This window comes from Trachurus japonicus, chromosome 14, assembly GCF_045865225.1.
Source record: "Trachurus japonicus isolate A0001 chromosome 14, Traja_1.0".
Lineage (NCBI taxonomy): Eukaryota > Metazoa > Chordata > Actinopteri > Carangiformes > Carangidae > Trachurus > Trachurus japonicus.
Window position 1 is genome coordinate 22,190,897 of NC_140920.1, and position 60,948 is coordinate 22,251,844.

Here is a 60,948-nt window from a genome sequence, read left to right on the forward strand (position 1 = left end):
GCTCCATCTCACACAGCGGCACACGTACACACCGTCCTCCGCTCTCATTAAATCAAACAAAATGGTGGCTTCCGTGTTTCTTGAGAAGACTCAAATACACAGAGCTGAACGGAGAGAGCATCCTGAGCCCCAACAACTGACGGCGGGGGGCTGAAGAGGTGGCCCGCCTGGAAGTTGGTGCCAAACCAACACTGGTCCAGGTTTACAAAATACAACTAATTAAGGCAACACAAAACTATTGTGCTCTAATCACTTGGTATCAGACAGAGTTAAAACAATTAGTTGAAGGGTCAATAAGTTACTAAAAAGATACAATGATAAGCAATATTATTCTAATTGCTTGCAGCTTCTCCAATGTAAAGATTGGCTGTTTTACATGTATTATTTTGTGTGTTCAAAGACGTTTCTTTGACACTGTTGACAATATAAAAATAAAAACATTATGAAGAAAAAATGAGCAGAAAAATCACTCATCAAAATAGTTGTTAACGCCAGCCATAGCTCGAGTAGCCTGTAAGGGTTTAAACTGGTTTTTTGGCCAGTGGGAAAGGGGTATAAGATAACTTCTCTCTGTTTAGCAGATGTAACCTGTGGAGTGTGTGTGCTGTATGACGGCAGGTTTGACGACAGCGAGGTGGCTGTTATAAACATTACATATGATGTTGAGATACTTTGATTTTTTAAAAACTGGCCTCAAATGAACTTTTTCAACCTCCTCGTCTGCATGTTATTTGCTGATGTGAACCATCACTGTTTATTTATCTGCTTCAAGAAAACAACTAGGGCCAGTGAGCCTTGTTTACTCAGCAGTAATGAATGTAACATTCACATGAATCCAGTGTGTACATAAAGAAGGGCCATTGTAAAGGATCTGTCTGTCCTTCTTTATAAAGCCATCCCACTGTGACTGTCTTCATGTGTGCTGTCAGCTTGCATTTGTACAGATACTTTGTGTGTATGCTCACATGCATGAGTAAGCCATTAACAAGCAGGACAATCTAGGGCTGCCTCAGCTGAGACCCAAACAAAAAAAGACAACAGGGAGGCAAAGAGGTTAGCGCTGAATAGGAGGACAGCCTCGGAGGAAAATGAATGATGGGCGGCGTTGGGGTTGCTACCTCCAGAGCCAGCGCCGTCTTGTCGTAGGCGTTGGGCACCCTCTTCTGAATGGCCCGGGCATACACAGGCCCGTTCTGTAGGTTGGGGAGCTGAGTGTTGACGACCGGCTGAGCGTACTGGCCTGGGTCGCCCAGAGGGTTGGCCGCCGTGGCCCCCGTTCCGTCTGTGCTGCCCGCTACCCCTCCCATTTGCCCCCCCTGTCCGGCCCCCGCCGACGGGGGGCCCAGGCCAGCAGCGGTGGGCGAGGCGGGCCGGTACTTCTCCACGTAGGGCACGGGGATCATGCCGGCTCTGCCCTCCTGGTTGGCGGCGTTCCACCACTGCTCCTCGGGCTTCTCCAGCACGCGCAGGACGTCGCCCTTCCGGAAGGGGAGGTCCTCCTCGTCGTTGCCGGGGAAGTCAAACAGCGCCCGGACGAACTCGGCCTCCTCGGGCTGCTGAGGGACGCCGGCGGCGGCGCTGACGAAGCCCGTGTGCTTGGCCTTGCTCACAGGCTCTATAAGGGTAGTGGTGTCCAGGTAGTGGATCTTATAAAACTCCAGCAGGGCCGGCAACGCCTCAAACTCCTGATCACCGATCCGAAAACGAGGAGGAACCAAACCTGGAGGAGAGAGAGTGAATTTAGGAGGATAAAAAAAATTATGCAAACAAAACAACAGAACAGTAATATATACATGTATCTCTGGTGTGGGACAGGACCTAGGTGCAGTGGGGATCAACACGTACACTCACTCACTTTGAGTCACACGTTGACTCATTCTGACATTACAGAGATTTTGTCCATGGAAACGAGCAGCAGTCAGCTTAAAGTCTGGACCACGATTTCTCCGGGTTAAATCAAAATGAGTTGTGGTGCATGTGAGAAAGCATTATTGTTAAAATCCAATAATATCCTACTGGGGGATCTAACCTCACCCAGACACCCACTTTACAATTTTTCATTTGACAACATCCAACACAAATATACACCATACAAACATCATACACATCCCAGAAATACAGCAGCAGGCTGATGAGACTCTGAACGACCAGGCCAACGTCCAGATGCTGTAATTCTACCGTATTCTTTCACTGTATATCTTTAACAAATTACAACTAAAGTATCCACAACATCTGTTTGGGGAAATGCATTGATTAAAATCAACGATAAAACAATTCATCACATTGGACAAATATCATGTAAATACAATAACGCCATATGGTAGTCCAGTTCATCCATAGGTCCCCATATGATACGATATAATTTTGAGACATGTTTCACACTTCTGAGTGTAAAGACTTGACTTCTCAGTAATCATGTTCATGCACTTAGTCAGAATTGATATTAATCAGGTTGAGTGACTGTTGAATAAAGCTGTTACACTCATGCCCCCTGCAAAAAGGTATTTGATTGTCACTGGCAAACAAGTCCCTGCTTGATTTGTCTCAACTACTCTGATTTGTGTGAACTGTACCAAAGGAAATTTGTTGGATCAGTCACTTGCTAAATTATGTAACTTGCTGTTGCGCAAGTCAGTAATTTTTCATGCTACTATAATATAACTGCCACCATGGCCCACAACTGTTGGCTTTTCAATAGGGGAGAGACAAAGATCAAAATTACCTAACGCTAAGGAAGCCCAGATGGGACAAGAATTGTGCAACAGCCATTGGGAGCTAAAGGCACAGCAGCAGCAGCAGCAGCAGCAGCAGACCTGTGAGCAGGGCTATGTATGTGCAACAGGGCAGGATCACAGACATTCCTGAGACGCCAATCTGACCAGTCATCCTCCAGTTGTGACAGCCCAGCCTGCCCAGTCCCATTCATATCTACAGCAGCAGCAGCAGCAGAGCCCAGCCCACCTAGCCACAGTCCTGCTGCCTGAACGTGGACAAAACACCGCCACAACCAGGGGAAATAAATGAATGGTGGCTGAATAGCTGATGTGTAGTTGTTGACACAGCTTGCTAAGTTCAGCCAAACTCCATTTGAAAAGTGCTCCACTTGGCTAATGCACAATGTGAACCACTAAACTTATAACCTTTATGTTACTAGGTAGGTCCATCTGATATATCTGATACAAGATGTTCAGCCTCTATACAGCAGCATCACGTACATCATTTCAGTCCAGGTGTTAGCACTTTAGCAAGACTTCAGGTTTATCCACAGTAGCTAAGTGGTTAGCAACACCATCCAAAATACACCACGGTGGGTGGAGAGCACATGTTTAACTTCTCATTTATGTTCAAGTGTGTGCAGATAATAAAATCATATATAAACCGATATTAAGTATACTCTCTGCTGAGACTTGTACACATTGGCTGTGGCATAAATAACTAGTTAGTTAGCATTTTGACTGAGATCAACTTAAAATCATAATTTCCTAATAGGAGTCTGGCGTGGCTTCATGAGTGGGAAGTTACGGAAGCTAAATCCCAGTTTTCCTGAATTAAAAATGGGAATATAAAGTGTCACGTTAGTTTCTGGGGGTAACACGTGTAGTGAGGTCAGTGAAGCAGCAAGTTGTGCGCCACATAATTCAACGTTACCTGTGCCAGACTGCCGGTTGTTACTGATGCTGTTGATTATATAATGGGACACTTTGGAGTTCTCTGAGACGGACAGCACGTAGTCACCGGGGCTGGTGATCGAGTCCCTCACCAGGAAAACACCGTGCCTCTGCCCCTGTAGAAGAGAAACCGCCTCCTGCCGACTCAGTCTCCCCCAGTACCAGCTAGCACGGTCTTCGGCATCAAAATTACCGGCCATGGCTGTGAAATCCCGTCCGAGGCTTGAGGCCTTTCCCCTTCGCCTCTCCCTATCCGCAACTCATACAAAACTTTAGTTGACTAACGCTGCCGCTGGAAAAACAGTGTAACGCCGAGACTTCAGCAACTTCCACTAAACAATGTCGAGGCGTTTGAGTTTACCGAGTTAATGTTGCACCAAAAACCCAATTTCCCCACTGCTTAAACGTTAAAATGACAAAAAATATCCTAAACTAATGTGCAACAAGAAACTCCTGGACTGAAATGGCGGATCCAGGGAAACGTTGACCTCATCTACCGGAAGGGATGCCTGGTCAATGGGAAGCGCTGCATTCACGCCCCCTTAAAAACAACGTAGATACGACTTAACGTCTCTAATATTGCTTTTAAACGACAACTATTACTGGTACAACTTCCGTTGTTTGTCCGTTATACTTTTACCAGATTAGTTTAATGACTATAAATACTTAAATCTGAAGAAAAGACACGGAACAATGTGGTAGCTTCAAATGTTCATTGTGTGTTCAGAAGTAAATTGAAGTCCTGAACGCACCATAATTAAACTTTTCTGCAGATTGTTGCTCCTAATCATCATGGGTTTTTTGTTTTTACATTTCTTATTATTACTGATTATTTAGCATACGTACTGATATGACCCTCATTTTTTATGCATTTATTATTTGACCTATAAATTTAATGATTTTCTTCTGCTTTCCTTCTTACTCTCTTTTTCTTTCTTCTTCCTTTTAAAACAAACAAAACCCATCCACACCACAACAAACAAAGAGAAACAGGTGCAGCTCTAACTATTAATTTGTTCTCTCTCTTATTGTCTGATATGTATCTTCCTTTGAATTTATTGTCACGTGTTAGGCAGTTTATCTTTGTTGTTGTTGTTTAGGTTAATTTGAAAGAATCACACTATGCTTTTTTTTTTGTTGGTATAACACAAATCCCCCCCTCCTCATTTAGTTTCTCTTTTTCAACAATAGAATAGGCCCCTAAATAAACCAACAACAATATGTGATCTCAAAATCCAAAATGACCAATAACACCATACAGCTGATGTAATCATACCAGCAATATCTGAATGTAATAGTTCTCTCATCATAGACTGACTAATTGCACCACTAAGCTCAGCTGAGATGGCAAGGTTCATTAAGTAGGCTAGTTAAAAAAAAAGAAGAAGAAAAGTTTGGGGGGGGGGGATAGGGGGGTGTAGTAGGTATTTGGTCAAGCTGTTGCCATAAATAGTTTCTACCAGTAGATGGCAATATACACTTCTTTTACATTCAAGTCAAACTTTTCTGGGCATTTGTTGCAACATCTACCATTTTTCATAAAGCTTTATTTGCCATTGTGTTAAAAACCTACATGAACAAGATTTTCATCAGGGATTTTCCAACTATATGTGTGTAATTAATGCGGACCCTTGGACATTTATATGAACTTGTCTGACACGTAATGAGTTGTTCATAGATTATAACTGGCCTGGTTCACCACACCATATCATTTTTGCCTTCAGATTTACAAAATACATGGTTAAAATCCAACCATTAGGGTTTCAAGTAACAGTCATCATGTCTATTATTGGTTCATCGGATTATTATTTATTATTTATATCAATAGATTTAGGCTACTGTTTAGTCCAGGCTATAAAAATTCAATAAATAGCAGAAAATGATCCATTGCCTCAAGTCCAAGTTCACAGGATCAAATGTTTTATCTCTTGAAACCCACAAAATGCTAAATGTAATTTATTAAACCAGGAACAGCAGGAAATCAAATTACAGAAAGTCATTGTGGACACAGAAGAAAAGTCCCTTGACAGAAAAATATTAAGTGTGGGGGCACTTTGAAGTTTTTTCATCTCACTTTCCAACTGTAACCTATCTCATGATCATCCTCAACAGTAGCAGTGGGCTCAGTTGTCATCATGTGACTTACGTATGGCACTTCAGTGATGTGATGACAGCTAAGAGCTACGTTTTGTTGTCCTTATATTTAATTGTGTAATAGTGTAAACATTCATAGCGTAAAAATACCTGCAGTCCCTGTAAGTGTCATGCCAAGTGCCTTCACTGGCAGCAGTCAACCCTAATAAATTTTATGCTGACTCACTGAGCTGACTGAGCTCTGAGTTTGGCTCCTGGACTTTATATCTTGTGCCACTGAAAACATGACACTCTTCCATGCTCATTGTTAATACCTCAATTATTTACAGTTTACAGTTACACTTAGTCTCCACGTCCTCAATGGATTTGTCTCTGCTGTGCTGTCTGACACAAAGATAATAAAAAATAAACGTATTACTAAAAAATAGCTTTATTTTACCACATTAGATGAGTCAATAGGCAAGACTTAAATTTACTGTAACGGGTGCATCTCTAACACTTTGATTTGTAACATCACTCGTGTTCCCAAATGCTGATTGATCAACAGCAGCTGTTACAAACTATTATCATAACTTAAATTGCTTCCTTTTATTAAAGCTTTGTGATTGATGTGAGAAATACACAAAAGTCCTTTTTAAAATACAGCAACATTAGAGCCACACACACAATAAGACACTGCATTTTAAGAATCAACTGTCCACTCTGAAGGCTAAAGGAAAGTGAGGAAACTGGCCAACACACATATAGGCTACAGTATTAAACTGATCAAATGTGATATGGCAGAGAAAAATATTTGTCAAACTCTATTGTATTTGAGTAAGTGATGAAAACAACAGTGGTTTCAGAGGCTGGTTTGTGGGCTCCACATAAATTCAGCCAATTCAAAGTGTTCACAACACACTGTGGTTAAAAATGTCTAGATATCCTCATCTACTCTGATACAGAGTTACTCAAACGTCTTCAGGTGGTTGTAGAGTGACTGGACGTATGTAAACACACACATGGGATCTGGCTTGTCGCCCATCTCTAACATGTCCTCCACCTCGATCAGACGGAGACAGTCAGCCTGCTCCCTGAAATATAAAAATATAACATGGTAGTGAAGTATATGTATGTATAAAATATCAATTATCTATTTCCACTGACATAAAGAAAAAGAAATGCTAACACACAATCCTTCATTTCCACAGCACGCAAAGCTTATTCTAAAGCTTTAATTTCGCAACTTGACAATCAAATTCTCAAATGTTTATTTTAAATGTTTACAGTTTGTTACCTTTTGGAAATATCAATCACTCCTGTGTAATCAAAGTACACACACTCACTCAGTCCATGCTAGGCTGCTTACTCTGCAGTGGTGAATGCCAGCTGTAGGTTCTGTTTGCGGTTAGCGCGGTTCAGGTCGTTGTACTCAAACTCCAGAGGGAAGAATGAGTGAACGAGAGCACAGAAAGCCATCCCATCGCTCCAGCTGGACGAGAAGTTCTGGATGTCTATGTTCTGAGAAACAAGGATGATAATGACATCTCATTAAACACATTTAACAACACTGTCCCAACATTCATGCATTCTTTTCTTTACTTCATGTGTGTTTCAAGAGGATCATAGCACATTCTGCCACACAGCGTATAGCCTATTAGTCCAATGTGAAATTGGGGCACATGAAGTCAAATGAAAAGCTGCATGAGATGTGATGATTTTATTAACTATATTGACTTTATTGTTTTGTGGTTTGTAATTTAATGTTTCTGTTATCTGCATTTTATTTTTTTATTTTTTTAAAGAATAGATAAAGACTTTATTTATTTCATGGGGCCAATTTAATTTGACACATTAATGAGATCCGTAAATGGACCTCAAGATGAGACTAGGGCTCTAGGGTTCATTGTGGCTCAAAAGACTATAGGTGACAGAATACATAACTGATTCAAGAGTGTTTTAGTTATTAGGGGACCTATGGCAAAAGAGGAATTACATGTTAATCCAACTGTCATACCTGGTAGCCAATGGTTTTAGAGCGGCACCACTCGAGGAGAATCTGTTTAATACCACTGGCACTGGACACTCCAAAGCTCTGAGAGCGCTTCAGCTTTGGCTTTGAGTCTTTGGGCCTGTTCAAGAGAAATACAGCTCACCGTACCGGAAAATGGAATGACTACAGGACTGAAAATATGCATTAAGATGAAATGGAAAATATTTCAAACACCCACTTGGTAGGCTCTGAGTTCATCCTTTCGAAGAGAGCCCGTTTGGCCTGAGCCCCATTAGAGCGTGGAAGTGTCTGTGATTTCATTAGATCCTGCTTAAACTCAAGGCCCCCTGGCTTGTTTGCTTTCCTGTGGAGAAACATGGCATTAGTTTAACCACAGTAGCTAAACAGAGACCTGATTTCAGAATTTATGATCAGGACTTACTTGTCCAAATTAGGTGAGAAACCTGATTTTATGATTGATTTGGAGGGAAGTAATTTCTCTGAAAAGAGAAAAAACAACATAAGCAACAGCATCATTGAAAAAAACCTGCAGATGCGAAGAGTTTAGTATTTTACCTGCAGACTGAGGAAAGCTCACACTTCTCTTCAGACTGGGACTGGGTGTCTTCAGAACTGGTACTGAATCCCAAAATGGAGATTAAGCGCAAACAGAAAATGAAATTCACAAGATTAAAACATTTGCATGAGCAGATGATCAGGTCTTTGCATCTGTGGTTCAACTCACCCCTCTTAAAGGGATATTCCCCAGGTTTTACTGTGGGGTCCTGTGATGCTGAGATACTTGAAGACTGAGCTGGTGCAGATGATGATGGAGTTTCTGTGTTGGGTTTGGTCAGGGAAGAGAACGGCAAGTGTGGCTTGGGTTCATTCACATCTAGTGACAAGAGAAATAAAACACTGATGAGAAAAACAGGCAAAATAAAATCTCAAAACAAAACAAGTGGCTGCCGTGCACTCACGCTTGAATGGATATTCGCCTCGCTTCATTGTCGGGGATTCAGCGGCAGGACTCAGATCAGATTTCAGTGGAGCAGAAGTGTCAGAGCTGCTCTTTGTGGCAGCTGTGAGGGGAAGATGAGGAAGACCCTGAGATCTTGGGCCTGACTGCTCCTGGGGGGGAGACCTCAGCTCTTTTGCTGTAGATGTACCTGTACAAGTGTATAAAATAAAATAAAATAAAATAAAATAAAATAAAATAAAATAATATAATATAATATAATATAATATAACATAACATAACATAACATAACATAACATAACATAATATAATATAACAATTAGTTGCTAGGGTATTATATTCCTATGTATTTATTAGCAGCATGGTTACCATACTTGAGTGGTTATAGGGTGTTATTTATTGGTTGGTAAATGGTCCCTAAGGTGGTGCTACGTCGTTATAAGCAAGGTTATAATAGTCCCATGAATGAATCTCAGTAACATACACAGACACATGGCACAATGGAGCCACTAACTGACCTCTCATAAAAGGATATTCCCCTGTCTCCCCCGTCGGAGCCTCTGTTCCAACTTTAGGCACTAGTGCTGGAGAAGGAGCAGCTTTGTTGGTAAGCAGACTTTCAGGACTGGCTTTGGTTGTCATGGCAGTGACAGGAAGATGGGGTTGCAGTTCAACAGCATCTGAAATAGACAGAATCAGAATAAAGAATGAAGTAAAAATGGAACAAACTGTTAAAAGCCCTTGGACATAAGAATAGAGAAAATAGAGTCTATTAATCTGTGATTATGCGTCTCCACGGAGAGTTGCCGTTGAGCTGTTGTGACGGAAACAGCTGCATGAAGGAGAAATTCAAATGATTACAAAGCAGATCTGCTGCTTCAGTGGGATTAAATAAATGAAGAGATGCATCAATTACACAGCAACAAAAAGAAGAAGAACAAACTCCACTCACCACATTTAGCAGAGGACTCCATAGATTCCACCAGAGGCTCTTTGGTTGCTTTGGCCACTGAGGCAGGACACTGAGGGACAAGTGGAGCTTCAGAGCTGGCTTTAGTCACTGCAGTGAGGGGAAAATGGGGTTTGGTTAGAGGACATGGATCTTCCTGGTCTGAAAGAGAAAAGATGGATTAATTTCTTCATGCACTTGATGATCAAATGATCTTGAACAGTAATGACAGCAGAGATTTATCTGCATCACTGTTCAATAATCACAAGTTTGATGAAACATGATGGAGTTAATTTACCTCTAAATATATTGAAGGTAACTCATACAAATAGAAATGTATAACCAAAATTTTAACTACACAGTTCTTAAATTATCTCAGATTAATTCAACAACAAATTCATAGTAAAATTGATTCAAAAACAACCTGTGCACTTGTGAATACACGCAGATGGCTGACTTTGTATTGTCTGGTTTTGACAAGTGCTACATGATTAAATTAACCCTAACCCAATCAAATTTATTGTTTAAAAAATTAATCCATCCTAATAAAAATTGTAGCATGTAATGCACTATAATGTATGTGAATATCTTACCAGGCATTTTGGGAGTTTCCAGTGTCGAATGAAGGGAGTTGGTGACGCTGGAAGACTCTGGGTTTGGTTTTGTGAGGGCGGTGAGCGGCTGGTGGGACTGAGGAGCAGCTCTAGCAGGTTGAGCTGCATCTGAGTCCACTGATGAACTTTCTGCAACAACAACAAAAAACATGTAACAAAAGGTGAGATAAGGTCAGCAGGCTGGCCCGTTTGAAGCTTTGCAGGTGATGTCTGCCTACCTTGCTTGCTGGTCTCCTGTGCAGCTGTGGCAACATCGCTCTCTCCTTTTGCATCAGTGCCCTGTTTCATAAAAACAACATGCAGCATTAGTTAAATTCATGACATTTTGAGTAGTTACCATTAAAGGGATAGTTCACCCAAAATTCTAATTTCAACTCATTATCTACTCACCCTCATGTCGACTAAGAGCTGTGAGAATTTTCAGAGTCTGTTCCTTCTCTGAGTTACGGGGGGGTCCATGCAGCAGTATTTGTCCATATAATGATTGTCAATGGATACCAACTTTCTTCGTCCAAAAAGACACACCAAAAAACATCCAAATACCTCCATACTGCTCGTCTGTAATGTCCCTCTTGTATTGAAGCCCCAACATGAGAAATTGTTCCGCCGGTCAGTGAAGAGCAGTGAACTGAGACACTGGGAACAATTTCTCATGTCGGGGCTTCAATACAAGACGGACATTACACACGAGCAGTAGTATGGAGGTATTTGGTTGACAACCATTATATGGACAAATACTGCTGCGCAGACCCCCCCGTAACTCAGAGAAGGAACGGAGGACTCAGAAAATTCTCACAGCTCTTAGTTGACATGAGGGTGAGTAGATAATGAGTGAAATTTGAATTTTGGGTGAACTATCCCTTTAAAGGTTAAATAACTAATTGAAAGACCAGTTTAATGGAGGACTAATGTCTCAATGAAATCATCCACATATGAAAAAGACACCTGGAGGGATCCTTATTTGGTTCTTGTGTCTGGACACTACACATCACAGAAATCTCAATCACAGTCAGTAGGAGCAATATCATTAGACACTGTGCTTGCTGACTCTCACTTTTAATGAGTTTAGCCAAACGTCTCTGGTTTAGCATTGAGGGGAAAGTGCTTGGAGTCATATCGGACCGGAAGAAAAAAAACAGTGAGATTCAGAGTCTAAAAATAAATATAATTTGGAGTCAGAATCAGACAAGACACCGCTGGAACAACTTGTGCTTGATGTGGGTATTCAGACATGACCAGCACATCAGCCTTGCTTCATTTGGCTGTTTTGGTAATGGCGTAACCTCGAACATTGGTGGTGGGTGATGCAGATTTCTAGTTAAAGTGTGAGGCAGTGGGATGGCTATACTCACAAATTGAGTATTAAAAAAGTAAAGTAAAGCTAAACGGAGGACTGTGCTGAAGAGTAACGTTTCCTTTGTTAGCCATGACCTCAGGAAGGTAAACCAGTTATGTAACACATGCGGGCCACTCTGTCTGTTTGTACATTTGCCTTAGCAACATCACTCACTGGGTTTTTCTTTTCAGCCTCTAACATTGATCAGCTCACAACAAACAAAGAGAGTTATTTTGTCTTTCAGACTGTGGAGCTAAAAATAATCAGTAATTTGTATCATTCATGTTAAATCTCCGTGCTAACTTCTCTGCATATGTGATCCTCAGCTGTCAACAGCTGAAAGCTTCTCATTTAATGTCAGCTGTGGCCAACAAACCCGTGTTCCCACTGAGAGGCTATTTTAGATTTTGCAATCAGCCCCTTTGCAAGAGTTTCCGCTCCACTCTTCTTACGTCCCAATATAGACCCAAATGGAGGCTTTGGAAATCAGAGCGGTTCAAACAGTGCTTAAGTATATCAGCCCAAAGCGTTGGCCTGTGTTTGCCCCCTCTCCTGCCCCCCCACCCCTCGGCCTTTTGCTTTCCAGAGACAATAAAGCCATTGCAGCCAGTCCGTCAACTCATGGTCAGGAGGGAGATTAGCACCACAGTGATGTGTGGGCTCCACAGGAGCTGCAGGAGGATATCACAGTCTGACCCTGTTAATCCCCCCAACCCCTGGCTGGGTTTACCTCCATGTCACCTCAGCTCCTTAGAAACACGCAAACATACTGACAAAACACAAACACGGCCATGAACATCATTTCAGAAGTGACAAAAAGAATATTTTGAGATTATGTTTGATTTTTTTTGTTTTGATTTGATTTTTGATTTTTTAAACTTTTACATTTCTATTTCTATAAGAATTTCTATTTTTTCCAGATACTAAATAAAGTCATGACTTCAAAAGCAAGCCAACATTAAAGTGGCACCAATAAATATCTTTATATTGACAACGTATTAAATAACGGCTGTAAATAGAATTTGCGGATTGATGCAATAAACCCACACACAGCCACAAGTTCCCCTCAGACTGAGCGTCTGAGCTTCTTTAATCACCTTTCAGTTCCTTGTTTTTGTTTTGAAATGACAACTTTACAGTTAAATTCAGTTTTGTTGTTCTCATTGTAAATTTCCAGTTGTTTTCAGCTAAACGTTTGCAACTAGCTTCTAAATGTAGCATAGCATTTAGCAAACTAGAAAATTTCCTCTCGGGAAATTTTGAATGGGCCACGGGGCTACTGCCGGTTGTGCCATCTCTGTCAACATGGGAATCAAACCCACGATCTTAAGGTCAAGACAGAGCTGATCAGACAGACACATGATCATCTTTCTATAAGCACTGATATGGAGGAGCTGTAACCACATTAGGTTAACTGTGTGTGTGTGTGTGTGTGTGTGTGTGTGTGTGTGTGTGTGTGTGTGTGTGTCTTGTGTAATAGGGCCAGGACTCAATTAAAACAATTAATCTAATTAATTAGAGGCTTTGTAATAATCAATCGCAATTAATTGCATTTTAATCGCATATAAATATTTGACCTGAGAACAGTGAGAAGCATTTTTTTCACATGGATTTTAGTATACCATTGAATGACTGAATAGCTTAAGCAACAAAACATTGTTTTTTTTTTCAAGGTGGTACTTAACCAAGACCAACATGCAAATTATCGATTAATTCATTAATCGATATTTGATACAGATTTAAATGGTCTTTCCTGCCAATACACTATGATGATTACTGTAGTATTTAACTAGGCTACATAAATCACAGTAGCATAAACTGATTTGTTGAACGGACCAGGTGATGGGCTGACTGGTCCTGTCTAACTTCTGTGTACTGGGTGCCATTGTGCAGGGTGTTAAGGCAGCCTTCCTCCACTGCAGTCCCTATGGTCCTGGACCCTCTGGCTGGTGGGGTGGGCTGCTTTCAGCTGGGGGGGACTCTATCAGCTGCTCCCACGAGAGGCATTTGACGCATTTGACACCAACAAGGTTTAACTTTAAAACCAGATTAAATCATGGTTTAAGTTTAAATTCTGTTGCACGTTAACTGTGTTTTAATCACATGAAGGTGTGTGTGTGTTTGTGTGTGTGTGTGTGTGTGTGTGTGTGTGTGTGTGTGTGTGTGTGACTGTAATCACATGAAGCTGGCTCTAGAGTCTGTGTGTGTGTGTGTGTGTGTGTGACTGACTTGACACATAGTTAGTTAGTAGCTGCATCCTGTGTCAGTCTGATTTAGCTGTGTCTCTGTTTATAAACATTTAAACGAGCGCCAGGTGGATTGTTTATGAAGTTAACGAGCTCTGGCCTGAGGATCAAAGAGGTTACCATGGCGATAGGGCCCCCGCAGGCTGAGACAGACAGAAACGTGGAGAAAAAGAGCCATTTTCTGCCTCTGCACCGGTCTCACATTTAGGCTTAGGGTGAGAAAACGGTAACTCCTATCAGAACAAAACACAGATCAACGTTGCTCTAAGGACTTACTGAAAATTTCGGTACGATTTGGTGTTTCTACAGTAAATATTTTGGCGACGCTGGCAGTTTTAAAACATCAGGCCGTTCTGCTTCTCTCAGAAAATATTTGTATTGGACTCAATGAGGAGCAGAGACAGACGTGGCCGCACTTAGAGGCTCAGAGTTTAAATTCTGTAAGTCTCTCTGATATTTTGAGCAGATTAAGAGATCAAGGATGAGCTCGTCTACAACCGTGGCCGAAATTATGTGTGTAAAGTGTAAATTGTGGCCGTTTGGAGTTTGGATAGAGAAAAAATCTGGAGTTTTTCTGGCATCTCTCCCACTCTAACCGATGATGTCACGCACTCTGACACGAACATTCCGTGCAATATACAACCATTATAATCTCATAATTTCTCCAAAAATGATCATGGTCATTGAACAGGGATTGATCAAAAACTATATGACCTATCAAAACGTGGAGTAATACGACAATACACAAGACTTGTGTCTACTGTTTAAAGTTTAAATGAAGTCTCTAGGTGAAAGTATGCCTGAGCAGTAGACGTTTGTTAAACTCCAATGATTGGTCTTTTTCGCTCTTTTTTTTTCGCCCGTCCCATTGACTTACATGCAAAATTTTGCGCAGTTTTTCGCGACTTACGTCGCGAAAAATTTGCAAATTGTTGAGAAAAGTAATAGCATACCGATCCTGATCAAACCGCACGTTTTGATATATAATTTGTCGGACTAGTAGTGAATCGAAAATCGTCCGGAAGATGAAAAATAAAAACTAGGAAAAAATCCACACAATAACAGTCCTGCAGCTATTTCATAGCTGTTGGGACCAGTGCCCGGTGCGATGGCCCGTGGCCCTAATAAGAGCCAAATATATTTTGGGGTGTTTTAGACTTCCCTGATTTTGATTTTTTTTCTTCCAAAATTATTTTATAGATAAATAAATAGGTGACTGTTTGCAACACGTTTGCTAACCACATAAGACTGATAGATTGGTATCAGTCTTATGTGGTTAATTGGAGAAGGACTTCAGCTGTCGACTGAGATTTTCTGCTGCTGGATCCAGTGGACATTTCTGATAGGACATTTTAAGGCACTTGGAACTGGCTTCTTCTTGGAGACATGTGAGAAAATTGTTTGAATGGGTAGCACTCAGCAGCACATATAAAAAGACTGAGGTGGCTGTTTGTACATTAAGACACAGAGGGGAAGAGAGGAGGAGGGAGGGACTATTTCACTCAGTGTGTGATCTGTTCATTACGATATAGCATATTAGGGCTATTATATTATTATATATTATAAACCAAACATCCTAGGAGAGAGAGGAGGTAAACTTCAGCCTTTTCATGTTTAAAGCCGCAAAAACATAGATGTTATCTGACATTATAAAGCCACACATTATCAACTTTGTGAGGGAAACTTGAAACATAACATAACATTTCACATTTCAGTTTCTACACTTTACAATGTTGGAAGAGCAGAGTCACAATAATGATTTGCTGACTCGGGGCTAAAATAGCTATGTCCTCATTATTTTATTTCTCACAAATTTCTGAATTGAAAGCGAACAGACCAGTTGAAGGCAAGGCAAGGCAATTTTATTTGTATAGCCCATTTTTACAAACAGTTTGTCTCAAAGGGATTTGGTGGTTGTAGCAAATATTAAAATATTCAAACGAGAACTTTGAATGTTTTTTGGATGTATTATACTTTCATTCTTGTGGAATTGCTGGTTAACAACGTTGATTATGTTGGCTCACCTTTGCTGTTTATGAGTTCCGAACAGAACATCCATGTTTTTTTCTTGTAAATTTGTGACTTTTAAAGCAGATAACAGCGGCACGGCCGTTTCGGCTAATGCTGTGTTCAAGGCAGGCTTTTGAAACCGTAAGTTACAGCTTCAAGTCACAACTACGACTTGGTAGCGTTCCAGGTAACCCGTAGCTCGTGTTTTTACCGTCCTGTTGTCTGTGAAAGTTCGGCCACTCGTAACTTCCGACCCGTGAACTCGTACCAGATCGAACTGGTATGACTTCACAGGAAGGAAAAACACAAAGTACGAGTTTCCTTGAACGCACCATGAGTTAGCAGCCCCCGCCCTTGTCAGGCATCAATTGGTCCTCGTGCTACGTCACCACATTCACGCGCATCCCTTGGCTGCACACACAGCCCTTCATGCCGTTCTCTCCCCTCATTGGATAACACTTGTATCCCACAAGGAAAATTTTCTCCTCGGGTTACAGCAGAGCAGAGTGACGGAGAGACTCGTGTTTAGGCTGAAATACTTCATGTAAGTGATTGCTGACGGAAAATAGGACTATTTAGGACTTATATTAACAAAAACATTCCACTGATATCTGCTTTAACTTTAAGATTCAGACTTTTAAACTTGTTGGTTTACAAAAATTGTTAGATCTGCTATTACAAGATGGGCTCAACAGGATGACGTCAAATTTTAAAATGATGAAGTCACAGAATTAACTGATCAAACGGGGGGGGGTTATCTTAGTGTTGGTGGGGGGTTTGAACAGTTTTACGTCAGAGTGGGGGGCCAACGGGGGGGAAAAGACCAGGTGACTTCAGCAGAGAGGAATGTCTGTGGGGTGGGGGTGTGTTACGAGGACAGCTGGTTGCCCCTCCGAGGGTGTGAGTGGGGGGTATTATTGACAGGGATGTAGACGCAATTCAACTTTCCATTAGGAGATTTGAGAGCTGGTCTGGCTGGGAAGCTGGACTCCTGAGTGATTTGAGGACAGAGATTTATTTATATGCCTGTCTTCAGAGCGAGAGTGTTAGTTACGTCATAAAAAGGAAAAACAATTTGTGCACTGTCGACACAGTTACAAAAATACTCAGCAGTGTCTCGGTCTTGTTTGTCTACTGCATCCCTGGCTGTGAGCTTCCGAAAACAAACCTTAATCACTTTGACAATTCAAACCTGCGGTCCTTACATCAGTCCCTGCCCCCCCTCCACACGTGTCTCTGAGGCGAAAGCTGAAGTTGCTATTGAGCATGCAGGGGCTTCGAAAGGCTGCAGCTCACTCCCAAATCACAGACCCAAAAATACATGTGCCCTTTGGAGGACCTGCAGTTCTAAAGGCAGGTCAAAGGCAGAGCAGGGCTGGGATGGGGGGCAGGGATGAGCAATAACTGTGCAAATATGTGTGTTTGTGGCCGTGGGGTCATTTTTAGATTCATTAGTGTAAACGTATACAGGAAAAAGAGATGCTCACAGCTGAAACTGAATTTATTTAACTTGGCTTTTAATTAATTCTCTCATATTTTACTGTTCCTATTAGTTTCAGTTTTCTTATTTTCATTCACATATTGTAGCCTATATCTTTCTATGATTTATTTTTATTGTCCTTCAATCTGCCTTTATCTTATTGTACAATTTGCTTTTATTCTTATAGAGCAAAGTGTGATAAATAAGGGTTGTATTTTTTTTAAAATATTATCATTATAATAGTAATGGTATCATATCCAGGGTTAATAATACCAGATGTTATTCTTTCCGGCCTCCAACTGAAAATAATTGTGTGCTAATTTCTAATAATATTAATGACAACTGATGAAGAGTCTATAAGGAGCTGCTTATACTGCTTCTCCCTGCATAAACCTGTGATGTCAGAGGTTAAATATATATTAGACAAACATACCACAGAGCCCTTAGATTGTGGTCGCGGCCGTCCAACAAAACCAAATCCTGATTCTTATCCTCCCTCTCACACAGAGGTTTTCATAGATCAGGTGGACTTAGTTTATAATCATGTCTGATCTTTTAAAAGGTTACTTTTAACATGCACAGAAAATAGCAGCGTTCCTCAATCCTCACGCTAGCAGGGACATAGGACTTGTACGCAGTCATGCCATTTAGTTGTGGACAGGCTGGTTCCTGGATGGATGATGCAGCGGTCTATTGTGACATTTGGAAGGATCACACGGGGCCTTTCGCACATTGTTTGAGCACCTGGCAGGGATACAAGGTGCGTGCAAAGTGTGAGATTGCAGGCTATAAGGCCAAAAGCTACAGTATGTGCCTCCGAGAGGATGATGTGTGGGGTCAGCTGTGTCTGTTCTGAGCCAAGTGCTTACGTGTAAAAAGTGTGTGTCCCTCAAAACATAATGACATAGTCGCTCAGGCTGCTGGGCATGGCAGTGTACTGTAACACCGACGGCAGTGCATCATGGTCCAATGCAAGGGCACATTCACTTCCTGGTATATCAAATTGTGATGTGTCTGAGGTTCTTATATCATGTATCTCACAAGTTTTGTAAAGGATTGGTGCTGTGTTACATTTACTGGGCTGTAAAGTCATTGTATTATAAACCACTGTGATGTGTTTGAGTGTCTGATGGGCGTTCACATTCATAGATCTACAGAGAGGAGGGAGTAGGAGCAGGTGCATGTAAACAGTGATTGGGTGTTGACCACTTTTTGAACTCTGTTGTGGAAAAACATGAAGGATACTCACGTTAATCTCAGCATGTCTCTTTGCTCTCCATGGAGGCAGGGCTGGAGCAGCAGCAGCAGCGACGTGGCTTGATCCTCCACTGGATGCAGACGCTTCAGAGATGGTGGATGTGGACTGACTGGACAGGCAGTCCTCTGATCTTCCAGAGTGAAGCAAACCCCTCTTGTTGTCTTCCTGGGCCTTGGACTGTATCTGTGCATGTCCATTCTCTAAACTCTCCTCTCTGCTCTTTCCCGTCACTTCAGCGGGCGTCTTCCCAACCTTCACCCCGGCGAGACCCTCCACCAGACGGCCGAGGGCCTCCAGCTTTCCCCGGAGCTGCAGGTTCTCCTCCTGCAGCCTGGTGACCGCCTCAGCCAAGGGTCCATTGGAGACGCACACCTCCTCGATCCTGTGCTCTATGCGCTGCTTGAAAGCGCTTACATCCACATGTACCTCCCTCACGGCAGCTTCCAAAGTGGCCTTGAACTCAACAAGAGCCTCACTTACCATCGCCTCCCGAACGCCCTCTGTGGCTGCGTCCATGGCTTGTTTCTTCGTGACGGGGTGGTCGGCGTGGAGCTCAGAAACCAAACCTCTCGACTCGTCTTGTCTTTCACCTCTTCAACTCGTTATCTGGTTCTCGTCCTTTAAAATACCTTCGAGTTCCTGACCAAATAATTTTACAGTCTCTACTCGCTCCTTCCAGCTAAAAATATTTCAGAGATGTCTGCTGAGCTCCATGCCAGTTTTCCAGAAGAGTTGAGGATGCAAATGGCTTTTAAAGGATGAGCAGGGTTGCGGTATTCCTCGGCAGCAGCACAGTGAGGTCTCATCGAGCTCCATGGAGGACTTCTCTCAACGTGCGTGTTCTCTTACCCTCTCTTCTCATCTGGTTAAAGCAAGAGCGGTTGTTATTTATAAGTCATGGAAAACTCAAGCACAATGTCATCTTGGGAAAAGAGATTACGTACAGCACGGGCGGATCAGGTTCTGGGTGCGTGCAGGAGCTGAGGAATGATCAAACCAGCCTTTCCAAGGTATCTGGTGGAAGCGGCAGACGTCCTCTTTGGTGGTGCATCCACTGTGCGCTTCCTAGACGTTTACTCCTGCTTCCCCTGTTCAGTGTGTAAGCTATCTGTGTCTCCCATGCTTGGGTGCAACAGGTTCGCCTCTGTATTTTGGGACGTACAAAGGGGGGGGGGGGCTGAAAGGATCGAGTGGGGAGGAGGGGCCAGGATTATTCAAATAGTTTTTGTCCCTTTGCTGCTGATAAATCTGTATGAAGTCACAGCAGAGAGGGGGACTGAGAGGTTTCCTGGGGGTCAATTTGATATGAAGAGTAATGTCATAATGAAAGGAAGCTAAATACAGAGAAAGTTCTGATCTGCCTGAGCAACTGCCAAGGTTTCTTATCTTAAAATATGCAACATGAAAAAGCAGCATTTCAATTTGTCCCGGTTTGAAATAAGCAAACCTTTCCTAGATTTAAACATGAAATGTGTTGTGATTTTAGATACTGTAATCTTGAGATGTCTCTGAGGACTTTAACACAACCATACATGTCACATTTAGAGAAAACGGATGAAGACAATAGTGATTGGCAATAGATTTGTGTTATATAATATCCAGTAATGTCACAATAAAGTTGACAGACTGTCAAATCTAAATTCATTAGAACCAAATAAATCAAATTGTGTATTTAAGTGGGGGCAGTCGTCAGGTCTTATCCATGTTCAGGTTTTTGGAAAGTCTTGGAGAGGTTTTTTTCCCCCTCCACTATCAATTTCACTCAAATGAATAATAAAAATGGTATTTTCCATGTGGGGAAAATGAGACAGAGTCACATATTAAGTTGATTTTTTAAGTGCTATGTTAGTCAAACATATTCAAATACAGTAAACAGATGTATTGAGGATGTGTTGGTGTGCAACATATTCAACAGCTGTACTCGGGCAGAAAAAGACTAAATAAATCAGTTTACAGTTGGATGTTTTTAAAAATAAAGTTTTCCAGGGCAAAATGTTATCCTGAAACATGAATGGTTTGGTTTATAGATACACAGGTTTTAGAATTACAATGAATTGTCTATAGTCTTGCACCCAGCGTGTGTTTTGTAAAGAGTGTCAGATAAATTGGTGTGTGTAATGACTCTCACCACACCTCTGATGAAGTCTGTATGGAGAAGAGCTGCTCAGCCTCAGTCAGCTTGAAACGGCAGTGCCCTCAGGTGGCTGTGACTTCACATTACAGCTGAATGAGGCAGGCTTCAGGCTCCATGATGACACAAATGCACTGAACAAATGCACACACTAAATAAAAGGAACTGCAAAAGAGAAAATGCAGATATTTTATTAAATATTGTCAGGGCTCTTTTCTCTCAGTGGTTTTGTTACCATAGATTTTTCTCAAGAAAATGAACATGCATAACAATGTCAAATAATTACTGTAAATTCACTGTTATGGCAAAAATCACTGTATTCTACATCTACAATGATGCCACAGATGCATCATTTAGTAATGGCCAAACTATACAATCTGTTGCCCAAAGTCAAACATGACAGTGACACTCAACTAAAATTCATGCAGACTTATTAAGACAAGGAAAACAAAATAGAGACTTGTTCAAAACAGTCTATCAAATCAAATTTATTGAATTTTAAAGGGGTGCTCTGAATTCACAAATTGCAGCTACAGTACATGAATCCTCTTACATCAATAATTTTGTGTTATTTCAAAAAAAAAAAAAAAAAAACAGGACAGATGCTTCAAATCTGATATATACGTATGTATGAAAAATTAGAATGCTATCAAAAATAACATGGGGCAGGAAGTGTTAAAGGTTGTGAAGGTGCTGCATTTAAGTCAGTTACACACCCATTGCAAAAAAAAAAAAAAAAGGTGACTATTGAACAGCAGGTCAACGATAAAATTCACATCTTCAAAACATAAAATCTACCAAATGGACAGATGGAAGGTCTAAAACAACACAGCAAACATATTTAAGACTACATGTCTATGTTTTAAAGGGGTTCATCCTATGATACATCGAAAAACAACATTATGGGATTTGCTTCATAATTTGAAAATATAGATTAAAATGCTACAAAATGTGAAATATGACAAAATATTAATGTAAAGGCTTTAATTTCAACATAATTAAATTGACGCTTTATTCTCATTCTAGCAGTAAATGCATAGCAATCTCAAATATTTTCAACCAGTTTAGGTATGAACAACAAGATTTTTTTATAATCAATGAGACTTTTTCTCGATCATCGCTGTGACAAAAAGTGTACTTCTCCTCAAGGACTTGATAACAATGATGATGATGATAATGATGATGATAATAAACACGATAAATACAGCCACAACCTGTAAACACTGCCTGCCAGCTTAGCTCTTTCATACTGAGATTTGTGGGTATCACAAATAGATTTTTCACAAGGCACTGGAGACCAAATTTGGTTCGCTGTCCACAGATCAAAATCAGTCCCAGCAACACAGTTTCTGCAGCGCCCCAGTCAAGTTTATGTGCATTTCTTGAGTCTAACGCCACATTCACATCATATCAGATGAAACCTAACAAATGTTTATGTCTTATTTTGGCTTCAGAGGCCGTTGTCATGCTAAATATGAGATGTTTTCAAACTGCCAGCTCATATTTACATCAATCATGACATGAAAGTAGCGTTAAATTACTTCTTTTTCCTTGTTTCTGTAAAACCGTTCTATCTTTGATGCCCAGAGAAGAGGGACCAACCCTGCGAGGATATGTGACGATGCAGAGCAGCAAAATACTGAGAGTGTCGGGAGAGAAACCGCACACTGTTATCACTTCCATTCACATGTCAACAAGCCACAGTAACGCCCAAAACATGACAGAGATGCGCATAAGCGTCATAACTGTTTGGCTCGCTGGTTTGTTATTTTTAGATGTAAAATGACAAAGGGATTAACACATGCCTTTGTCAACTTGCCCTTTAAATAATGGGAAAACAGACACCAAAATTAGCCACTGCTGGCTCCATGGTTATTGATATTAGGGTGCAGCAGCTCCTTAACGGCATATACCACGGAGCCAAGTCTTACTTATTTGTAGATGATGATGAATTTAAAACTTGTGATAAAAAGTAGTGTTTTTCATTAAAATGGAGGAGTTAAGTTTAAATCATTGTAGCATTATTGGCTACAACAAGCCATATACCATACATTTATATAGGGCTAGTGTTTTTTGGCTGTCAAAACCTAAATGGGAGCTGAATTTAATGGAAGCTACCAAAATAATGTTTGTGTTATCTGTTTTTTAACGCTCAGATTTGACCAGTTTGTAGCCTAACACTGATTCAAGAAAGGGTCTATGGAAAAAAATAACCAGCAAGGAAATTAAGCTAGCTCCTAAATGATTCTATATTCTATAATTTGCTGATTGCCGTCACTTGAGACGGTTTGCTCTGCACTGTGCCTGCCATTTCAGTTATGTTGCAAAGTGTGTCTCATTTCCTCTAGCAACCACAAAACATGCAGTACCATAATCTCATTAAAAAAAAACACTCAAAAAAAGGGTGTTCAATTCATATAAGTTCGAGCAATGAACTGTGATGCCTGCTATGCTGTAGAACTTTTTTTTTGACTGTTTATTTGCTGATAAAAGAAACTAGTAGATTGGATAGTTTTTAATATAACTTATAATAGGGTAGGCAAAATAAGCTAAGCTTCAGCCTACAACTTTTCGGTCTAAATGTCTATTGTACACTTTGTTTATTTACTTGTATTTGCGAATATTCTGTTTTGCTTTCTTATAGACCTCGTCTAGCTGCTGTGTTAATGTTGAGCTGTAATTTCTATTGTACAATGAGTTGCCATGTCAAGACCGAAAAATAAACTATAGCAACCATTGTTCCCTTTGGTTTTTTATCAGTTGTACTGTTAGCTGATGGGATGAGCTAAAATAAAATACTTCCATTGATGTTCAATAGTGTTAGTTTGGTGCTCACTACCACTACCATTGACATGTAGTCTAAAAGCACCCAACAGTGCTAAATGTGCCAAAATGTTAGCATGACCTCCCAAAATAATGTTAGCTAGAAAGCAGCTACTGCTCAACATAGTGTAGGAGCATAGATATATATATGATACGTGTATATATCTATGGTGTAGGAGCATCAGTAGTGTTAGCATGGTGCAGTGGTGTTCAGTGGTTAATTGTGGTGTCCATGTTCTCATTCAACAGGTGGCACACGATTGAATAAAACCCTTCCAAACTTTCATTCATACATTTTAATTTAATCAAAAATCATATTTGATGTGTCCAAAAGGTTTATCAGTGAAATCATTATATAGATTCACAACCAGAGTGAAATGTCACTATCCTATACATTTCAGTGTACTCAAAGTGTAAGGTTGCATGTAGTGGAGATTGATGCAAGACCTGATTAGTCTGCGTTAGCTCCACTACGTCCTAAGAGGAAACATCCATCATCACAACCCCATCATATTGGTCACTCTCCCCGACTGAAACAAAGAGGATAAGCCTGGGGGGTATTTGTGTTTTCTAAATGAGAAGTGGGTCACTTGGCTATTAAGACAAATCATCTACAGCATGTCTAAACTAATGAAAATCAAACTGATCTCTCCTCATATATCACTACAGTCACTATGATCAACTAAAGTGCCTGACAATCTTTGGTTTACCAACTCTGAGGAGTTGAAGTATCACAAGCCATGTCAGAGAGCATAAATAGAAGAAAACTCTATAAAGGAAAAAAAAAAATCAAAATAAAAAACATATTGTAAAGAATCAGCATATCATTCTAGATGTGATAATCTTCACTCTGTCTCACAGTTAATCATCTTACAATAAACCTCTATACACACACGTCAACAACTTCATCAAACTTCAACAGACCCTGAGCAAAGAGGTTGAACTTAAGACTTTCTATGTTAAGAATCTACTGCGTGACAAAGAATATACCTGTTGAGATACATGCACTCTACCTGCCATGAAGCTTTCACGATTTTTTCCAAAGGATCCTTCAGATTTCGGATCAGATGCTGTTTATGTGCAAAGTGATTTAATGTGGCAGTGATCTAGAAGTAATGTGGCTCATCATCCAGCAGCTATGAAACAAGATCTAAACATTGTGATCGGTTCAATGGTGAAAATTATCAGTTTATCACCGGCCAAATTAAATCATTGGATACAATCGATTTATTTTTATTAAAAATCAAGTGTTGGCCTGTCAACTTCAAGTCAATTTGAGAACTTAAGTACCAAGTAGAAATATGAATTCACTGTTGGACATACGGTATGTCCTTATAAAGATTGTTCAAGAGACGAAGAAAGGTTGAGCTCCTAAAGTTAATATGATTTAAAACAAGTAAATGCAACTGAAATATAGTGGAATGTCATATTTTCTATATATATTCCATGATTTCAAAGCTAAGACTAGACACTGCAATTAAAATATGAATGGTCCAGCTCACTGAACTTCAGGTTTCATTTCCGTTACTGTAAAATGCACCTGTGAAAATAAGACTCCCTGGGAAAACTTTTTGAAACCTAAAAAGTACTTTTATTATAGTACAGTTTAGTATGTATTTTCTACTGTGACAGGCTACTTACACCTTAAAAGTTTTGTCATAAAAAGGCTTTTCCACCCAAAATGAAACAAGAATACAATTTTGTGGGAAAGCGTCTTGTACCAAACAATTTTATGTAGTAAAACAATAAAATTTGAATAATTATGAATATCAGCCACAAGTCTATTCAGTCTATTCATCCCATAAAAACAGAGTCTTATGTCAGTTTCACAGAGTATTAAGTGGAGGGTGAGGTCATGGTGGCTGAAAACTGAAACCTATGTATCTGAAGGCAGCAGACTAAATGAGACACATGCAGTTTTATTAGGAATTGCCCACCTAGCCCTACTAATCCCAGTTGGCTCTGTTTGTTAGTTGCTGAGTGGACAAGGAGATAATCCTGACGACAGATGGCAGCAGAGCGGAGGGAGGGCTCACGCTCAGCAACTATGTCTGCAGAGCACATCAGCCAGGAGGCCGGGAGGCGTATGAATGAGTAGGTGGATGGAAGGAGAGAGGGTGGAGGCTGCAAACAGGTGGTGAGGCAAGGCAATTGGTGGCATAAAGCAATGAGCTGCAGTTTTTCATTTTGAATGAAAAAATAAAAAACGACTGACTCGAGGGATAACCACTGATTTTGACTGCCTAAGTCCTAAAAGGCTGAGGACGGTAAGACAAAAAGAAAAAAAACTAACAAAAAGGAGAAAAAAAAAGAGAAAGTGCTGAAAGCAGAACAGAGGGCCGAGGATGTTTCCAGTAACAGTGGCCTAGTCAATCACAGACAAAAGAGGCCTGCACTCTCCTGGGCTGCAGCCAAACCAGACAAATAAGCCCATCATTCAGCAGCTCGTCTCTCCTTACGCCCTCATCCTCATGCTGTTGGTCAGCAAACAGACTGTCCGTCTGTCTACCAACAAGACGACTCATCACCTTTTCCCCTTCAGTGCTGTTCCCACAAGAAGTGGCAGCCAGTGTGTTTGCCGTAGAGGAGTGCAGAAATGAACAAGATCTCCCACACAGGGCATGGTGACTACTACAGAACCCACAATGCAACAGAGGCTCACTGGGCCTCTCAGCAGGCTGAATCAACCATTAACAAGTTTACACTTTTGACTTTGAGCCCTAAAGTGATGGGGGCCGTCACTTCATAAGAAATTTAGATCACAATTTGAACAAGGGGAAAAAAATGGTAATTGTCTGTCCGAATCTAAAAGTGAAACAGTGGAACTGCCACTTTGACCTCATATGCATTTTTTCTCTTGATTACAGCAAGACTTTAGTCCTTGTGAAAGAAACAACACAGGCTGCATTCACAAGGAATAAAACGCACCCTCAGTCAGGTCAGTGCACTCAGGGGATTTGCTTTCACAAGCCTTAAATGGTCTGCTGTGGCTAGTAATGCTCAGTGGCTGATTTTAACATCTGAAACACCATGTTTCAGCATTAACAGTGGTCCCACAGCTGCTGTCTGACTAGGAAACCAGCAATTAATGACTGAATTAATAAAACCCAATGTATTGTGTATTAAAAGCTGTCTGCTGCCTTTAACAAAACGCTACTACGATAACATCACCACAACTTAAAAAACAAAAGTCTGTTAGCTTGTTAGCCAAACCAGTTCTGGTTCTACAGTGTAGTTTAGGTGGGTGGCATTCAAAAGGACTTTCACGTTAGCTTCACTGACGGCCCTATCAAGTCAGCATCCAAACTGCACAACTCCAGTGAAGGCGTCATATGCTACAAAAACTGATGAATCAGCATAAAAACACATTTTTCCTTTTGTCAGCATTACATGAACTTGAAGCGCAGGTGAGGTAAATATTTGTCCCCGTAGAAATGTATGGTGAAAACAAACGTAGGGTCCCTAAATCTTTTTTTTTTTCCTTTTTCTTTTTTTAAAGAACACAACATACAGAGGCGTGGATCAGTTAGATATGACTTGAAATTAGTGTTGTATTGATGCTACACAGCCTCTTTTGCATAGATTGAATTGGCTGGACATTAAAAAAAAGGCCATTATCGCATTTTCCATCAGTTAGTTCAGTATAAAGCTTGAATGACCAAGAATATTATCCTGGGAGTTAAACTAACTCCACGGTGTAGATAGTGTATGAAACAAACCCTGCAGAACTCTTGAAAATAATATATTCTAGTTATTATTTGATATGTGAGGTGGATATCTTTAAGATAAATGTCTTAATGCAACTGTGAATCCAACAACAAACAATGTTTAGCATGATAAAATGATCATCTCATGTCTAGTTACACTATTCTGGATATATGTTAAAACTATTTTCCTTCTGTGGTGAAATTAAAACCTGGTGTAAATGTCTAAAAACATGACATGCAGCCCTGTGTGAAGTGCTCGATGCAACACCTGATACACAAGTGCATATAAATATCTGGAGCCTCAGGGAAACTAAACAGTAAAATTGGGTGCAATCGTAAAAGTATGTTAAGGATCAGTTTCATACATTCGTCTGTTGTGGCTAATTGCTAAGAAATTTAAAACCATGTATAATAATTTGCCCTGATGAACCACTGCTCACCTTATTGCTCTGACCTTGGCCCTGAGTTCGTCCCACATTAGGCATCACTGTCTCACCCGCTCCTCCCCACGCCCACTCTCCCGGCCCCCTGCGGTCTGACTGGCTGTCCACAGGAGACAACAAATCTTCAGCAGCCGTTGACATTTGACCAGAAGCAACCGTCAAAGACGCCGTCGTCCCAAGATGCCCTGCGTCAACTCTGGCTGTCAAGCCTGGCAGCGTCTCTATGGCAGCTGCAACGCTCCACTGTCATCTTAACAAAGACTGAGGATTCAAATGCTGAATCTCTCAGGAGCAAGAAAACTAGCTCATCCTCTGCTCTGCAGAAGTGGGTAAAAACCTTCACATACGCACACAATACACATCAACACGGCAGGGACTCACAATCTGAACACTAATCTTTGCACTCTGGTGTAGGCGAGTCCAAATGTAAGATATTTAGCAACAGAGGGGTCTGGTAAGAGGCGCCTGGTCTGAAATATCCAGCATGGACATATATTATGTCATGCAATTAATTAATTTCATGAAAATGAAGAATGGTTCCCTCAAAAAGAAAATCTCTTGATGGTGGTCCAAAACAGGAGAAATTCCTGAAATCCTTGCGTGGGCATGGGCGCAGCGTTAATTAATGGGTACACGCGATGCATTCAGAGCTAGCTCCCTGTTGAAGGGGGGGGGGCTGTTGGAAACAACCAAGACCATAATTCACTGGATGGTAAAGTGAGGAATGTTGGATTGTTGCTGCAGGTCTGCATGCTGAATGGGAAACTACCAACTAAATGAACAGGGCTGGAAAGTCTGAACCTTAACATTACATCACATTAATGGGTAGCTGTTATTCTGCTACTGATATTCCTCTTCTTAATACTGCCTAGTCCTAATCCTTCTTTTCAGTGTGATTAGTGATTGGATGAGGGAGGAAACTCAACATTACAGGAAAACCATAAAAATAAATACAACCTGTTGCAACAGCCACTCAAGAACACACTCTCACACGCGCGCGCACACACACACACACACAGTAACAGACCCTCCAAATCAGCAGCGGCTGTAAACACAGTAGGAGTAAGATATAAGATACTGTCTGTCCTTGGAAGCTCCTCTTCAGTTTCTGGTGCTTTTGCTCCATGTTTTACTCTCAATGAAGCAAACATGACCTTTCCACAGTGCTGAAAATGTAGACAGATGCAGGGTAGCACTTCAATATCCAGGCTCGAGCCAAATCCAAAAAACACCAAAATCATCAAACTTCAGTAGTAGAATTAGATCGGTGGAGAGGTCCACGTAGGCAGCAGATTTGTAACAGAGGAATTAAAGTGTGCGGAGAATGCCCAGGAGCTGTGGGACAAGAGCAGGCAGTCCTGGTGTACTACAGTACGATGGTGGGGTTTGAAATGTGTTAAGTCAAACTAGTGCCTTTGCAAAAGTAGTTGCGTTAGTAGCTGAGTGTGCGGCTTGAGCGAGCAATCATGAACCGGATATCAATCGTCCTTAGAATTGTCAGTGACGGCGGCCACAGGAGAGGCGTCGGGACTGCGGCTACGCTTGTACAGGCGGTAGCCCTTTCGGCAGAGCAGGATGAACCAGTAGACCTGCGGCGCCAGGATGCACGAGTTGCCCAGGTTGGTGGACAGCGGCAGGTGGAAGGGCACGCTGTAGAGCGGGATGCCGTAGTGCTGGCCGTACATCCAGTACATGTAGGGGAAGAGGGCGATGCGGCACATAAAGAAGGTGAACAGTACCATACCGCCATTGGCCTTGTGCAGCCAGCAGTCCTGGAGGCTGAGCTGGTGGGGAGAAGACAATGAAGGGAGGGGGGAGGGGGGGGGAGGGGGCAGAGGGATGAAGAAACGTAGCAGTAAGATAAAGAGAAACTCATAATACATTTTTCAAGTTCTGACCCTGCTCTCAAGTAGGTTGAAAAACCAACACTGCCCATGGTTTTGGTTATGTCATGGGTTAGGTTGGGTATGTGTGTGTGTGTGTAGGGCTGGGCAATTAACCGAAAATATACCAAAACCAACATTTAGACAATCGACATAATCTTACTTTACAATTTTTTTTTACAAACAATCGCTGAACCAATCATGTGGCTGGAATAGAGCCACTCCAGGTTAGGTTAACGCACACAGCACAAGAAGACACAACACGTGCTAAGGTTTGGGCTGCTACAGTCGTGCACGTCAGCAGAGGGACACTGCTGGCAAGACAGAGTGTTGCCTCGAAAGAAAATGTGAAGGAGAACCCGGACGACTGTGAAAAGACACGTGGTAGGTCATGTGTACATACCAATGATACAGTAGCTACTGTGATAAACACTCTACTGTCACAATGGAGACTCCAGGCAGATGGAGCAGATCAAGGTCCGGCAGCGTTCACGGTGCGGCTGCTCTGCTGCCACGCACCGCAGAGCGACTGTTGTGTTCACACTGACACAAACCCACCGCACTTGGGCAACTATGCCAACCTAAACACTGTCCAGACCAAGTGTCATATTATATGACACTTGGTTTTTGTTATATGATATAACAAATCCATATTCACTGAGCCACCTCTCTTTTACACAATCCAATAAAAACCAGTGGATTTGATTTTAAATCTATTGCCAACACATTTCATTTCAATGAGAAATGGATCACATTGGAGAAGATGAAGACCCCTAATTGCCATTTCAATGGGACTAATTGTAAAATCCATACCAGAGTAATCCAGAGAGGTCCTTGAGATAGCTTCAAGACCTCCTTTATAGTGCAGCTGTTTAATATTTATTAATACTGAAAAATACTACATGCAATACAATATGCATCAGAACTTCAGGTCTGAGATTAGGGTTGGACTCTGGGTATTGGACGCCATAGCCGGCCCTGCTGACCCCCACCATGAGTGCTAAACTAGATCTCCTGACCCTCAAACACAGATGACTAGCATGATAGCATGCTGTAATACTTAAGACACATTCTTGTCTTGTGTTAAAACCCAACCATAGTCAACATTGATCAGTGGAGCAAAGTTGGTGCAGATGATTTTTGCTGCGTCATGGTTTGACTAGACTTCAACATTAGCATGTTTATGATACACGCCAAACATATGATGCTAACATTAGCAAATGTTATGTGCATGTTAATTAGCTAAACCTGAGCCAATAGAGCCTGATTGTGCTGATATTGTCATATGGTGTCCTAATTTTCCTATTGATCACTTCATATTGATTAGATTGCATATATTACCTTTGTTAATTTTTTCAATAAAATGTAAAACTATATTGAAAAGTACCTAAATGTGAAAAATACATTTGTTGGCGTTACTTATTATAGGCATCTTTCACTATTCAGTAGATCTTACTGTCTTTAATGTGAAAGGCTGGGAGGACACCAGTCTGCGCAGCAAAGATCAATAGGAATCAACGCTGCTGTTGAGAGCAGTGAAAATGTCTGGCAGAGCTTCTGTTAGTGCTGATTGAGTCCAAAGGAGGGCAGCGTATTTCAGAGACGAGGAGGAAGCAGTGGAGCTTTGCTTTGCTCTTTTTCTCTGCTGACACCAGATGTCAGCAAAGACCTGAAATCCCACGGTCCACTGATTTCACAGAAAGGCTTCTATTCTTAGACTAGCGCTTTGCTAACACGGACACACTACCCTCGACTATACAACACATGTGTGCTTGTCCAAGTATACGAGGTAATGCCCACTGTATGGATGGAACTAATGAGGGCATTCATTCCAGTGGATGAGTTAAGAGCCAGGGAGAGGGCGCAGTGCTTTTTTGCTTAATGCTGCCGACTGATGTTTTTTTGTGTGTGTGTGTGTGTGTGTGTGTGTGTGTGTGTGTGTGTGTGTGTGTGTGTGTGTGTGTTTTTCTGGAGTGAGCTGTGCGCCTTAATTATTGATGGTACAGTGACAAGCTACATCCCAAATGAAATGCAGATCCTCAGGTTTTTGATGATGCAAGACACTGCTTATCACCTGAGCACAAACGGTAAAACAACAAGGATTAATGTATTTTTTTTTTTGCCTACCCAGAGAGTATAGAAGGACAATGCTGATGCTGAGGCTAACCCTTATTTATACACATACAGTACATGTGTGAAATACACACACAACAGTATCTCAAACAGCGTTTTTGGACTGCACATAAAAATGGACAGCTGAGGCCCGACTATATATTGAGTCCTGATGATGTATCCGCATGTGGTTTATTCCATTCAGTTAAGAGATTTGTAGTAGTCGTAGTAGAGTGGTAGATAAATAAATTAAAAGCAAACACTTACTGTGCTCGGCACTCGTGCAATGCAGAGGCATTTTGGACATTTCCCCTATATGAGGTTAGGTAATACCAAGGTATATTATGTGCAGGTTGCTCTACCTATAGCACATAATTAAAAGTGTTTTGTTTTCCAGTGAATTTTAGAAACATGTAAAATATGCCCATTCTAGTGCACCGACTGACCTACCGTCAGATAGCAATGCAAGTCAGTCCAACATGCTTTTAACTGTGCTGAACTGTGAACAAATTAAAAACACACAGTTGTTGTCACAGTGCAGATTCCGTCTCACACTTTCTTGTAAGCGAGGTTATGCAGGAGAAGGTGTCAGCATGGAAGACTCAGATCCAGTGACCTACCAGGGCCACGTGAAGGATTGTGCCTGTTATCACCCAGCAGCTAAAATGGCCATTCACTACGCTTGCCCCTTTAGTTCCTTAGTTGCCCCACTTGTCAAGCTTTCCATTCTTGTGACCATAGATTTCACAATTATATAACTGTACAGGCTTTGGTCAAAGGTTTCAGGCATAACATGGGTAAAAACGGCCTTTCATTTCCAAGGAAAATAATTTTGTCGACTTCATTGGAAACGGCTGTGGCTAGCCCGCTAATTAAGCTAATGATCAATCTAGGAGTTGAATGAAAATTGTGTCTCCTGCTGACGCAAAACAAGGATGCTGAAACGATCTTAAACATGCACTCGATGGCTTCATACATGATGCTGTGCTTAAAGACTGATGCATATAAAGAAACATTGTTCTCAGCGTGGATCTATTTAGTCCTAGAGAATTATGAGGAAATATGCAAGATTAGCTGCGGTTGCTGTGGCGTAAACGTCACAAAGCAAAGTAGGACAGAGCTGCTAATGTTAGCCTATTAAGTAGTATCAAAGACCAGCGTCAGCAGAGTGTGGAAATACCACATGGTGGATGTAACCTGTAACCTGTATCCCAGAAACGTAAGCGGTTAATGATGCTCAGTGGCCTCGGTAAGTTGGTACTGTAGCTTAGTTTGGTTAGCATGCTGGAGTCAGCCATGCTCCTATTAGAGCAGAAAAACACACTTAAATATGTTCCTGTTGTGTTTTTCATTTTGGATATGCTGAACAATTTGTGAACAAAAGATTAAAACGTTTGCAGGGGCGATCGCCATAGATGGTTTTCTTTTTTTCCCCGCCTTTATAAAATACAGACACATTCGCTACAACAGCTGATCAGCACCAGATCCCCTGTGCTCCGTCTCAGATGGAAGTTAGATCTTCCAATGTTGAAGTGTTTTTATACAAAGTGCAGCCAAACACCAGGCTGAAGAGAGAACAGCAGAGCTCCTCTGTGGAGCTGCAGGTGAACCGGCTGGAAATCTCAACAACGTTTTTTTTTGTTTTTACTACAGATAATGTCTGTGTAGGCTACGTTTTGCTGTCTGACCTTCCCTCACAGGGACTGCGGTGCGTAACTGGCACATAGGCACATGTCGCCACGCCCCCATGAGTTGATGACATAAGGAGCTAATGAAGAAAAAAAAATTAACAGATAGTATTAATCGGTCAAAGTTCTTGTTATCAGTTAATGGTTAAATGTTTAATCCTGTGCATCCCTACTGCCTGGTTATGGTTGCTAAGCTATGATTGAAAAAATCACTGGTCCTTTAGTGAATGATTACCCAAACTGGCTGTGCGGTAGCTGAACAGTCTGAGAAAGTAATGGTGGTTGTATAATATTTCTGCCGTTTCAGTCTTATTATATAAATCCACACAGTCAAACCTTTCACCTTTGATAGTTTTAAATGAAGAGGCACAGCATACATGACCAATGTACGACTTCCCAGGTTGAGTGTGGTGAATGCAAATGTGTATGTGCCGTCTCACCTGAATAAGTATCTTCCCCAGAGAGACAAAGGGAGTGCTGAGCTCCGTTAGAAACAAGCAGCCGATGAAGAAGTCCCCCTGGTCCTTTCTGAAGAACTGAGGAGCAGACAAACAGAGCACACGAAGGGTGAACAAACAAACACAAGCATGGAAACAAACACAGCTGATATCTAAGGACAGCCATTGGAAAAGTCTGGATATGGATCAGTAAAAGGGAGACGTCACTCACACGTGTTCATAAAAGGATGATTCTGATTTAAAATGTAAAGATTTATCTTCTAAAAGGTTGAACAAAATATTTTTTCTACCCATTCAATACTTCAGAGTGTAAAAGCCTGTGAAACTGTGCCTCAACAGGCATTCAACGCTCTCCACTGAAACCCAGACTTCAGGTTGCTGTATACTTCACATGGCTGTTTGCAATGCCAATTTGAGACTGTAGACAAAAGGTGACCCGATTAAAAGCCACCCTTCAAATGTATTTTTTGTAATATTTGTCCAGGGAGGATGTCAGTGTGGATCTGTTGTGACAGGATCCTGACAGCCTCTCTTCAATTATCAATCAAGAGCAGCACTTCAGTTGTTTGGTGTACCTGAAAGATGTGTCTGAGACAAAGATTAAGCCAGGGTGGGTTTTTTTTGAATGGATAATGAGTCTTGTTGCTCTGTTTAAGACACAAAAAACAAGGGTTCTGCAAGCCAGGATGGTAATTGCATAAAAAATGAGACACTGATTGACTTCAACATGCAGACCAGGATTCTTCTCTAATCTACAACCAACAGTCTGAACCCAGAAGCCAGCTGCTCCCAGGACACAACCCATGAGGGTTGTTGATTTGGGAGACTGGACAGCAGACAGAAAATAGTCCTGCTCTCACAGTGACTCCTAGGACAACAAACAGAAAGTGCATTTATGATGTTGACAAATTTATCACCAGGAAGTTTTCTTCTCAAACATTCACTGTAAACACATGTGACAAGATGATTGTTTAATAACTCCCAATTTACACATCAAAGTTTAATGATTCACAGAAGTACATGACGGACAACTAGGAAATATCATTCCATTTGAATGGTAAATATAGTCATAATCAAATTAAGCTCATGCTGGAAGAATAAACTTTACACAACAAAAATACAAACACTATCATATATATATCCGAGTTGTGTAGGACTGTTTGAACACCACAAACACGTAACTGGGATATTGAAGGCTACAAAGAGAGCTCATACGGTCTGCAATGATTATATGGTCCAGGTGGACAAACACAGCTCCTTGTGTATATGCACTTTTTAAAAATAAATATTCTTAGCCTGGATAAAATAACAAATATATACTGCCTTAGCTGTGAATTGAAACCACACACTCATATTGAGCATGTTTCAATTGAAAAGCAGATTAAGGTAGACTAAATTGAATGCCGATTTTTGAATGCCGAAATTCACTTCAGATATTTATTTTTTTGTAAACTTAGAGCTGTTAAAAAAAAAGGCAGAGTGGTGGGCTGGGACAGAGGAGGGAGTGATGTCCTGTACATAAGTAATGAATGAAGCTTTCAAATATTGACCAGTAGCACAGCACTGTGTGGTTAAGAGAGGCCATCCTAGAATAGGTGAGTCAGTCTAGATGGATAAAGAGACTCCAAAATAAAAGACAAGCGCTGTCTGGTAGCCTAGCTTGCTGCACGCTGATGATGAATAAAGTATGAGCGGCTCCAGACGTGGCTTTGCCATCTGCCCATGAAAGAATGGCTGAGACCACAGAGGGAACATTACACCACACCTAACAAGCTACCTGGCTACCTCAGCCCGCCCCACCTGCTACTTATATGTGTGTGTTTTATAGTACTGTATGCATATGTGTTACAATCAGACATTAACCTGCCTAATTTACTATAGTATGAAAATATCTCAGTCTCATTTGAGTATAAACACACAATGCTCTGATTTTCCTGAAGCCACTGGGACTAAAAGGTATATTTGTGGCTGCTTCTGTCGTATGTTTTGCATTTTTCTGAAGAATTATTAGAATTTTACATCATGGTCTGGGTGAATATACTCGATTCTGATTGGCTGCAGGGTGTAGGTTAAGTAAGAGATAATACCTGACGTGGTGTCCATTATCAGAAATTAATGGAGGACGCGGAGGCGTTTCTTCAGGATTCACTCAGGATGCTCCATGAGCTGGCAACATGCTGTGAGCTTCCTGCTACTTTCATTCCTTTCAGTCCTGATGTTTTATCTTTATCATTAAGATTTAAAAAGTGCACCGAAATTGATTATTTGGCCTCTGTAATGAGGGCGTGGTGGGCGGTTCAAGTGGGCCCTGAGTTGGAAAAGTTTGGGAACCCCTGATTTAAGCCGTCACCTCCCTTCACTGATCGACTATCAGACTGTGGCTCTACACTGCGGCCACAGCGGGTCTCCTTTTGATCGCCGATGAGAGATATTAAATAGTCCGCTCAGACGGTTCTTGTGAAAAACTCATGATGTTAACGGTAAAAACCACATTAAAGTATTAATAATAAATTTTATATTTATTTATTTCGTAAGTGACCATGGTATAAGCGGGATAATGCCCTTCGAAGTTTCAGATTATCAGTAATTAATGGACTTCGCGGAAGCAACCGTCCTCCGTTTCGCCTCAAAAGCACACGTGAAAATGAGATGGATTTACAATACAAAAGATTTACAATAACAATTAAAAGTTTCTCCACCACAGCGCCGCCTAATGGGCCGTGAAGTAATCCCACCTGGGACATGTAATCCCTCAAGTGTTCTCGAGGTGTCTTCCTGTCTCTACTTGCCAACACAGTATCTACACAACAGGCCACGCGATGACACCTCCATCTGACTGGTTCAGGATCAGTGGCTCCACTCTGAGCTGCTCATCTCATATCTAAAGAAGAGCCCAAAACCAGGTGAAGAACACACTTTGAGGCCACAATATTAATACCTGCCACCAGTGCCGCTTTTTCCCCCCTCAAATTTAAAACATTAAAATTGAGTCTGCAGACTCGACATGACTGAATGAATCTAACTTACATCTGAGTGAATTTTATCATGACACTGTCCAAAAAAAACGGTATGTGACCGGTCACATCTGGTTGGTCACAGTGACTAAGCAGTGATCTGCTTAATAAGGTCAGGGTCGGCCTTATTTGCCAGTTTGCAGGATTATTATCATGAACCTACCTTTTTACGCTGATGGGACAAAAGGCCTCACAGCAGAAATATTGACTTTTCACAGGACAGAAAGTGCAATAGCTCAGTTTAGGTGAGTGTGTACAATACAATACCCGAGGCGTTAAATGTGCAGATCTAAATGGAATACTGTCTCTGTCATATTATTTACAGCTGTGCTTTTTCTATTCGAGCATGTCCAAATATCGACTTTGAGCAAAGCCAGCTGTTCACACTAATCAACTAATCGACACAATCCACACCTAAAGGTTGGGTTGTCTCCCTCCTCCTGCATGTCACTGTCCTTTCACAGGCTGCTGGGTGAGCCTGCTGGGCTCATGTATTACCCTGGCCAGCCAAAGTGGCATAAAGCTGATGAGTGAGGGAACAAGAGGAGAAACAGAGGGAGGGGTGGTGAGTTTAGAGAAAAGACAGGATGACTGCAGCTGGAGCTGAATAATGTAGGGTAATGTGATCTCATATTGCTGCTGCAAACAAAAGGGCCGGGTTTCCACCGCACCTGGCCTGCTAACCTGGGATACTACTGACAGAGGAGGGTTACATACTTTTGTTCACTCCGAGGCTGTATAAATATAAATACTGTTATCTGCTGTAAAGTTCCTGGATAACATCATTCTAGCGTGTGATAAAAATATATATAAAACATCAATGTAGGTCAGTAATTTGAAAATGCTTTCAACAAACTTCCTTGTGTGCTCTTACAAGAATTCACTTGACTGTTGAACAGTGTACTAAGCCTCATAATTTGCAGGTCAGTCCTGCAGTAAAAGTCATCATAGTCCACAGTACAACTCCAGCGCCTTCTCCCGCCCAAGTTGCCTGCTTCCTCCTTCCTCCTCACTTAACAACAAACTTGTGCATGTTCATCCATTCAAATCATTTTTTTCCCTAAGCTTTGATGTTTTCATTAGAAGCTTTGCGACGTCCCACTCACATTTGTATCTCAGCAGAAAACAACCTCCACCCATCATTTTCTCTTCCTGCCCATTCTCACTGTTCAACTCTTTTCACAACACTAACAATACAAGAACAAAAAAGAAAACAATACTGAACATTTTGCTGCGATTTGTTCAAAGAAACTAATCAATAGCTTACTGTTCTCTTTCCTTTCCTGTTATTTACTCCTCTGAGGCCTGAACACTTGTTGTTCCTTTGAGCTGAGGGAGTTGGACTCTTTCGTTTCCTCCCATTGGACCAACAGAGTCAATCAGTCAGGCTGTGTTTGGAGTTTGACCAGGAGTTTGGTGTCCAAGTACAAGGTTTTAGTAAAGAAATTGTGTAATTGGTCATCCTTGTGTAATGGGTCATTCGTTTTTGTGACAAAGCACACCCAGGAGTGCACACAGGAGTGGGCTTCAGACGTAGAAGTACTGCCGCCTTTATTAACCCTAACAGGATAGCAGGGTTGTAAAGACAGACAACGATATCTATGCTTGATCAGAATGAGCACAGCTCATAGCTTTCTAAAACTCAACAAGGTAAAACTTCACTTTGCATTGTCAAATAACTTGAAAAAACATATTTCAAATTCATTTGGTTTATATGTGGTCAATTAGAACATTTTTTATAGTTAAAAATCACTGTCCCAGTACATGTGTTATTACCATCACACCATTTGTTTTAGAGAGCAATAAAAGTTTTTCAAACTACAACTCACTTGTTGCGTGCGACTGAAAGTACCAGGAGCACAAGGTCAGACATGGCAGAAGGACAACTTATTGATGTTAACAAATATCTGTGATTGGAAGATTTACGCATCTCAATCTGACAGTAGTTCAAGAGGCATCATTACCGAACAAGTTACCATTTGGATATTTTATTGAACTTGAGCTTAACTTTTGCTCCAAAAGGTGAAAATTACCATTATGCATTATCACGTCACACAATTGGCTGACAATCAATTATGACTGATGATAATTGAACAGTAGCCAACAGTAATTTACTTCTTTTTTTTGAGGTTGTGTCCTTATGAAAACGATGAGCCAAATTAGCAAAAACTGGTTCTTCTGGCCCATGAGAGATGATGTTTTGTGTCATCAGCCAGAGGATCTGCTTGGTCTTGTCCCAGAGCCTCAGCTGGTAACAAAAAGGCAAATGTGAATGTGAAATGAAATGAACTGAATAAGTGGGAGATGCAGTGCTCCCTTGTGACTTGTGTCTTAGGTTGTATCTCAGCAAAACACTCTGTTCAATTAGATTTTTACAAAATGCTACTTGAGTGCTAATTTTTGTCATTTACTACCATACTCAGTTTTGCATATTCTCGGTTATATTTTTGTGTCATATAGTACATTCTCCTCAAAGAGCTCCTGTTATTGATACGGCCTGCAAAGTTTAATTCCAGTAAATATATATGTATTAAAATTATTTTGGATTTGTGATGGAAATTACATTTTTTGTCACACCTTTAAAAGCATTAAAATGGCCAAATTATCTTGAAGGATGCTCAAAACTATGCTAAGATTTTTGTTCCAGACTCTCTAAGAAAGTTCTAGAAAATAATTGTAGAAAAAAACTGAGTTTAAAGTCAAAAGTGCCTACAATTGAACAATCACCTGTACACACATAATACCTGCAGTGAGATAAGTGTTTTGAGGACCAGGTGGATTAAAATGCTATAATGCACTTCATGTTTTCTATATTTGACATTACTTCAAACCACTTTCCCAGAGCATAACATTAATCTAATTCTGATGTATTGCATTTCCCAGAGACTTGAAAATGACTCTATAGATAATCCATGACAGCGAGCATTGTGTCTTTTTTTTGTTGCCACTTAAATAATCATTAGGAGATAATGCAGTTTAAAGTAAGGACTGATTTAAAAACAATGGGCCGCATTATAGAACACATTGATGATGCATTACTGGCAGTGGACAGTATCCAAGAAACACATGACATATTATTTATGACAAATGACGTCAAACTCTCTTCAGCTTGACTTTGGTGTTTTACTGAAATAAATACAAACCGGTGGAAAAAAATTGCTCAGTGCAAAAGATTAAAATAATGTATGGATAATCAGGATAAGGATAATTTGGTAAATGATGGTAAACAAAGAAAACTTGAAACTCGATGGACTCATACCATTTAGTTTGCATCATGACTGATTATTATGATTTCAGATCTAAATTTATGTGAAATGATTCACTATTAACAAGGTAGGCTCCTTTTATTTTTTTTAATTCACCCTTAACACTAAATAACTTAAACTCACATACTGTAAATAGTGAATTGGTTCCACTGAACAACCCCATGACAGTTGTAGTAAACACCCAGTAATCCCATGTTGTAGATGAAGACTGTGACCTGTGAGCCTTGTGGTTTTAGCTCCGGCACCGATTCCTGTCTCTCAGATGGTCCAGATCCATCACTACCGGTACCTGCCTGCATTCATTCACTTTTCACCTCAGTTGTCACTCACCAGTGTCACAGGCAGCAGGATGGTGAGCAGGGCGATGTGGTGCAGCACCAGCAGGAACTCCCTGCGGACGAAGGAGTTGATGGTCCTCAGTGAATGCTGCTTGTAGTCCTCGTGCCCCTTGACGCGGAAGCGGTAGTAGTGACTGAGGTACATGGCGAAGATGTCGTACGTCATGTAGGGCACGCCGTACCAGATGACAAAGTAGGTGGCCAGCCAGTGCCTGAAGGAGGAAAAATTAAATATGAGACTAAGCTCACTCTGAAACACAGATTTATGTAGATGGTTACACAAAGGGCTCTTGAAGAATGTTGAACACTAATGTGTCAGTAACGGCAATGTTGGCAGATTAAATATTTACTACATGACCATTTTAGTGTGGTGTAAAGCTCCTGTTGTTGTTGTTGTTGTTGTTATCATCATCATTATCATCCTCATCAGGCATAAACCAAAGTGTTTATTCCCCATGACGACATTACTAAGTAAAAGCCAAGTGATTACAAATCCATCTGAAGAAACTTGAATGCCCTAGCTATATTTCTAAACTGATCGAACGCTGTTGCCATCCCATCAGATACTATATCAAACCTACCTCCAAAGAACTTATGAGTTTCATGAACATAAAAAAACTTGCATCTGTGGGTGTGTGCCATTTTTAACATTTCAATCTGATTGTAAACCTGAATATTTGTTTTCTACATCCTTGCACCTACACACATGTACACAACTGTAATGCTTCTGAGCAAATCAAATCCATTTCACATATTGCCATTTACATTCACTTTGTGTCAGCAGGCTATATTGAGCAGAAGTCAACACACAGACACTCGTTTAACCTATATGTCTTCCCTCCCTCACACAAGCTTGTGATGCCATAAGGCAGGCTTATGTAAGTACAGTGTAATAAAAAAAGCTTGGATGGCTGCAGCATGCTAATGAGCAACGATTACAAGTGATGGTTAATTATGTGGACAGAACGGAGTAAAGCTGCGGGGCAGTGCTGAGCCACTGACCTCTGACCCTGCACTGGGTTCTTAAGGTCAGTGGATGGAGATTAAGATCAGTAAGGCACAACAAACAGCTCAGAGAGGAATGGAGGCGACATGACTCAACGCTATAGTGTGTGTGTGCACTTGCTGTGCTAAGGACAGCCATGGAGAATACACAGGGACTGTTTTTAGAAGCACGCAAAGAGAAACACTCCTCCCTGTACAAACACACAGACCAACACACATCCTATACACACACACACACACACCCCTCTGTGGTCTGTGCTGCAACTTCTATCTGATCAGACTACTGTTCTGGGATAAGCTCAGGGTGCATTTAAGGGATGTCCATTTGGTCAAAATGCGTTGGATTTGTGTTTTGCATTTCATTGTATAACATAGGGCATGTGCAGTTCTGTCTGTTTTATCCCATTAAGCTGTATCATAGGACATTAGTGAGTACATGTACAGCAGTGATATTTCTGCAGGATTTGTGAAGTTACGCAGATTAAGCGATACCATAACTTTGTGTTTGTAGCTTTAGACATTAGCTGCGTCTCAACTGAGGGAGCCCATCCTTCTGAGGCTGCATTCGACGGCCGAATGTGTCACAGTGGTGCAACCAAGGCCAACCCATTTCAAAGGCTGCTTCAGATGTGGCAGACAAATGCAGTCTTCAACTCCTGATTTAAAAGAACCCACTGTCGGATCCCACAGATTGTGGATAAATAATAATTTTAATCTTAATCTCTCATGTTTTTTCTTCACGTTTTAAAAAGGGACAAGTTTTGGAAAAGCGAAGCGTTTTCACACTACATTTATGAGCCTCTGCGCGCACCGTACATTTCTTTGACCGGCGCAGGATGGACTCATGTTTTCATTCATCAAGAATTAAAGTCAGAGGCTCGAAGATGATCACATACCGTCGTAGTTCCGACCATAAACAGCGATTCGGCGGCGTTATTCTCATGACTCGCCACGAAACCGAAAGTAAGGAAACACTGGTCGGCTCGCCCAGCATTTCCACCACCACTAATAATAACAAAATAACGATAGAGACAAAACGATATATTTATCGAAAATGGGCCCATTAACAACTGTGGGTAGCGGAGATTCATCCACATTAACGTGAGACTTTTTTATAACCAGATAGAAACTCCTTGTTGTCCCTTTAATTTAAAGGTAGAGCCTGGAGGTTTTTGCTCAAAAATAAACACCAGACAATACAAATGAAATCCAGCTTAACCATCACCTATGGGCTTCTACTCATGTGTGGTGGTGACTGTGTCTGCAGAGCCCCCTCCCCCCGCCTGTATTTTGGTCTTTTGCTTTGTTTTGCTGTTGACGGGGGCGCTTCTGGGTGGAGAGTGGTGTTTTCTCTCCAGCCAATGACAAAGCTCAGGTGAAGCTCCATGCAGCAGAGTAGGAGGGCTGCTAGGCCCGCTAGCTGTCCCAGATGCTAGCGAGTGCTTCCGGACTCGATCCTAGTATCCGCCGCTAGCAGCTGCTTCCCAGCTCACCACAACGGTCCTCCTACTCCTTACAGCATAATCCTCGGCCAGGTATCGGCCCACGGCTCCAGCGCTTCACTTGGACTGTATTTCCTAAAGTTTGGAGTCCTGACTTGACCTGACTACTGCTGCTGCTGTCAGGGGCAGGAGGCTGCACAGTTGAGCCTGAGAGGAGGGGCCCAGTTTGAATGTTTTGTTTACAAACTGCACTGAACAAACCTCTAGACTCTACCACTAATGATGATGAGTAAACAGTTTAAGTCTGTAAAACTACTGTAATCTGCTATTATATGTTCATCTGTATTTTATTTAATTCTCAGATATCACTAGCATAAAAGAAAGAAAAAAGTTGGGCCCTAATTAGTGCACCCAGAATGAAGGTTGGCAGAAATCCATTACTGCAGCACTCAACCACAGGAAGTACGCTGGGTCAAACCTTAGGGTCTGTCTGACAACTGATTGTTGTTGTTTAAAATCTGTATACTCGTGTAATTTCTTTGTGATATGATTTCATCTCTTTCTCAGTAATGACTCAGCCATGACACCATTTTATTTTTAACGCTGATAAAGAACACAGCCAAAACGAGGTAAATAAGTTAGAATACACGAGAATGTTTTCTACAGGATGGACGAACTTTGTGACACTGGTTGCTGGGTTAGCTGCTGCTTCTACACATTGTAATTACTTTAACTCCAAAATGCCAGGAGGGAAGCTACAATCACTACAATTTGCTCAGTGCCGAAGGTTTTTCAACAGCAAAACCTTTGAAAAGTTACTGCCACTGAGGCACAGCAAGCTAAATGAAGTGACAGATTGTGATGGAGTATTAGAGTATTCATGGTCTGACTGCGGAGCATGTGTCTGATAAGCTCCAGGCCGTGTGCACGTCACAGGACAGGCGAACTGAGCAGCGTTGTGGAGGACTTAAGCCCTGTGGGTGAAGGGGAGCGCTGGCGGAGATTAGCAGCCTGAAACTGGGCCTGGCCTGGTCTGGCCGCTGACTCAGTAGGATAAAGAGGCTAGCATTAGCCTAGCGCTACACTTTCCTAAACTGCTTGGTGGAGGCTAACGCTATGCTAACACTAACTTGCTGCCAGGTGGGTGATCAGGAAGCAGGAAGAGCTTGGATGACGGCAGCTAAATGATTAAGGAACGCAGTTGGGGGGAGTTCCCTTCTGTAATAAATATGTGCAAATGACACAGTAAGAACCGCTGTGCTTCACCCTCTTGATGGACATCACCACTGATTTATGGGGTAAAATGTGTCATAAAACCATATAATCTTCTCGGAATGATTGAGAAATACCTTCAACAACTTGCAAGGTGAAAACAGTAGCAAAATGTCCAGTACAGATATAGCAGGGTCAATAAACAGTGGTTTCTTCCTGGATATTAAAGGAGTCATCACCTGTTTTTTTACGTATCCAATCCCCCTGAAATTGCTTTGAATCAGTTCTTAAAACTTATTGGAAACATATTTTTTTAAAATTCAAAACATAGAGCTTGTTCCTACACTTCTTCATACGACAACTTTTTCTTGTGAGAATAAACGCGAGGTTTTGACTGGTCCGGATGTTGTTGTTTTTTTGGGCTTTTTTGCCTTTATTTGACAGCCCAGTGAGATAGACAGGAAAGGGGGAGGCAGAGAAAGGGGGAATGACATGCAGGAAAGGTCTGCCCGACACGGGATTCGAACCGGGGACGCCTGTGTTAAGGACTGCGGCCTCTACATGGGGCGGCCGCTTTAACCACTGCGCCACGCACGGCCCCGGCTGGTCCGGATGTTTATTGTATTAATATGTAATGAAGTGCGCATTGATTGGACGGCTGGGCTACATGCAGGCTGTATTGGAAACCGTATACTATGCTGCTCTCTGCCTTGTACCGTAACCATGTTATATTACTTCATAAAATAAAACAACATTTTATCGGTTCATTGTAAAACATGTAGTTATTGATGCAAATGTGGTGATTTCTATATACGTAGGTTACAAAGCCCCAGGGCAAAGCTGCTGCTGCTCTGTGTGAAGCTTCACTTTTCATTCAAACAAACTAATACGACTGCCACAATTGTTAGATTTCATCAATGAGACCAACGTTTATCTCCTAAAAAGAATTTAACCAGTCGGCGGTAAACCTCTACAAACCTGCGGGTAAGTTAATTAACGATCGTTTCCTCCGCGGGCATGACAACGTAGTTTGACCGGTTAACGAGCAGCTGCAGGCGGGTTGCTGATGAGTCACTCTCCGCTCCTCTGCCTCACTGGAGCTGCACTTCTCCCAACGCGGAGCAAACTTCTAAACAGCCGTCATTTGGATAAACTAACCGCACATTGGGGATCTAAACCCTTACTTTCTCGCATGAAAAAATAATAAAACTTTCATTCAAACAAACTAATACGACTGCCACAATTGTTAGATTTCATCAATGAGACCAACGTTTATCTCCTAAAAAGAATTTAACCAGTCGGCGGTAAACCTCTACAAACCTGCGGGTAAGTTAATTAACGATCGTTTCCTCCCGCAGCATGACGATGTCGTTCGGCCGGCTAAATGAGCGCTGCAGGCGGGTTGTAGAGTCACTCCTCCGCTCCTCTGGTGCTCGCTGGAGCTTCACTTCTCCCAACGTGGAGAAAACTTCTAAACAGCCGTCATTAGAATAAACTAACTGCACATTGGGGATCTAAACCCTTACTTTCTCGCATGAAAAATTATTAAAACTTAATAAAGTGACAAAATAACAGCGCTACAGTGGGAAATAAAACAATAAGTAATGGTGGTGCGGCGGAAGTCGGGTTGGTGGAAGAGAGGTGTGTTTATGAAAGTGGGTGTAATTTTGTGGTGTGCAGCCTCATGAACTACTCTGGCTTAAACAAAGAGCCCAAACGAAAAAACTCAGCCACTTTCAAACCCCAGGTTTTCAGGCAAGTTTCCACTGAGGTCCAACACCAGTATACATGTTTTAACAAGGAAAAATGCGATTTCCGGGTGATGACTCCATGGCTGAACCTTGGACCATTCTAGTGTAGGAACATGAATAAACCCACCTTCCTCCCTAGTACAGCCTTTATCCTGTAAAAATAAAACAGCTAGAAACACTACAACATACATTATTTTGAAAATTAAAATCCAAGTGGCTTGTTAAAGCTAAAGCGTACCAACTGTATCTTTTCTTATTTTGCTGTGTGGTGTGGAAACCAACAAGTGTGTTGCCTTGGTTGTGTTTCCTGGGTACAATACATTACATACACTTTACCATGAGTGTGAACATCATCCTGCCACGTTTCCATTTTCTGAATCCTTTGATCACACCATAAACCTAACACATATATTTCCATGGTCCTGCAACTGATTGGTGACGCTAAGAAAGGGTAACAGAGGTTAAGATAAGGAACCACAGTTTGATGAGGGTGATTGATAACATGGAGTCTAACCTGTCGTTAATGACGTTGCCCCGGCATGATGACACAACGATGACTCCTGCTGTGGTGGCCATGATGGCATGGATGGAGGACACCAGTCTGAGAAAGAGACAGACACATAAAACGATTGAGAGACAGAAAGGTCGAGGAAAGTGACTGATGAACATTTGCTGATCACACTCTGGACGGCTGCATTCATGACCACGCACACAGTGTGGCTCTACAGACGGTCAGCCTGTCCATCCCTCACTTTTAAAACCAAACTTTCTGCTTAGGCTGCTGATGTTTTTGAAATCAGCATTTGTATTTGTATAAAGATTGCAGCACCATGATAGGTTTCAGTTGTGTAACATGTTCCAACACCTGTGCTCAGTGAGACCCGCTGCTTGTTCCCATTGGTTTCACAGTGAACCACTCTTGTTCTTCTTGTGCTGGATATTCCCCTTCTGTCTTGTAATCCGGCACTAATAATGCCTTAATCTGTAAATTATGATTGTGAGAATAAGAGATTTTTGTGATGGGAGGCATAATTAAACACAAACTGATCAAACTATATTTAGGGTTATAACTGATTGAGATGCAAACCACAATTTCAGTTGGATTCGTCATTTCTGCATTTCTTAAATATCTAAGAATGTTGATAATGTTTATTTCTGTTGGGTCATGTGTGTAGCCCTAACCCAAAAAAGAATGTTACCGCACGAGTGGAGTGAGCAACACAACAGTGCTTAAAGAGGAACTATGCAAGATTTGCACCTTAATTAAACAGCTTCGGAGTAGTTGTGATGGTTAAATGACTTGTTACAGGGAGAATGGCTCTCTGCCTTTCACCTAGTGTCTCTTGGCTGAAAACCAACCTTGCAAACATGGACTGCTTTACAGCACTACAACACAAACACGCCTGGTAACCTGTAATCTCTTGTTAACTTTACCCACCTCGGCAGACATCAATACACAGATTTCTTTCTTGCAGGCTTCGCTGAAAACAAATGCACATGGCTGGGGGGAGGGAGGAGGGTTAGGGGTGAGTTTTTATGACAGTGAAAATATACACTCTGAAACTGTAGGGGAAGCAATGTAGAAAAAAAGCATCCAAAACTGCAAAAAAAAAGTGTACGACTTGCGTAGTTCCCCTTTAATTTATGGTATGTTGTGACACATTTTACTAAATTGCAGCTGCTGGGTTTTGGATTCTGCATATGGTCATTAGCCATTACGGTAATGCTCTGTTTAAATGTACAGGCCTAGTTTTCACCATTTAAATCATGGTAACTCTGAGATGCAAGAATGTAACCAACCAACTGACTGATACCTGATATCACCCACAGAAGTTATTGTAAATGAGGAACTTGTGTTGGTATTTGTTAAACTGCCAACCTGGTCTCACCCAAGAACTCATAGTTGATTTGTGGACCTGTGACTGGCAGCAGGACACAACACGGTGAATCTGGGTCAAGTTTTACAGAGGTGTCCCTTCAGGTGAGCGACCCGCGCCGTCAGATGTACAAGTTCAGTGTACCATCATGGGATTAGCAGCACTTGGCCTCGGCTTTCCTCGTCTATAAACAGACCTGTGACATAGGAGAACTTGGCACATCTCTATTTGAAGTGTCACTATGTGAGATGGCATAAGACATACAAAACATTCACACATCTATCTTGAGCGTGTACTTGCAAGTTATGAACTTCTGAGAGCTGGTCAATAACAACTCCACATTGAGTATCCCCAATCTGAAAGTTTAAGAAATCTTGGTATATTAAAACTTGATGAATGTCCACCGTTCAGTCAGAGAGATGCCGATTTTTCCCCAACAGAAGTTTTACTTTTTGTCCATTATAAAACGAGATGCTGGATTATGTCACCAATTTGTTCAAACTATGAATGGCTGCTTTTGCTCAGGCAAGCTCTCTCTCTGGCTGTTCTCCAACTTGGCAGCACCGACAGTAAGCTGCTTTGAAATCAGAAAACATGTAATTTATTCCCCCAGCACTCGCTGCAATAGACAGTCACCCCTTTAACACACCACTGTGTTTCAGTGCGACTTCAAAATTACGTTATCATCACCAACTGCTCGTCACCGCCACCACCTAGAGCTATGAATGAAGACAAACAGAGATTACCTAGTGAATTGCATCCGGTGGGACAATTACTCAGTCCTTGCTCATAATGGATGTGAGGACCGTGTGGGCTCAAGGGGAAAATAATATCCTCTTTAAACATTTTCTTGTGATCTGCAGGCCTGGTATAGAATTAAAACTGCATCATCAATTCATTTTACCACCAGAAATTAATCATATCTGCACTATTGGAACTACACTCTTCCAAAACAAAAGGGATAAAAGGGATTATGTGTAATTTACAGTTCTGAATCTCTCTGAATTGTCCCTAGAGCCACCATCAGACCAACAACGATGGTCAGATTTGTATTGTATTAAGTAAATAAGGATTAAACCTTTTTTTATTTTTGGCACTCCATAAACCTTTATTTGCTCACCCACAACACATGATATCTAATAATGTAGAGTTGAATTAAATGCATTCATGCTTCCAAAGGCAGAAAACCACATGGTTTTACACATCGGTCTTCCACGACCACTGTAAGGATCTGAAAATAGCAACACTGTCAGTATGCTTGTTTGTCAGCTCATTAATATTTCATTGTGGGGCTGGAGTGTGGGCTAGAGTGTGGGCTAGAGGTCATCATGGATCCAAAATGTTAAGACTATTCCAAAACGAAGCTGAGGAAAATCTACAGTGACGTATATGGTATATGACGTGAATAAATTCACTTTCAAAAGTGCCCTGAGGTCCGACTCAATCTCAAGCTTTTGAATAATTTGTCCTGATCTGAAACGAATAATCAATCCCAACAGACCCTCACAGAAACACCTACTCTGTCTGCCCCACAAAAATAAGTTCTTCTCGCTATGCCAGGACTCGGGAGCAGGTGTGCCCTCGTGTACCCACTCGGGAATTGGACAAATTATTCCAAAGATTCAAGGTGGACGGACGCTGTTTTTTAACTGAATATCATCTGGACCCCATTGACTCAGGTCCTAGGTCAGGCCTCAGTTAGGAGAAACCAAAAGGACCAGTGAATCTCTGTGGTGCAGGCAGAGCTTTAGACTTCAAGTCCTGTTGTAAACAAGACTAATTTTACAAGGCTAATAAAAGCTGCCTTCTTTCTCTCCTTAACAAGTTATAGTGCTCTGCAAATGGCAGGCTTGGAGAAACAAAGAGTGCATTTGTGAGGTTTCCTGCTCGAATCTGCTGTCACCTCACACCAATATCCATGGGAATGCGGCCATGACACCAGCATCGGCAAGGCAACGGACCATGCAGCCACGTGACCAGCAACTAGAAAACCACAGGCCTGGGCTGGAAAATGCTAACTGCCCTCTCCCCCATCTGACTCTCTCTCCCTCCTTCCCCTACCAGCTCTACCCCTGCCCCAAACACACATTTTACCCCCACGCCTCGCTGCCTGCTAGGGCTGTATGGTCACATACTCTTGTCACAAGACCCAGATTTTTTTAACACAGCCCATTCATTGTGTGTCCGCCAGTAACCCCCTCTCTCTGCTGGTGAAAGGTTGAGGTTGACGGGGTGAGGAGCATGCGGAGGGGAAAAGGGGAAGAATGCCTCGTTGCCTTGTTCGGCAATGTTGTCTTTTCTTTCCTGCTGTGTCAGGCCGGTGAACAACCTCAGCTTCCCTTTCACTACGACCAAGTCTTCCTTCTGACCGCTTCCTTCAACGCCGGCCGTTTTCTCTTTCATGTTCTGTAACATGTAGTGTCTGACAGTCAGGAGTGGCGTGTTTAGCGTTTTTTTTGCTCCTCCAGTAAATGGGCTACTTAATCTGTTGTTCCACTGGCGCTGCAGCAGAGCGAGAGAAAAAGTGACAGCAGAGGCAGAAAAGGCAGGGTAAAGTGCAATCATGGTGAGAAGGACCTCCCTCTCCCCATCAAAACCCTACAAATGGACGCATTGTTCATTAAGCAGTTTGGTTGGAGTCAATGGATCAAACGACTGAACCTACATAAAATGTACTTACTCGCTACTTTGGTCCTTTTGGACTTTTCGTAATGTGATCATCATAAATTTAAAACAGACAAAATAAGCAGTTACAGGAAACTATGAGCAGAGACTAGAGAGATGAAAAGATTTTCTGGTCACTAGTTAAAGGGTGGAAGAAGGCTAGTGGTCATCATATGACAGCCGACGCTGTGGGAATAAATCAAGTTATCTGTGAAGAAAAGCATCAGTTCTGTTAAACATAGGGCAATGATTTCCACTATCTTCAGATGGAAAAATCTTGTTTTACTGGACCAACAAACAAATAGTTTACCATCATATATGACAAGTAAAGGCATCAAATTGTCACAACTGAGCAGCCAGAATAAGAGCATGTTACTGATTGATTTGCTGATCGCTGAAGCTCCATTTATCTACTAAAAAGTCTGCTATACACAGTTTATTTATAGTATGAACTATGTATTGGAGGCTGCACTTTGAGAAAGGCATTAAGAGCACTACTGCTGTATGAAACTTAAAGGGCGTACAGTAGCTGGACATGAGCCTCTTAAACTAAGAGTCTGGTGATGTTGAGTGTTATAATCTCCATGACTCTGAAGTCAGTAGGCCAGGGTTTTCCCTGCCTGTTTAAGGCCAAGGCGGGCCACCTTGGTGATTTTGGCCGCCACCTTGATTAAAAAGTGTGTGTACACGGGGGCTGTTCAGATGTAGCGTTTTTTGCGCACATGACTTTCAATGTAGACGCGCGTCATGTGCGCTCACAACAACCCAAAGCGACGCCATAGCAGCGCGCATTCGGTGCGACGCGATTGTTTTTTCGTGCACATTCGACCTGTTTCTCCCTCCGGTGTCCGGTCTCAGGTTGTGTCTCTCCAGTTTGACTCGGAACCGACCCGGTGTCTAAGCATGAGGCCAGCTACAAGCTTTGATAAATGCAGCGTGTCCTCCCGTGTTTCAGCCGGGTCGATACCGCGGAGCTATTTAAAAAAAAAAAGAAACCCTTACACCCTCAATTCATATAAACTTCAACCTTAAACACGGGTCTGTCAGTCACTCTGCTCTGCTGTAAGCCGAGGAGAAAACTTTCCTTGTATCCTACAACCTTTATCCAATGAGGAGAGAGAACGGCATGAAGGGCTGTGTGTGCAGCCAAGGGATGCGAGTGAATGTGGTGACGTAGGGACGAGGACCAATAGATCCATGACGAGGGCAGGGGCTGCTAACTCCATCGGCTGGCAAGAAGTTAGCCAAAACCACCGGATCGCTTACTTCTGCTTTAAATATTTCCATGTATGACCCATAGGCCTATTTCACGACTTCCGGGTTTAGGTACTTCCGGTTTCCGTTACAGGGTAAAACTACTTCCGGAAGCGCAATGGCTGAATCCAAAAATAAAAGCTTCTGCTGCGTACCTCAGTGTACAAATTCTAGACAAAAACAGCCGTACTTGCATTTCCATGAGTTTCCGAAAGAAAGACCCGAGAAAGAAGTGGGTTTTGGCTACTGCTAAAAAAACAAAAACAGCAAAGACCAGCATCATTTCCATGCTGGTTTTTCTAGCAGGGTAGGCTATACGAAGTGATGATGGAAAAGACTTTGTTTAGCTTGCTTTTGAACGGCAAAATATTAAAACTAAACCGTAGGCTACACTGGTTTACAACCGTTACTGAATTACTGTATATCAATGTCAGTTCTCCAACAAAATCTTCTTGCTTCAAGGTTTTATTTGTCACTGTCCAAATGGAAGATTAGCGGCTAATCATTAGCCTACTGTAATAATGCCATACATAAAACATATTAAGTGGCAATATGTATTTAATCATCAAAGATGTTCACTCAAACCCACATTCTTTGAAACAACCTTCAAACCACACACAGCCAGTACCACTACTAAGCATAAAGTCCGCTAGCTTAATGCTAACTAAGCATAATGTCCGCTAGCTTAATGCTAACAACGGGCTAACAAATTAGCATCGCTATCGCCGTTCAGCAGCAACTGACAGTGATAGCAGTAAAGCTGCTAAAAGTCTTAATATACTTTAATACGAGAAAGTCGCCGTTAAATCCCCAGCCTGTTGTCAGTTTATCCAGATATTGCCTGTTAGGAAATGTGCTTGTTTTGGGAGAAATGCAAAGGGAGCAGCGACCGGGGGCTAGTAGTCATATGCTCGTAGCTACATCCATGTAACTTTATCCACAGGTTTTTAGAGGTTTACCGCTGACTGGTTAAACTTTTTTTAGGAGATTAATGTTAGTCTCATTGATGAAATCTTTTGTGGCGGTCGTATTAGTTTGTTTGAATGAAAAGTGTCGCCACTCTGTCAATCGCTCTAGCTGCAGCTGACCGGACCGGATGTAGATTTACCCTGTATGACGTCACTTCAGAATCTTGTGAAATAGGTCTATTCTGGGTCACAATAGAAATCAACTTAAAGTCAAAGGGAAAATGTTTGGTAATTTAACTGTTCTCAAATGTAAAACCCTGTAGGCTAGGGTTTCACCTGGTACTGCTGCAGGGTTCGACATTAACGGTTGCCCGATTGCCCGGGGCAAGTACAAATTGCCGGCGGGCCAATAGAACCTGTGCAGACTTGCCCAGTCGGGCAAGCACCGACTCAGATTTTCTTATTTTCTGGCTTTTTATGCATTTAGCCTATTTTAAAAAGGAGATCTGGAGAGAGACTGGGAAGGGGGGAGAGAGTGAGAGGGGGATTGACGCGGGGCAAAGGGACTAGGTGGAATCGAACTGGGACGCTGCAGCGGGTGTGCTCTACCAGGTGAGATGGGCTGTACGTCACTCACGACATGTCGTATTTAATCGGCGATTTCACTGAGCGTTTCAGTGACGGTGAGCGGCCTGACGCTGCTTCATTAACGCCGCTGCTGTTTCAGACTCGGGGCAGAGCCACGCGGTAACAGTCACCTGTTACCGTTACCATACCGATGAGCTAACGTGTCCTTTTTAGGTTATAATAACCCTGTTGTCAGTAAACACACCTGGAGGCGGTGCTTCAACTGAACTATACAGCTGTTAGGTGACTGGCTGTTTCCCTGTGACCGTTGTTTCAATGTCCCACATCCTTGAGTTTTACATCTCAATAAACTAGAATAACATGGAAAGGTCTGGGCTATTTCCAGTAGTTTAAGTCAAATGGCCCCAACCAAGTATTGAGAGCATATAGATGGACATGAACATTTTCATATCAAAAATGCTTTTTTAAATGTGTCTTTTCTTTTCTGTTGTCCAGGTTAATGTTTTTGGCCATTAAAGGCCCTTCAGTTCAAGATTTCAACTGAGATCGGGTATTAAACTAGTGGCTCACCTGTTCAGATAGGCAAGGAGGCTGTAACTGCTACTGGTCAAATAATGTGAAATAGAATTTAATTTTACATGTCTGCAATGATTGCCATTTAAACGCAATTATAGATAATAATAATAATAATAATAATAATAAATACTGCTTTCTGAAGAAATAAGTGTTGTGTAGTGTTGTATAGTCAACAGGAAGGACTTTGGTAAAATACAAGTCATGAGCAAACGTATGCACCACACAGCCAGAAAAAAAAAACCTAGGCAGGGCAAGTAAGAATTTAGATGGGGCAAGTAGATTTGAGAAGTACTTGCCCCACAGGGCAAGTAGGAAAAAACTTTATGGGACGTTTTGTAGTTGTAATAGAAGTTTAAAAGCAGCATCGCTTTTATTTTTCCCGTTGTTTATTTATTTTTTGTTTTTTTAGCCAAGCATGCTTTCTAGCTCACCTGGGTATGCTAACTTGATAACTGAGGATAATGCAACTCTCTGATGTCCTGTAACGACACTAGATGATCAGAGCTGAAACAAATACTCAATTAATCCATTGTTCAAAAATTGATGAGTAACCACTTTAGAATTCCATTAATAATTCAAGAAAATTTTCAAGTACAAATTTAGAACCATGCTGATTTTCTCTATCTTATCCGAATCCAATAGCAAACTGAACATCTATGAGCTTTGGAGCGTTCCTCGCACAAACAAAGCATAACCAATTAAACTAAAGCGTAACATCAGAATAAGTGATAATGCAAATAATCACTAGATAAAAGGTTATTGGCTGCCTCTCAACAGCTCTTTGTGTGTTGGTCATCTTCCTCTGTGTGTACGTATCTTTCTCTGTGTTCTTTACCAACTTTAATGAGGTGTGAGCAGTGTTTCAAAGACCATGACAATCAGATGAGCAGAGAAAACAGGATGGAGTTGAATGGAATGACAACACCTTGTGGTACAGAGAATAAAAGGACAAAGTACGTGATGACAGTCACCTGATTTTACCCGATTATGCAACAGAATGTAAGGATAACAAATAACAGGGATACTCCTCCAACTTTACACAGCTGGTACAGTTCACTTACACTGTAAAGCAAAGGAAAATACTGGTTTCAGTGGAAATTTTTCATGGTCAAACTGTGTGTTCAGACAGAAAATTAAGCAAATTCAATAGGTGAATTAGCACAAAGCTGCATTGAAAAATGTTTCACGTTAAGTGAAAAATCTGAAATGATCCTGGAGCTTTATAAATCTGCTCAGTAAATGTGTGGGCAGATGAGGAAAAGGAAGAAAAACTGGAGGGAAATGGCAGAAATTCAAGTTCCTTCTGTTAAGATCGGAGATGCATCAGAGGTTGAAATGCACCGACATAATCAGTGATGCTAGCTATCTTACAGCTAACGTGCATTTCCTAAACTGTCTGTTTGAAAACCATTGTCTGTTATGGATCATCATTTACATTTAGCTGGGGGGCAAGTCATGCAAAACTGATCATTATCAGACAAACAGTGGCATCTTTTGTTCGTGCAAGGCCAGATGAAATATGTATTAACTGACTCTTCTTGAGAGTAAGTAAAATCATTCAGTGACAGATTAGATACAGGACATTTCAACAATAAGAGTGGCTTTATCGTGCACATGAAACGTTGTGGAGTTGCAAACTAGCATGATCCCTGCTTGGGATCTGTGTCAGAATAGATACAGTAGATGTTAAGGGCTGGTTTAGTGGTGGAGAACAAGCAGCGTGACATCCCCTGAGGCAGAGACGCCTGTAAGAACAACATTTTCCATTAGATGAGCATTAGTAAATTAGTAGAAGCGTTGTTCAGGAGTAGGGTTCAGTGTTTTCCAGCGCATAGCTAACTCAGCAGTAGGCTCGGACCAGAGCTCAGAGGATTAGCAAGAGTGACAGCGTACAAATGAGCATTGAACTGAGCTGTGCACATGTGAGCAAGTCACACTGACCCACACAGACACAGACACACTAAATTAATTATTACTACTATGAAGCTCAATAAGCTTGAGATGTTAAGTTACTGTAGAAGCTGCATATGAATTTAGTGTTAGTATTTCTTTTTATTTACACAGACTTTCTGTGTTTGCTCTCATGGATCAACCCAGTTCGTTCACCTCCAGCAAAAACGTCATTTCCCTGGTGGGTGCAAGGTTATCATGATGTCAGTTCGGGTCTCAGGCTACTTACAGGATGTGAATGATGAAAACGTGCAAGGAGATTTGAGCACTCGATCATATTGTAAGTAAAAAAAATAAAATAAAATAAACTATTTTATACATGCACGTTCACACACATGCACACACAAATAAAGCTTCACTTGTTCGTCAGGACAGTGTGCACCTGTACTTTGGTTTTGTGTTTTAGTCCTCACTGGCATCGCAATTGCATTCCTATATTCTTCCAGGCACCCATAGTTTTGCTGTGATATTTGCAAATATACCAAGTAAAGGTTATTCGGGGATAACTGCGTCTTTTTACAGCAAAAGCATAGCAAATGTAAAACGATTTTATAAAGTAATAACGTTTCACTTAGAGAAAATTACATTTCCTTTGAGCAGCAGTCACTGTAATGCATTTAAAAAAACAACACATTAACAAGCTAACTGAATGAGTGGTGCTGTCACTAGCTTACTGCCACACAACTAGCTCCAATGCTACAAACGAGCTAAGTGCTGGCTGTTATTTCGTTAAGGAAATGTTACACAAATGAAGATGAATAAAGCCGGTTTTACCTCTCGCTGACCAGCACCACGTCGGCATCGCTCCAGTGTTTGAACACGCACGGCAGGATCCTCCTGAAGGCGAAGAACAGACCGGGGAAAACTACGGCGCCACAAGCTAAAACTTGCAACATCCTGCCTGTATTTTCCTGTAAAGCTGCCTGGAGACGTGACTCTCTCCCCCCTCCGACACTTTCTCCCGTTTTACACGCGGCGTTGAAGCATTTTCATGCGGCCAGAGTTCGGTGCTTTTCACCGGGAACAGTCCACCATCCAAACACACACGCGCACACACACACACACTCACACACTTCTCTATGGTGAGGCTCAGCAGCAGCAGCAGCAGTAGCAGCAACGGCAACGGCAGCAGCACCACTGTCGAGCTAAAAGCAAAAGAGCACACGGAACTTCCTGTAGTGGGTTGTCAAAATAAAAGACTTGACCCAGCGCAGTGGCCAACCAGGGGCAGTAACAAATTCCAATTCAGTGCTCTTATTTTGAAAGTCAAACTTTAATCATAATTTTTCAAACATGGACAATTTAGAACGAATCTTTGTTATTCTAACCCGAGTGTTTTTAACTGCAATGACCCCCGCTGTGAATAAAACTAAACTAAACTACTAAATAGTCAATGTCATAACTATACTTTTTTTATTTTTATTTTTATTTTATTTTTATGCCCCCCCCAGGCATAAATAAAACTTTTTGAATTGAACGGAACTGAATGGAATGGAATGGAATTGAATTGAATTGAACTGAATTGAATTGACTTTCACTGGGTTAGGCTACATTTTAGAGGAAGATGTTGCTAACTTCCTTGAGCCTCAGAAATGATCTGGTGCTGAAATCATCAGGTTTAGTAGGCTATATGGGTCATTCCGCCAAAAGAGTGCCATTTGCTCATTGTAACTCTTAAAAAAAATTAAACTTAATTTTTCATTCCATTTCAGTAGGCCATAGAATTTTTTAATATACACATTTACTCATTCAAAATGAGTAGTTGTCAATCTCAGGCTACTTCATTTAATTTATTGCTGCTTTTATCATTGCATTTTTGAAGTATGAGTAACAGCAATGAGGGTAACAGCAATGAGTTTTTAGCATAAAATCAGCAATTGTGTGAAATCCAGCCAAATAGCATCTATACTAATAGCTTGAGCACACAGAGCACATTCTTAGGATTTAACTGAATATTTTACTTTTGATATCAACAAACACTGTCTAGAGATAATTTAGGTAACAGGAATGAGTTTTAAGAGTGACCGACCCTGACATAGCTACAATATCATTCAATTTCAGGAAAAATAAATTACAGAATTTAATTTTGGTCTTCCCATGACTTTCAAAAGACCCAAATGATGTCACTTCCAGCAGAACATGTCACTGGTGGAATGTTCCAAAACTTTTAGAGTGTAGAATGTGTTTGGGTAACTGAGTGAGTGAGTGAAAACCTGGGGACGGGACTAAAATGTGAATTTTAACCAAAATATAATTACGTTTTAATAAAGAAAATGTTATTTAAGTGTAGATATAATATGAAGTCACACTAATATGCAAAAAAAATGAGATTTTAGAGGGATTTTTATTCATTATGCATTGTGGTAAACTATAGCGTTTGGCTCTGGGGACATGCAACAAAGGCTATGTTTCAGTGTTTTGAAAGCCTTTTTATAGTAATCAAAAATTATATATCTTTAATTTCTGTTTATAAATTAAATGCAATTTATATTATATTATTACATGTTTTTATACATTTAATATGCTGGGGACAGAAATGGCACTCTTTTCGTGGAATCGCCCATAGCCTATACGAGCATATGAAGTATGCACACTGTTAGAAGACTTAGATAAGCTTTAATGAGCTTAAGGCTTCATTTTGATAGATCCTTTATAGAGGTATAGGCTAACAGCCTAATAATTGTCATGCTGTTTGAGGAGGACAAAGGAACTCCAAAACCCACCCCTGACATTCGGTTAATGTGGAACTAATTTTCAATACTGATTAGTCTTGGAATTATTCTCAGTTAATCAATTGATTGTTGACAGTTTCCAAAAGCCCCAGGTCAGAGCGATATCAATTGCTCTGCCCCAGGTGATGTTGTCTTGTCTGACAAAAACTATTGTGCACTCCCACTCCAAAAGGCTCTCTCTTCTTCTCCTGCTGCTGGATTCCAAAAGTAGGCATATGTCACACTGCTGTTTAATAAAGAGAAATATTATAACAGCAAAGACTGCGCTCAACAAACGATGTTTCTGTTTTGTTTTTGGCACAGCTGTAGCACTTCTGTAATCAATATTGTTGCAACCTAACACAACATTTGTTTCGTCAGCACGTAAACACCCAACCAGTTCACTTTGTAATCCACGTACTCAAGGTGAAATCTTCAAACAGATTTAAAGGTGTACAGAAATGGCCGTTTGTCCTGTTTGTCGCGAGTTGCAACACGAGTTTACCCGAGTAAGGAAAACAAATTTGATTGGTCGTTATCGAGCGGGCGGGATATTCAAAGCTTGGGGCGAGACCAAGCTCCGTGTGTGTGTGCGTGTCTCAGACGTTTGAATGACGGATGACGGATCCAATATCAGTGGCTGATGAATCGTGTACAGGCTGACGTATAATCCGTGCGCCTGCATTACCCAATGCGAAAAAAAAAAAACACACTTTCATCCCGGATTTACTCAAAAATAGAATTTTGCACAAAGTTTGGCCTACATCGTCTGAAAGATGAGTTATCACATTAATTTTATGATCCAGAGTGGGCTCAAATTCAGTTTTCTTTTCTGTACACCTTTAAACCAAACCTAGCTATTTGAAAATGTTTAAAACTGTCCAACCCGCCAATGTCTTGTTGACCAATCAGACTGCTTGGACGGAACTATTTGTTGTAGCCTATAATCAATTTTAATCATTCAGCTACTCAGTTTAAAGTCTAACATTTCGTAACAGAGAACCCATTATAAACCTCTAGAAATCTCCATGACTCACTGATAATTTTTGGACAGTGACCAAACATTGATGGCTTCAAATAGGCTGTAAATGATTTGATCAGTGCCAAAATCCACGTTGGGTCCACGTTATTTTTTGCCTTTATGATGATCTGAAGTAGGCCTACAGAGTTTCATTACCTTCTAAAAGGAGAAGCAGTCGACTTTCCGAAGTTGTACCCTGCCCTCACCCTATGTCAGCTTCCTTGGCTTGGGATTCGCCAGGACCCTGCATGGAGAACCACTGCATTACACAGATATTGTGTTCCTAAAAACAATGGAAATAATTTTTCGAGTAAAGAATAACAGCCTTCCAGTTTGTATTCTTCAGTTATTTAAATTGAGAAAAGGAAACTATAATTTAAGAGGGTTATTGATTTTTGAAATAAAGTGAGAACTAATTTGTTTCAGTCTTGGGACTCAAAATGTGGAATAAGCTCAGTGATGAGTTGAAGACATGTAGTTCTTTGTTGAGTTTTAAGAAAGCCATGAAATGTAAAATAATGAAAAATCATAATATACAGTAATGATTACTTTCATCTTATTATTTTGTTCTGTTGAGATTCTAGGTTTAATTTCATAGAGTGTAAAGGAAAGGCAAATGTAAGCCTTGGGCTTCAGCCTATTCCCTTTTCGGTCACTGTATGATATTTTCTTTTTTTGTGTGTGTGTGTGTATGGTTGCAATTGTGAATAATATGTGCTGGCTAAATTGTTCACACAAAATGGTTGATTTTGATATTGGTGTGTTACGGCCGATAGGGGTTCGGCCTTGTGCATGTGTCTGTCTTCGCTCTCCCTTCTCCCTCACAGCCCCACCCAGGTCCCAATCAGGACGAGGCTCACCTGTGCTGCTGAGCTTTCTGGTGCGTTCCAGGCAACCCGTAACTTGTGTTTTTCCGACCTGTTCCTATGGTTACACGTTAGAACGTACCGTCAAACTCGTAACTTCCCACCTGTGAACTCGTACTAGATCGATCTACTCCCAGTTCCCAGTCAGTAACTTGTAACTTGCCTGGAACGCTACAAACTCGTAACTGGTGACTTGAAGTCGTGACTTACGGGTTCAAACGCCTGCCTGGAACCCTGCAAAGGGGGGAGGGCAGTGCGTGGGGACTGCTGGGCTTGCCTGCCTCCCATCTTGGCTTTTGTTTGTCTATTTTTATGTTTTTGTATTAAATATCTTTTAGTTAACTTAATGCCTTTGTGGTTGTGTTTTGGGGTCATTGTCTTGGGTCCATTATTATGCCCATCTGGGCCAACAAAGTTGTGGGGTGTAACAATTGGGGGCTCGTCCGGGATCTGAACAACCATGAGGTGAAGTAAAGGTTTGTAGCTGTTGTGTGATGTAGTAGTCTTCGTTTCAAGATGGTTTGTGATTTTATTGCCTGCCTGTGTTTACTTGAGAGCTGCCTGTAAGGTAGTCGTCGGGCAGAGAGAGACTCTTGCCACTTTGTTGTTTTGCTTTTCTTATTTTTGGTGGTGAAACCTGGGTGTGGGTACGTT

General features: G+C 41.4%; 3 protein-coding genes across 5 annotated transcripts in view; all 3 read right to left on the reverse strand.

Annotated features, from left to right (window-relative positions):
- LOC146974742 (adapter molecule crk-like) overlaps window positions 1-4,157 on the reverse strand; it is a 7,863-nt gene extending 3,706 nt beyond the window's left edge. Inside the window, exons 1-2 of the mRNA XM_085798353.1 lie at window positions 3,649-4,157; window positions 1,119-1,720 (exon numbers count right to left, since the gene is read on the reverse strand). Coding sequence (XP_085654479.1) covers window positions 1,119-1,720; window positions 3,649-3,868 — 822 coding nt within the window. The 5' untranslated portion in view covers window positions 3,869-4,157. The remainder of the gene's footprint in view (window positions 1-1,118; window positions 1,721-3,648) is intronic.
- A 2,180-nt stretch (window positions 4,158-6,337) lies between these two features.
- Window positions 6,338-19,759, reverse strand: LOC146974743 (uncharacterized). 3 transcript variants are annotated; one of them, XM_085798356.1, is made up of 14 exons: window positions 19,551-19,759; window positions 18,598-19,468; window positions 10,495-10,555; window positions 10,256-10,405; window positions 9,666-9,824; window positions 9,232-9,393; window positions 8,715-8,903; window positions 8,480-8,629; window positions 8,311-8,373; window positions 8,177-8,234; window positions 7,973-8,098; window positions 7,759-7,873; window positions 7,111-7,262; window positions 6,338-6,835 (listed from the first exon to the last, which is right to left on the reverse strand). In XM_085798356.1, the coding sequence occupies exons 2-14, from the start codon at window positions 19,120-19,122 to the stop codon at window positions 6,709-6,711; spliced, it is 2,037 nt and encodes a 678-aa protein (XP_085654482.1). In that variant the 5' UTR covers window positions 19,123-19,468; window positions 19,551-19,759; the 3' UTR covers window positions 6,338-6,708. The 3 variants fall into 3 exon arrangements, with proteins under 3 accessions (XP_085654482.1, XP_085654484.1, XP_085654483.1); XM_085798358.1 differs by lacking the exon at window positions 19,551-19,759 and having other exon boundaries at window positions 9,666-9,764; window positions 18,598-19,470; XM_085798357.1 differs by lacking the exon at window positions 19,551-19,759 and having other exon boundaries at window positions 9,666-9,773; window positions 18,598-19,470.
- Window positions 19,760-27,815: 8,056 nt separating this feature from the next.
- On the reverse strand, window positions 27,816-56,794 carry tlcd3a (TLC domain containing 3A). The gene is made up of 5 exons (XM_085798359.1): window positions 56,471-56,794; window positions 46,394-46,480; window positions 40,462-40,681; window positions 33,834-33,929; window positions 27,816-29,494 (listed from the first exon to the last, which is right to left on the reverse strand). The coding sequence occupies exons 1-5, from the start codon at window positions 56,590-56,592 to the stop codon at window positions 29,189-29,191; spliced, it is 831 nt and encodes a 276-aa protein (XP_085654485.1). The 5' UTR covers window positions 56,593-56,794; the 3' UTR covers window positions 27,816-29,188.
- Between the last annotated feature and the right edge of the window lie 4,154 nt (window positions 56,795-60,948).

Bases quoted from the DNA above. Each gene is read 5' to 3' on its own strand.
- LOC146974743 (XM_085798356.1), bottom strand. From the start codon at position 19,122: ATGGACGCAGCCACAGAGGGCGTTCGGGAGGCGATGGTAAGTGAGGCT. The intron at 8,630-8,714 runs GTGAGTGCACGG...TCTTGTCACTAG, and splicing joins AGGCGAATATCCATTCAAGC to ATGTGAATGAACCCAAGCCA. The intron at 8,099-8,176 runs GTAAGTCCTGAT...GTTTCTCCACAG, and splicing joins TTCTCACCTAATTTGGACAA to GAAAGCAAACAAGCCAGGGG.
- tlcd3a (XM_085798359.1), bottom strand. From the start codon at position 56,592: ATGTTGCAAGTTTTAGCTTGTGGCGCCGTAGTTTTCCCCGGTCTGTTC. The intron at 33,930-40,461 runs GTGAGTGACAAC...TCTGCTCCTCAG, and splicing joins TCCTGCTGCCTGTGACACTG to TTCTTCAGAAAGGACCAGGG. The intron at 29,495-33,833 runs GTGAGACGGCAC...TCTCCCCACCAG, and splicing joins TGGGGAAGATACTTATTCAG to CTCAGCCTCCAGGACTGCTG.